The sequence below is a fragment of the Haliotis cracherodii genome, unplaced genomic scaffold (genome assembly GCF_022045235.1).
Source record: "Haliotis cracherodii isolate W230 unplaced genomic scaffold, xgHalCrac1.p SCAF_4, whole genome shotgun sequence".
NCBI classification, from domain to species: domain Eukaryota; kingdom Metazoa; phylum Mollusca; class Gastropoda; order Lepetellida; family Haliotidae; genus Haliotis; species Haliotis cracherodii.
In genome coordinates, this window is record NW_027266297.1 from 59491196 (window position 1) to 59552143 (window position 60948).

Sequence of the window (60948 nt, forward strand, 5' to 3'; positions counted from 1 at the left end):
GTCTTGACTTACTGAAAGTCGTATCAAAGACCAAATGAGGAGGGGATCAGAAAACCCTTCTCCATTTGTACAGATCACTAATTTGCTCAAAACTGGATTATGGTTCCATCATTAAGTGTGGAGCCTTTAAAAGTAATTTACAGAAATTAGATTCAATACATCATCAGGGATTGAGGCTCAGTGTTGGAGTATTCCAGAAATCTCCTGTTGTTTATTCGTGGAGGCCAATGAACCTTCCTTCAAACAACGCCGTCTTAAACTCGCATTACAATATATTACTAAATCAGTTCAAATCCGTCTAATCCATCATATTTACACATGCACAAAAGTTAAGCGCCACCCACCTTATTTGTGAGCTGTTACTTTTGGCACTTAATGATGACTATTATAACGAGATGTACGAGCCGTATATGTAAACCTCATGTGATGCAAAAGTTGTCCCAAAGCAAGTTTATCTTGTGTTCCAAAAGAATATGAGCAGAAAGGAATTTTACCGAAGACCAGAAATTGAAGGATTAGAAAACATTGAAAAACTTTTTTTTGTCATATAACTGTCATGATATCAGCAGACCATATCAGATGTCACTTAGACACCCTAGGGAGTGCAAAGTCTATTGCAAGACAGAAACGTCAGTAACATGTATATGATCCACGGACATTGACCACAGCTTCAACCCTATGCCTCATACTCATTACGAGTCGTTGAATGCTTCTCTGGGGCAAACGGATCCATTCTTCATGAAGTGCGGCTTCAAGTCCAGCGAGATTTTGAACTGAAGGGTCACGATGTCTGATTTTCTGGCCAAGAATGTCCCAGAGATGATCAATCCGATTAAGATCTGGACTACAGGCCGGCCAAGGAAGAGTGGCAATAGCTTCTTGATGCAAATAAGCCAAAACTGCCCGAGATCTGTGTGGTCTAGCATTGTCGTCCATGTAAACAGGTCTTGTCTGAAGTGGATGGTTGTCAAAATGAGGGACTACCACTGGATGAAGAACGGCACCTTGGTATTGTTGGCCATTCAGGTTTCCACGAATTGTCACCAGCGGAAGTTTGCAGCCGAAGGAAACACAACCCCATATCATGACAGACCCCCGCCACATGCTAAGGTCTTCTGGATGTTCCTTGGTGCAAAACGAGTGTTACATTGCCTCAAAACACGTATTCGACCATCAGCAGTTCGTAGCAGCATTCGACACTCGTCAGACCAATGGATCCTTCTCCAGTTGGCCATGTTCCATCGACTACGGGCACGACACCATATCAGACGATTCTGCATGTGCCTCTCAGTCAGTTGAGGACGTTTTACTGGTCTTCTGGCGTTATAACCAGCCGCTCTGAGGCGACGCCTTACGGTCATCGTCGTGAGTCTCTGATGGGTAATCCACTGCAGTCTTAAATCTGTTGAAGTGGCAAATGGATTTCGTCTGACTATCCTGAAAAGACGTCTATCCTCACTGTTAGAGGACTTTCTTGGCCTACTAGACCTCTGCCTGTCATTGACATCATTGGTTTGACCATGTTTGACAATCAAACGAGTGATAACACTGTGATGACGATCCATTTGTCTTGCAATGGCCCTGCATGACATGCCAGCATTTTTCATGCCTATCACTTGCCATCTTTCAGCGTTCGTTAACTTTCTCCTCACCATGGCTTATTTTCAACCTCTATTGGAAGGGGAATCTCACACAGGAGCAAAATGCAACCACGTGTCTGAAACTTGAATTTCAATATTTATAGAGTAGGGGGACTGCAGCAACACGTAAAGGACTCTTTCCTTGTGGTATCTGGACAAATTTGGGTTCCTGAAACTATGGAAGCCTAATTCAGTCATATATTATCATATTTCGTAATTCTGATTCCCACACGTGAAATCAAGAGACTATGAATATGGTGGCGCTTAACTTTTGTGCATGTGTATAGTTGTGTTTTCTCTCCCATTTACGAAGAATTGTTTCACACAAAACCCAAACTTGTTCCACCTCTTGGGATCAGACTCAAGCCACATATCATAGCAGCTAACATAGATCTAAATAATATTGCGCCATATCAGCTGCTGTCTACACCTCCCTGGCAACTAGTTAAACCAGAGGTAGACCTAACACTTGCTGATTAAAAAAAATCAGAAACCAATCCATTAGTCTTCCAGCAGGAATATAACCAATTACGATCCAAATATGATTCTTACCGCTCCATATTTACTGATGGATCGAAGGATTGTGGCAACACTGCTAGTGCCACAGTCGTTTGATCAAACATTATATCTACCAGAATATCAGATAATAGTTCCATATTCACTGCTGAAGCCAAGGCTATACCGTCAACACTAGAATATATAGAGCACCAAAGTAAAAGTAAGCAGTTTATCATATTCTCCGATTCATTGTCATGCCCAGAGGCACTAAAAAATGTTAACTCGGCTCATCCACTGATTCTTGCTACTTTAGAATTATTTAATACCCTTGCAACTGGCCAATTATCTTTTGTTGGTTGCCCAGCCATGTTGGAATCGTAGGCAACACAATGGCTGATGCTGCAATCTCAAGCAGCACTCACCAAATCTGTGACACCACTTCTCATCCCCTACACTGATTACAAACCTGCAATTAGATCTTACATTCGTGATCTGATGCAAAAGAAGTGGGACACCCAAGTAGGTATCAATAAATTACTTCAAATTAAACCAACTATCGGTTACACCTACTTGAGCTGTCAGTCCAGATTTGAAGAGGTCATTATACGACGATGTCGTATTGGCCATTCGAGATATACCAATGAGTATCTATTGAAAGGTGAGGATCCTCCCTTTTGCATCCCTTGTGATGAAAGAATCACAGTCAAGCATGTTTTGCTTGACTGTATTGATTTTTCCATCACAAGGGATGAATATTATCATGTAAAATCAGTAAAGGACCTTTTTAATCACGTAAATTCTCATTTAATATCATGCTTTTTAAAGGAAATAGAATTAATTCATAAATTTTGATGTACATTATATGTTTTAAGATATTGGTAGTGCTAATTAATAACTTAGATTGTTAGTGGATGTACCCTCGAGGGCGTTTGAAGTAGCGTAAAATTATTGTCGCCCTAAGAGGGTATGTAAGTCCCAAATCATTCGAAGTATTTTTATGCATGCCAGGCTTTTAAACGTAGTACATTTGTCATTTTAATCTTATGCTTAACTGGTCAATTATCGCCAGTGACTGTAGGGTAATATAAATCCTGCCAGGGTCCATGCAGGAAGCAAAGGTACTATAAATCCCTAGGGTCCCTAGTATGGTAATCACCCTTCAGTGACTGACGATCTCTAGCCCATTTTTATATTGTGTTGTTCTCTAATACTTACTAACTTTTAATATTCTCAACTAGTTTTAAATAAAATCTGTGATATACTAGTTATTGTACTGTCCATCGTTGACAGGTTTTTATTTCGTCTCAATATATGTCTTATTAATGTAGTTCTATTCACGATATGGATGAAATACTGCCGAGGTGACGTTAAATCTTACCTCACTCACTCACCCATACAGTGAGTATAAGCCTGTTATCAGATGTTACATCAGAGATGTTATGCAAAAGATGTGGGACACCCAAGTAGGTATAAATAAACTACATGAAATTAAACCAAATATTGGTTACACCTTCTTGGGTTGTCAGTCCAGATTTGAAGAGGTCATAATACGACGATGTCATATTGGCCATAGCAGGTATACACATGAGTATTTATTGAAAGGTGAGGATCCTCCGATGTGTATCCCTTGTGATGAAAGAATCACAGTCAAGCATGTCCTGCTTGACTGCATTGATTTTTCCATCGCAAGGAATAAATATTCCAAAGCATCAAATATGAAGGACTTTTTTAATAACGTGAGTTCTGATTAAATCATTTGCTTTTTAAAAGAAATATCATTGTTGAAACATTTTTGAAGCATATGTTTTGTATTTAGTTGATAAATTCATTTTAAAATTGGCATGAGTAAATTTGATATCAGCGATTGTAAGTGGTTATACTCTCAAGGGGGTTGACGTAGCGTAAAATAATTGCCCCCTATGAGAGTATGTAAGAGCATATCATTCAAAGTACGTTGATTTCTACCATGGTTTTAATCGTAGTATCCTTGTAATTTTTAATTGTTGGCTTAACTTTCTAAGAATCGCCAGCAGCCAGAGGGATGGTGTAAATCCTGCTGGAGTACCATGTAGGTAGCAGAAGTACCGTAAGTCCCCATGGTACCTAGAGGGGGGACGGGTGGCCGGGTGGCCGGGTGGTCCTTGGGCACGCCAGCAACCTATGATTGTGGGTTCGAGTCCCGGTTCGCCCCGATTATGTTTCTAGGTTTGTCAGCATCATACCCGTGCTCGTGGGTTTCACCGAAGTGGTAAACGTCTGAGACCTGTATCACTTCGGGCCTTCCTCCCACATTAAGCTGACACGCCGCAATATAAATGTAATACTGTTAAAAGCGGCGTTAACCCCAACTCACTCACTCACTCGTGGTACCTAGTGTGGTGACCTATCTTTGGTTGTTGGTGATCTATAGCCCATTTTTATTTTGTATCGTTATGAATAGTTCATATTTTATAGTGACATGCTAGTTTTAAATATACGACTGTGATAATCTAGTTATTGTACTGTTCTTTGTGGAGAGGTTTTATAGTTCAGTTTAGTGTTTTATTAATATATTTTAGTGTTTCATTAATATATAACTTGATTTAGTCACGATATGGCGGAACTATTGCCGATGTGACTACAAACCATAACTCACTCACTCTATTTGATTGTGATGTAATAGATGTATTGTTGCTACTGTTAAATCCACGTTGTTCTTGAGTAAACGTGTTTGAAGTAGCTCTTGTGTTGTGATTTAAATAACGTTGCACGGAGATAGTTTGTATGTTTGTTGTTTAACGCCGCACTTAATAATATTCCAGCTATATGACGGCGGTCTGTAAATAATCGAGTCTGGATCAGACAATCCAGTGATTGACATCATGAGCATCGATCCACGCCATTGGGATCGATGACATATATCAACCAAGTCAGTGAGCCTGACCACTCGTTCCCGTTGGTCGCCTCTTACGACAAGCATAGTTGCCTTTTACGGCAAGCATGGGTTGCTGAAGACCTATTCTAGCCCGGATTTTCACGGGTCATGTAAGAATGAATGTACTATTGTATAAACCTGTTTCAATACACAGCAAACTAATATCCTCATGACTTGAAAAAAATATTATGCCACAGTTCAGCTTCCTTAGACAAGTAAGCTCGAGTAGAAGAGCAAAAAATGTATTGTGAGTATAAAAGCATTTTCAATATGGCTAAATATCGAATTCGAACCTCTTGAAAACATTGGCGTGACATCATTGGTTCAGTTACTAACAATATCAGCAATTTGGAAACGATGACATATCCCAACCAAGTCAGCGAGCATGACCACCTGGTCCCGTTAGTCGCCTAACACCAAGCATGGGTTGCTGAAGATCACTTATAATCTTGATCTTCACGGGGGGTTATAATTCATTACCAAAAGGTACGGTAGTGTTCAACAGGTACTAAGATTATACTAATTGGTTTCACTTTTTGTCTGACATTTAATGAACTCACTCAAATGATAATAAAATGTAATAGTAATATTTGTTGTCGAAAAAATCAACAATGGAGCCGACGCCCTATAGCTGGAATATTGCTGAGTGCAGCGTTAAACAAAAACAAACAAACATCACATTTAAGGTGATAGCCGTGAAGATCCGAGTTAGCTTAGGTCTTCCGCAACCCATGCTTGCCGAAAAAGGCGACTATGCTTGTCGTAAGAGGCGACTAAGGGGGTCGGGTGGTCAGGCTTGATTGATTGGTTCATGCATGTCATCTTATCCCATTTGTGTGGATTGATGATGTTAGTCACTGGACTGTCTGGTCACGATTCGATTATTTTACATATCACCGTCTTAAAGCTGGAATATTGCTAAGTGCGGTGTTAAACAACAAACAAACACATTTTAGGTAGTGGTAGGATGTTTGTCGTGAGAAAGTATTAGTATTCAGACCATCCCTTAAGACATGGCTTGCAATTGTTTTCCTCTGAAAGATGACAAAAACCGTCCCTTGATCTCTTCATGTTGAATTACTTATTCTGTTTATGCTATACGAAGTTACGCTGTGGATGGGCTGTGGATTCGTTAAGACCGTTATGAAAGTGCGATCAGAAGAATTGACATAAAAGCCCCAGGGAAATAACATTTGTATCAGCTACAGACTAGTTCATTGTTGTAAGTTGGTTTTCAATCGTTCTCAACGAACTGCTCTCAATACACCTTTGTAAAGTGTCCTCGAAAACTCTTGAAAAAAATAATTATGTTTTACATTGTTGGTAAAAAAGAACTTGTCTGCCACAAAAATTACATAGTTACAATGTGGTTTAAGAAAAGAAGTATTTGTCTCATAGTTTTATTTTTAAAAAATATCTGGTCTCAATACAAATTGAAATTTGTTTGTTTGTGAAGTAAAATCGCTCTCACCAAAATGAATCCACTGAGAAGGGATTTTTTTTCTCGCTGGTAACAAACTTAAATAAGAGGTATAGATATGTCTCCATGTTGATTTAAATGTACATTAGTCTATAAATATGAACTGAGATTGTTAGTGGCTGTATCCTTAATGGGGGTTGCAGTAGCTTAAAATAATTGTCCCCCAGAGAGGGTGCGTAAACCCACTTCATTCAAAGTAATTTATATATACCAGGTTTTTAATCGTAGAATAATTGTTTGTTTTAATTTTGGCTAAATTTCTCTATAATCACCAATAACTGAAGGGATGGTGTAAATCCTGCCGGGGTCCATGCAGGAAGCAAAGATACTGTAAGTCCCCATGGTCCCCGGTATGGTGGCCTAACTTTAGTTGTTGGTGATCAATAGCCTGTTTTTATAATGTGTCATCTGTCATAATCCAATCATTTTATTGTTCTAAAACTAGTTTTAAAGTTATAATCTGTGATGAATCTAGTAATTTTACTGTTCTTCGTTGACAGGTTTTTATACAAGTTTCAATATATGTATTATGTTTAACTATTGATAGTCACGATATGGCTGAAATAATGCCGATGTGAATTAAAATATAAACTCACTCACTCGCTCCATTTCAGACTACGCTTAAAAAATATGTTGACACAGTTCGCGATTTAAATTTTGAAAACTGAACAAACAAACAATCCGGAATGTCTGATATATGGTTGCGACTTTTTGGCAGTGCTTCCCACGTACGTGCAACGCCTCCTCCGTTCAAATCATTTTCCCATGTTTCCCTATCAAAAGAATGTCCAACAAGGAAACGTTAGTCAAAGGTTGTAAAAGTAAAACATCTCTTTTCAGGATGCTAAGCCCATGGACCCTACCATGGTGGTCTACCTTCAGCTGCTGGCGATCTGTAGCCTGTTTTTATCTTGTATCGTTATGTATAGTGCTATTCTCTTTTATAATTCCGTACTAGTTTTATATCTTTTTCTGTGATGAATCTAGTAATTTTACTGTCCTTCGTAGACAGGTTTTTATACAAGTTTCAATATATGTATTATGTTTAACTATTGATAGTCACGATATGGCTGAAATATTGCCGATGTGACTTAAAATTTAACTCACTCACTCAGGATGCTAAGAAGATTCTTTTAGATGAAGAACAGTGTGTTCGCCATTCTTACTCTGCAGCTGTTTTACGACCAAATTCACAGCTTGTTCCCCAACCTGTTTCCCACATAACTGTCGGATATCAGACAGATACACATGGACCACAACGGAATCTCCTGAAATAATTTCACTTTCACTTTCTGCGAATTGAGCAACTGTTTTAGAAACTGTCAGTTTTCAAACACCTACCCCAAAACCAGCTAAGAAATCAAATCCAAATGTTGACTACTCAAAATACAAAGGCAAATCAGACCGTCTCCCTACGGGTCATAGAGATCCTGTTACTATGTTTAATAGGTTTAGTGGCACTCGTGAAGAGCAACCTCCTCGTGGTGAGTGCTGGGTAGCGCTAATAGCTCTTCCCCCGTGTGGAACCGGGGTAGAATATTTCCACAGCCTCCCATTGCTGGTCGTAAGAGGCGACCAAAGTGGGCAGCCCGTTTGCCGTGGGTTGCGTCCCTGTGTCGGCGGAGGACGGGAGTCTGGTAGTTGAGGGCACTGGTTCCAGGAACAGTGTTCCTTTGCCCAACACACTACTTCGACCCTTACTTCGCCTAGACGGGTGGTAAGATGGGCCCGGTCTTATCAATCGGCTGGTCACGCCAAGCCCTGTGCATAAAATTGTGTATGCACACACGTGATTTTTATAAATGTATTCTTTTGACTTGGTTGTGTATAACATGCGTGAATTCTCAAACTATTAATGTAACAATTTGCCTAGAGTCTTATGCCTGAAGGCGGTGGCTCATGGGCCAATCTGGTGATATTGACCTCCAAATTCGGTATGTGTCCAATTTCTTGTCATGGGCCGAGCCAGCCTGGCATTTAATTTGGTATACAAATATTGCTATTTGCGTCATATTTACTGGAGTATAACATCCCTGTATCCCTGGTGTTTGCATCTTGGATATCCGTTGCACTAAAACACCGTTCTTTGTAACACTCCGTGGTGGGTGGGGAGCAGGGGTGCTAAACTACTTTATTTCATCATGTCTAACCAATACCCTGGTTCAAACCGATCAAAACGCAGACATGTGGATCTAGATGACACTGATCAAAATGATAAATTATCTCGTGGACTGGACTCCTGGGCCCGATTTATTGTGATCGAGGCAGCTGATAAAGAACCCTTGAAGCTTAATCCTTTCGCTATTTCAAAAGCTGTTTCAGGAATATGCGGAGAGGTTAAAAATGTGACACGGCTTCGTAGTGGCGCTCTACTTGTTGAGTGTTCACGTAGACAACAATCTCTGAATCTGCTATCTTTAACTACGTTTGCTAATATTGAGGTTGCTGTCTCCGTGCACAAAACCTTGAATTCTTGCCGAGGCATTGTTCGAGACAGAGCTCGTTGGCTGTCGGACATGTCGGAGCAAGACATTACAGATGAATTGACAAGTCAAGGGGTAACTGCAGTTAAGCGCTTTACAATGAAATCTAGAGACGGTGGCACCATCCCGTCTAACACATATATGCTAACTTTTGCACTGTCCACCCTACCTACATCTATTAAAGCTGGTTATCTTAACATCGGAGTGGAGGTGTATGTCCCCAATCCACTCCGATGTTTCAAGTGCCAAAAGTTTGGACACGGATCAAAATCTTGTGTTCACTCTGTCGTCTGTCAACGCTGTGGTGACGGCCACGACAACACCGACTGTACAGCTGACATAAAATGTGTAAACTGCAAAGGTCAACATCTGGCTTCATCAAGATTATGTCCTGAATGGCAAAAGCAATCAAAAATCCTGAAACTCAAACATGAAAACAATATCTCGTTTTACGAAGCTAAGAAGCTTATTGAAAATCAATCTCCTCCAACTCCACTGACCAGAACCTATTCTGCTGCTACAGTTATCTCTACTCCTTCAACTCCTCCCACAGTATCAATTTCTATCCAGACTGATTTGACATGGATTACGTCAGATCAACCTGTTAGGATATCTTCTGTCATAACCTCCAATAGTTCTTCGACTCAAACAATAAGCTCATCTGAACCATTGACTGATGAATCTGATGTTGAGTCTGGTCCTAAAGAGCCAGAGGCTGCAGAACCAGCTACTATCAAATCTGCCGTTACTACTCTAACAAGGAAAGAAAGAAAAAAAATAAACAGAAAACAGACTACCATAAAATCCTCGTCTTCAGAGGTTCTTCTCCACAACTCCTTTGGTGCTCTGGACATGGATGTAACCCCATCGTCCCAGAGCAATAGTAGGAGTCCTTCTTCCTCACGTGCCCGTGAGAGATCCCCCATAGAACCACCATGACACATTGTCCTAAATTAATTCAGTGGAATTGCAGAGGACTTAGGAATAATTTTAATGAAGTTCAATTATTAGCACAAGACTATAAACCATCAGCTTTTAGTTTACAAGAGACCTATCTTAAGCATACTGATAAATTTGAATTGCGTCAGTACAATTCTTATCATTCTTTTTCACCTCCGGGTGATAAAGCCACTGGCGGTGCTTCCATTTTGGTGAGGCAGGGCATCATCCACAGTCCTGTTCATCTCAAATGTAACCTTCAGGCTGTTGCTGTCCGTCTTACTCTACAAATAACTTTAACACTTTGTTCCCTATATATTTCTCCATCCTCAAATTTGCAGCAGTCTGACCTTCAGGATTTATTTGACCAACTCCCTAAGCCCTGTATCATCATGGGTGATCTTAATGGGCATAACCCTCTATGGGGAAGTTCCTCTTCAAATAATAAAGGGAAAATCCTTGAGGATTTTATTGCTAACAATAATCTATGCATCTTCAACGACGGCTCGAAAACATATTTACATCCTGCAACAGGTACGTACACTGCATTAGATCTGTCAATCACAGATTCTAACTTATATAATGATTTTGAGTGGTCAGTCCATGATGACCTTTGTGGAAGTGATCATTTTCCGACAGTGCTTACAGCTATAAACCCAACTGATGATCCACCTATAACAAGATGGAATTTTTCTAAGGCAAATTGGCCGTTATTTCAGAATATATGTACTGACAAATTGCAACATGAACTTTTTATGGATGTACATGACCCGATTCAGTTGTTTCCCGATCAACTGAAAGGTATAGCTGATGAAACTATTCCTAAGTCCTCTGTGAACCCACATATTCGTAAACCATGGTTTACTTATGAATGCAAACAAGCTAGGAAGCGTAGGAAGAAGGCCGAGAAATACTTTCGACGCCATCCTACTGTCCATAATTTGAATAATGTAAAAATTAATTATGCCAAGGCTCGCCGAATTTTTAAACTCAATAAACGACAGACCTGGAAGGATTATGTTTCCAAAATAAATTCTCGCACGCCTATGTCAAAGGTGTGGAACATGATCCAAAAAATTAAAGGCAAAGGTTCCAAATCAAGTATTCATCATCTCAAAGATGACAATAATTTATTGACAGACAAGTCAGATATTGCAAACAAACTGGGCGAAACTTTAGCCAAACATTCTTCTTCGTCAAATTATAATCCAAAGTTTCAGAAGTTTCAACAACAGCAAGAAAAGAAAAAAATCAATTTTATTTCTGACAATGGCGAAGATTATAACGAAGTATTTTCACTACATGAGCTACATACTGCTTTAGCACAAGCTCATGATACTGCAACTGGTGCTGATGATATCCATTATCAGCTTCTAAAACACTTGCCTGAATCTTGTCTTACAACACTCCTGAATATTTTTGATGATATTTGGACAACGGGACATTTTCCTCCTTCGTGGAGAAATGCCATCGTTGTACCCATACCAAAGCCTGGCAGGGATCATACAGATCCATCCAATTACCGACCTATTTCATTAACTAGCTGTGTTTGTAAAACCATGGAGCGCATGGTGAATAATCGCTTAGTTTGGTTTTTAGAAACCAACAATTTAATCAGTGATATCCAATGCGGTTTTCGTAAAAACCGAAGTACAATTGATCATTTGGTTCGTTTAGAATCATTCATTAAAAATGCTTTTATAAACAAACAACATGCTGTATCTATCTTTTTCGATCTTGAAAAAGCTTACGATACCACTTGGAAGCATGGTATTTTAAAAGATTTACATGACTTTGGTTTAAGAGGCCGCTTGCCTCAATTTGTATCACAATTTTTAACGGACAGACAATTTCAAGTTCGTGTTGGATCAACCCTGTCTGATCATTACAATCAGGATCAGGGGGTTCCACAAGGCAGTATTTTGTCTGTTACCTTGTTTAGCATCAAAATAAATAGTTTATCTAAAGTATTAAATGACTCAATCGATGGGTCATTGTTTGTGGATGATTTTAATATTTCATGTCGTGGTAAAAATATGCGTACAATTGAAAGACAGTTACAGTTGTGTCTTAATAAAATTCAAAAATGGTGTCTTGAGAATGGATTTAAGTTCTCACAGACAAAGACAAATTGTATACATTTCTGTCGGAAATATAAAACTCATAAAGACCCAGAGCTCTCTTTAGATGGTACTCCAATTAAGGTTGTAAAAGAGGCCAAATTTCTGGGATTGATTTTCGACCACCATTTGACGTTTTTGCCACATATTAAATATTTAAAGACTAAATGCCTGAAGGCCCTCGATTTGTTGAAAGTCGTATCGAATTCTAAGTGGGGAGGGGATCAGACAACCCTCCTTCACCTTTATAGATCATTAATCCGCTCTAAATTAGACTATGGCTCCATTGTGTATGCTGGAGCTTGCAAGAGTAATTTAAAAAAGTTAGATTCAATCCACCATCAGGGACTTAGACTGTGCCTCGGTGCTTTTAGAACTTCTCCTGTTGACAGTCTCTATGTCGAGGCTGATGAACCCTCTTTGAAACTACGCCGTATTAAATTATCCCTTCAATATATCACAAAATTACACTCTAACCCTTCTAATCCTGCATATGCCTCCGTTTTTCATCCTCAATATGAAGAACTGTTTCTGAGGAAACCAAAGCTGGTTCCCCCACTTGGAATTCGGATTAAATCAAATGTTATTGCTGCCCATATAGATTTAGATCTAATCTCTCCTTACCTCCTTTTGTCTTCTCCTCCCTGGCAGTTGGTGAGGCCAGAAGTAGACATTTCCCTCACACGTTTTATAAAATCTGAGACCAATCCACTCATATATCAACAAGCATATTTACAGTTAAGAAATAAATACGACACTCACCGTTCAATCTTTACTGATGGATCCAAGGATGGTGGCCAAGTAGCATCTGCCACCGTCATTGGATCAAAACATTTATCGTCCAGAATACCAGATAATAGCTCTATATTCACTGCTGAGGCCAATGCTATCCTTACAGCCTTGGGATACATTCAAAAACAATCTGTATATAAACGATTTATAATCTTTTCTGATTCTTTATCTTGTCTTCAGGCACTAAAAAAAGTCTCTTCAAGTCATCCAATCATTTTAAACATTTTAGAACTTTATAATGATCTTTCAACTGGCCAATACGACATCGTCTTTTGTTGGTTGCCCAGTCATGTGGGCATAAAAGGCAACACAATGGCTGATGCTGCAGCTAAAGCAGCCCTCAACAAATCTGTGACACCACTTCTAATTCCATACAGTGATTATAAACCTGTGATCAGATGTTACATCAGAGATCTTATGCAAATGAAGTGGGACACCCAAGTAGGTATCAATAAATTACATCAAATTAAGCCAACTCTCGGTTACACCTACTTGGGGTGTCAGTCCAGATTTGAAGAGGTCATTTTACGACGATGTCGTATTGGCCATTCAAGATATACACACGAATATCTATTAAAAGGTGAGGATCCTCCGTTTTGTATCCCTTGTGATGAGAGAATCACAGTCAAGCATGTCCTGCTTGACTGTATTGATTTTTCCATTACAAGGGATAAGTATTTCAAAGTTTCGTCCATCAAGGATCTTTTTAGTATCAGTGCTCATTTACTCATCGGTTTTTTAAAAGAAATAGAATTAATAGATAAATTTTGATTATAATATGCATAGTTTATAGAAAGTGATTTTAATTTGGTGAATTGAATTCATGACTTGAATTGTTAGTGGCTGTATCTTCACAGGGGGTTGAAGTATCGTAAAACAATTGTCCCCCTGGGAAGGTACGTAAGTCCGGTATCATTCACAGTATCTTTTCATTTTGCTGTGATTTTAATCGTAGCATTTTTGTTGATTTTAATTGTTTGGCTAATCTTTCTGATCATCGCCAGTAGCCCGAAGGATGGTGTAAATCCTGCTGGGGACCATGTAGGTAGCAGAAGTACCGTAAGTCCCCATGGTCCCTAGTATGGTGGCCTAGCTTTGGTTGCTGGCGATCTACAGCCCGTTTTTATAATGTGTCGTCTGATTTAATTTGATCGTTTTATTGCTCTAAAATTAGTTTTTAAAATTATAATCTGTGATATATTGCTAATTGTTATACTGTCCTTCGGCGACAGGTTTATATATATAATAGAAATGTTTACCTTGTTCAAGTCACGATATGGCTGAAATAGTGCCGATGTGACTTTAAATATTAACTCACTCACTCACTCACTCACTAATAGGTTTAGTGTGTTCGGGGACATGGATGTGTCTTCTCCACAACACACACGATCCAGGAGCTATTCCCCGTGGGACAAACGGCCGTTACCGGTCTCCTGCCATTGCACCATAATGCACCACAATGTACCATAACACAGTTATACAATGGAACTGTCGAGTTGTGTCGATCTTCTTTTGTCTTGGGAAAGCTTACGATACCACATGGAAGTATATTAAAAGATCTCCACGACATGGGTATACGTGGCCGTATGCCTGACTTTATCACTCGCTTTTTAGAAGATAAAAATTTTAAAGTTCGAGTAGGCTCCACATTGTCCGAAATATATGATCAAGAAATGGGGGTCCCTCAGGGCATTATTTTATCAGTGACACTTTTTAGCATAAAAATCAACAGTCTTGCTAAAGTTTCAAATGAACATATTGATGGTTCGTTGTTTGTTGTCGAGTTTAATGTTTCATGCCGTGGTGCACAAATGACTACCATTGAGAGACAGTTACAACTTTGTCTCAAAAAAATACAAAAATGGTCCTTAGAAACGGTTATAAAATTTCCCAAAACTAAAAACCTGCTGTGTTCATTTTTGCAACAAATGAAAACTGCATAAAGATCCAGAATTGACTTTAAATAATATTACAATTAAAGTGGTTAAAGAAACCAAGTTTTTGGGTATTGCCTTTGATCAAAAGTTATCATTAAAACCTCACATTAAAAATCTTAAAGCTAGATGTTTGAAAGTGTTTGACATTTCAAAGGTAGTATCAAATGCTAAGTGGGTTGGTGATAGAGAAACACTTTAAAATCTCACTTGATTTTAGCATATTTAAAAGAAATCAAACTGTATGATAAAATATAGATTTGTATCTGAACAATCAGTTTTTACCCTTGAATGTGATATTGACTAAGGTTTTAGTGATTTTCAGCATCACTCTAATTATGTTTGTTTCCATATGGTCAGATACATTTTCTCGCCGCGAATAGCTGCAAGATTGCTGAAGCGGCGTTAAGCGAAAATTACTCACTCATTCTTTATCTCATGAGTGTTATTCTAAAGGGGGCGGTCGGGTAGCCTCGTGGTTAAAGCGTTCGCTCGTCACGTCAAAGACCCGTGTTCGATTCCCGACATGGGTACAATGTGTGTAGCCCATTTCTGGTGTCCCCCGCTATGATGTTGCTGGAATATTGCTAACAGCGGCGTAAAGCCATACTCACTCACTCACTCACTAATAAGGGTGTTATGTTAAACTTCAAAAACGAAAGAAGTATAATATGTGGCCCCTTTTGTATGAAGAGTGTATATTCTTATAACTTAAATAAGCTTTGTACATCTAAACAAAACGAAGTATTATTTTTTTTTTCTAATTATCTGCATAGTATATTTATAAACAGAGTTGATATGTAATATCATCTTTAACATGTTTAACATCGTACCTACTGAATGGAGGCACTCGTGAAGAGCAACCTCCTCGTGGTAAGTGCTGGGTAACGCTAATAGCTCTTCCCCCGTGTGGAACCGGGGCAGAATATTTCCACAGCCTCCCATTGCTGGTCGTATGAGGCGACTAAAATGGGCAACCTGTTTGCCGTGGGTTGCGTCCCTGTGTCGGCGGAGGACGGGAGTCTGGTAGTTGAGGGCACTGGTTCCTGGAACTGTGTTCCTGTGCCCAACACACTACTTCGACCCTTACTTCGCCTAGACGGGTGGTAAGATGGGCCCGGTCTTATCAATCGGCTGGTCATGCCAGGCCCTGTGCGTAAAATTGTATTTGCACACCTGTGTTGTATTATAATGTATATTTTGGTCTTGGCCCTGCTTTACATGTATGAATTAACAATTTTGGTTGGAATAAATTGCCTAGAGTCTTACGCCAGAAGGCGGTGGCTCATGGGCCAATCTGGTGATGTTGACCTCCGAATAATGTATGTCTCCAATTTCTGGTCAAGGGACGAACCAGTCTGGCTTTAAATTGGTAGATAAATATAGCTATTCGTGTCGTCTTTGCTGGAGTATCACAACCCTGTATCCCTGGTGTTTGCATCCTGGAGACCCGATGCAATTTAACACTGTCCTTGTTGACACTCCATGGTGGGTGGGGAACAGAGTTGTTGAATAATTTTTCTTTCACCATGGCGCTTACTCAATCTGGTTCAAAGCGTAGACACTTAGAATCAAGCTCATCTGATGAGACTGTTACAAACTTTGATTCCTGGGCTCGATTCCTTGTGATTGAAGCTGCAGATCATTTACCCATCAAACTGAATCCATTTGCCATTTCGAAAGCTATTCATGGATATTGTGGAGAGGTGAAAAATGTGACTCGCCTTCGTTCTGGCTCCCTTCTCGTAGAATGTGTGAGGAAACAACAATCCCTAAATCTGCTATCAATCAGTACATTTGCCAATGTTGAGGTTGTTGTTTCCGAACACAGAACACTCAACTCCTGCCGGGTTATTGTTCGTGACAGGACCCGTTCCCTGTCTGACATGTCAGAACAAGAAATTGTTTCAGAGTTGAAAGCTCAAGGAGTGTCATCTGTGAAACGTTTCACCAGAAAGAAGGATTCCACTATTGAACCAACGAACACGTACTTGTTTACTTTTACGCGTACCTCAATACCACAGTCAATTAAAGCTGGATATGTTAACATCGGAGTGGAGGTGTATGTCCCCAATCCACTCCGATGCTTTAGATGTCAACATTTTGGCCATGGCTCAAAGTCTTGTACTCGTTCCGTTGTTTGTCAACGCTGTGGCGACTGCCATGAAAATACGGATTGCCAACAAGCAATCAAATGTGCTAACTGTGATGGCCAACATATGGCCTCCTCCAAATTATGCCCTGTTTGGCAAAATGAATCTAAAATACTGAAAATAAAGTGCGAGAATAACATCACATTTCGCGAGGCTAGAACTCTCAGACGACTTCGACATTGAATTACTCTGCTGCTGTCTCCAAGCCAGCTCAAACTTCATCTGTATCTTGCCAGACTGAGTTGACATGGGTCAACTCTGATCGACCCGTGGCAACTGCACCTGTCATAAAGCCTCACCAATCTGATGTTCACTCATCAACACCTTCAACTGTTCAGGCAGGAAGTCAAACTCCTCCTGAAACAGTATTTGTGCAACCTGCTACTGAAGCTGTCAATCTGTCAAAAAAGGAAATATCACAAAAACAGAGGAAAAAGTTACATAGAAATCAGACACCCAGTACCCCGTCTCCTTCAGAAGTATCTCTCCACAACTCCTTCAGTGCTTTAGACATGGAGGTGACTCCATCGTCAGATAGTAGTTGTAGGAGTTCTTCTTCCTCACGTTCACGTGAGAGATCACCTGTTGAGCCACCTTGACTCAATCATCACATTTAATACAGTGGAACTGTAGAGGACTTAAGAATAATTATAATGATTTACAACTTTTAATTCAGGATTTCAAACCATCGGCGATATGTCTTCAAGAAACATATTACAAAGACACTGATCAATTCGATATAAGAGGTTATACCTCCTATAATGTCTTTTCACCTCCAGGGGCAAAAGCCACTGGCGGTTCTTCAATATTCATGAAAAACGGCGTTATCCATAGCCCTGTTCAACTTGCTACTCCTCTTCAAGCTGTTGCCGTCCGTGTAACCTTACACATAGTTTTTACTTTGTGTTCGCTCTATATTCCACCATCTTCTTCCCTTCGACAGTCTGAACTTCAGGCTCTTTATGATCAACTCCCCAAGCCCTGTATTATTATGGGTGATTTAAATGGGCACAATCCACTCTGGGGTAGTGTTCAGACAAATAACAAGGGTAATGTTTTGGAAGATTTCATTTCAAACAACGACTTGTGTATACATAATGATGGTTCAAACACATATCTACATCCCGGTACAGGTACCTACTCTGCTCTTGATTTATCACTCACTCACTCTGATTTATTAAACGAATTTGAATGGTCCGTCCACGAAGACCTCTGTGGCAGTGATCATTTCCCTACCATCTTGAAACCTGTCTTACCGTCAGATGTTCCACCTGCAACAAGATGGAACTTCACTAAGGCCAACTGGCCTTTATTTGAAATGCTCGCATCCAAAAAATTGAAGCCTGATCTATTTATTGACGTGACTGATCCTGTGCAATTATTTACTGATGAATTAAACAAAATCGCTGATGAATGTATTCCTAAGTCCTCTACAAATCCACACATCCGTAAACCATGGTTCAACAATGACTGCAAACAGGCTAGGAAGGCACGGAAAAAGGCTGAACACTATTTCCGTCGCCATCCAATGGTCCATAATTTGAATAAATATAAAATCTTAAATGCTAAAGCCAGGCGTACGTTCAAACAAAATAAACGGCAATCTTGGCAACATTATGTTTCCAAAATAAACTCACGAACGCCCATGTCCAAGGTATGGAACATGATACAGAAAATTAAAGGTAAGGGTTCTAAAAGTAGTGTCCACCATCTTAAGTGTGGGGATGACCTTATAACAAATAAATCGGATATTGCAAATAAACTCGCTGAAACGTTAGCAAAACATTCTTCTTCCTCAAATTATGTCCCTCAATTCCAAAAATTTCAAAAACAGCAGGAAAAGAAAACTATAAATTTTAAATCCGATAATGGGGAAGATTATAATGAAATATTTTCGATCCATGAACTTCATACTGCTCTTGGACAAGCTCATGATACTGCTACAGGAGCTGATAATGTACACTATCAACTCCTGAAGCACTTACCAGAACCGTGTTTAGAAACCCTTTTGTTGATTTTTGATGATATATGGACATCAGGTACGTTTCCTTCTTCCTGGCGTGATGCCATAGTTATACCCATACCGAAACCTGGACGGGATCACAGTGATCCCTCAAATTATAGACCAATTTCATTGACCAGTTGCGTTTGCAAAACCATGGAACGCATGGTCAACAATAGATTAACATGGTACTTGGAATCAAATAATTTAATTACAAATATTCAGTGTGGCTTTCGAAAGAATCGCAGTACCGTTGACCATTTAGTACGGTTAGAATCATTTGTGAAAAATGCAATAATAAAAAACCAGCATACAGTGTCTATCTTTTTCGATTTAGAAAAAGCGTATGACACAATGTGGAAACACGGGATTTTAAAGGATTTACATGATTTTGGATTAAGAGGCCGTTTGCCTGAATTTATTTCCAAGTTTTTAACTGACAGACAATTTCAGGTCCGCGTGGGTTCTACCCTGTCTGATCATTATCATCAGGATCAGGGTGTCCCACAAGGCAGTATTTTGTCTGTCACTTTATTCAGTATAAAAATTAACAGTTTGTCAAAAGTTTTAAATGATTCAGTTGATGGATCACTTTTTGTGGATGATTTTAACATGTCTTGTCGTGGTAAAAATATGCACACAATAGAAAGGCAATTACAATTATGTCTCAATAAAATTCACAAGTGGTGTCTAGAGAACGGGTTTAAATTCTCCAAATCAAAAACTAACTGCATACATTTTTGCAGGAAATATAAACCGCATAAAGACCCTGAGCTATTTCTAAATGGCACCCCTATCAAAGTTTTGAAGGAGGCCAAGTTCTTGGGGCTTATTTTCGATAGCCATTTAACTTTTTTACCACACATTAAATACCTTAAAGCTAAATGCCTGAAGGCACTTGATTTGTTGAAAGTCGTTTCTAATTCAAAGTGGGGAGGGGATCAGACAACACTCTTGCACTTGTACCGGTCCCTGATCCGTTCAAAACTTGATTACGGCTCCATCGTCTATGGTGGAGCCTGTAAAAGTAATTTAAAAAAACTTGATATTATCCATCACCAAGGACTGAGGCTTTGCCTTGGAGCCTTTCGCACTTCTCCTATTCCAAGTCTGTCTGTTGAAGCAGATGAGCCTTCTCTAAAACAACGCCGTTTGAAGCTTTCTTTACAATACATCACTAAATTATATTCCAATCAGTCAAATCCAGCTTTTAATTGCGTATTTAATCCACTTTATGAAGATATTTACAACAAGAAAACATCTCTTGTTCCACCACTAGGAATAAGAATTAAATCAGTCGTTTCTGCTGCGAACATTAACTTTCAGCATATAGCTCCGACACAACTTTTTTCATCGCCTCCTTGGCAAATGATAAGGCCAGAGGTAGACCTTACATTAACTAGTCTGAAGAAATCTGAAACGAATCCACTTATTTATAAACAAGAATACAATCAATTACGAAACACTTATGACAATTATAAATCTATATTTACAGATGGATCCAAGGATGGTGGCGCCGTTGCTAGTGCCACTGTCATTGGATCCAGAACAATATCATCAAGATTACCAGATCATAGTTCAATCTTCACTGCTGAAGCAAACGCAATTTTAACAGCACTAAAATATATTACAAATCAATCAAAATGTAAAGAATTCATTATTTTTTCCGATTCACTTTCGTGCCTTCAGGCTATTAAAAATATGTCTTGCAAACATCCATTTTTAATTGAAATTCTTGAGTTATTTAATGATCTTGCCACTGGCCAATATGGCCTGGTAACACGAAGGCCGATGCTGCTGCTAAAGCAGCACTCAACAAATCTGTGACACCACTTCTAGTCCCATACAGTGATTATAAACCTGTTATTAGAGCTTACATTCGTGATCTAATGCAGAAGAAGTGGGACACCCAAGTAGGTTTAAATAAGTTACATGAAATTAAACCAATTATCGGATATACCTTCTTGGGCTGTCAGTCCAGATTTGAAGAGGTCATTATGCGACGATGTCGTATTGGCCACAGCAGATATACTCATGAATATTTACTAAAAGGTGAGGATCCTCCGTTTTGCATCCCTTGTGATGAAAGAATCACAGTCAAGCATGTCCTGCTTGACTGCATTGATTTTTCCATCGCAAGGGATAAATATTTCAAAGTTCCATCACTCAAGGATCTTTTTTATCAGATAAGTTCTCATTTAATTCTTGCTTTTTTAAAAGAAATTGAGTTAATTCATAAATTTTGAATGTTTTGTTGTGTAAATAAATATACCTTTTATGATCGGTTGATTAAATCAATAACTGAGATTGTTAGTGGCTATATCCTCAAAGGGGGTTAACGTAGTGTAAAATTATTGTCCCCTGGAGAGGGTATGTAAGACCACGTCTTTCAAAGTATATTTATATCTTCCACTTTTTAATCGTAGCATATATGTTCTTTTAATGTTTGGCTACATTTTGTCAGTCGTCGCTAACAACTGGAGGGATGATGTAAATCCGACTGGGGTCCATGCAGGTAGCAAAAGTACTGTAAGTCCCCATGGTCCCCAGCGCGGTGATCAACCTTCAGTTGGTGGCGATCTATAGCCCGTTTTTATAATGTATTGTCAAATGATTCTGTTAGTTATCTCTTTTAACATATTAAAACTAGTTTTAAGACAGTCTGTGATATGCTAGTTTTTATACTGCCCTTCGTCGGCAGAATTTTGTACTACTTAATATATATTGTTAATGTCAATTTTTTTTCGTCACGATATGGCTGAAATATTGCCGATGTGACGTTAAGCTTTAACTCACTCACTCACTCACTCACTCACTCGCTGCCGCTAAACAAAGATCTGAGGACATCCCATTGCGGGTCACGTCAGAACGACCTTTTGCGAACTTTGACCGACCACTGAAACGAATAACAAGAAGTCGACATCAGCCAATTAGAAAGCAGCTTTCTCGAGCTTCACGGCACTCGTTTCAACCTCGCGACTTCCATTTCAGACCTGCTTGACTGTATTTATTTTGCCATCACAAGGGATCAATATTTCAAAGTTTCATCACTCAAGGATCTTTTTAAAATAAACTCTCATTTAATTATTGTTTTTTTTAAAGAAATTGAATTGATTAATAAATTTTGATGTAGAAAGTTATAAATTGGTAGTCTATAAACATGAACTGAGATTGTTGTACCCTTAATGGGGGTTGAAGTAGCGTAAAATTATTGTCCCACAGAGAGGGTGCGTAAGCCCACTTCATTCAAAGTATTTTATATATACCAGGTTTTTAATCGTAGAATAATTGTTTGTTTTAATTTTGGCTAAATTTCTCCATAATCACCAGTAACTGAAGGGATGGTGTAAATCCTGCCGGGGTCCATGCAGGTAGCAAAGGTACTGTAAGTCCCCATGGTCCCCTGTATGGTGATCAATAGCCTGTTTCTATAATGTGGCATCTGTCATAATCCAATCATTTTATTGTTCTAAAACTAGTTTTAAAGTTATAATCTGTGATATATTGCTAGTTGTTGTACTGTCCTTTGACGGCAGTTTTTTTTATATATGTAATAACTTGTTCCAAGTCACGATATGGCTGAAATATTGCCGATGTGAATTAAAATATAAACTCACTCACTCGCTCCATTTCAGACTACGCTTAAAAAATATGTTGACACAGTTCTCGATTTAAATTTTGAAAACTGAACAAACAAACAATCCGGAATGTCTGATATATGGTTGCGACTTTTTGGCAGTGCTTCCCACGTACGTGCAACGCCTCCTCCGTTCAAATCATTTTCCCATGTTTCCCTATCAAAAGAATGTCCAACAAGGAAACGTTAGTCAAAGGTTGTAAAAGTAAAACATCTCTTTTCAGGATGCTAAGCCCATGGACCCTACCATGGTGGTCTACCTTCAGCTGCTGGCGATCTGTAGCCTGTTTTTATCTTGTATCGTTATGTATAGTGCTATTCTCTTTTATAATTCCGTACTAGTTTTATATCTTTTTCTGTGATGAATCTAGTAATTTTACTGTCCTTCGTAGACAGGTTTTTATACAAGTTTCAATATATGTATTATGTTTAACTATTGATAGTCACGATATGGCTGAAATATTGCCGATGTGACTTAAAATTTAACTCACTCACTCAGGATGCTAAGAAGATTCTTTTAGATGAAGAACAGTGTGTTCGCTATTCTTACTCTGCAGCTGTTTTACGACCAAATTCACAGCTTGTTCCCCAACCTGTTTCCCACATAACTGTCGGATATCAGACAGATACACATGGACCACAGCGGAATCCCCTGAAATAATTTCACTTTCACTTTCTGCTAATTGAGCAACTGTTTTAGAAACTGCCAGTTTTCAAACACCTACCCTAAAACCAGCTAAGAAATCAAATCCAAATGTTGACTACTCAAAAAAAAAAGGCAAATCAGACCGTCTCCCAAAGGGTCATAGAGATCCTGTTATTATGTTGAATAGGTTTGGTGTGTTCGAGAACATGGATGTGTCTTCTCGACAAAACACACGATCCAGGAGCCATTCCCCGTTGGACAAAAGGCAGTTACCGGTCTCGTCATTGCACCATAATGCACCATCACACAATTATACAATGGAACTGTCGAGGGCTTAGGGTGAATTTTGATGAGGTTAAACTTCTATCAAAAGAATTTCATCCCGTGGTTTTTAGTCGTCAAGAAACATATTTAAGTGAATGCGATAATCTTAACTTCCGTCAATATAACATGTTTCATTCATATGCAAAAGTTACTAATGGTAAAAGAACGGGTGGTGCCAGTGAACTCGTTCGGCAAGGAACATTACACAGAGCTGTACCACTATTAACCAACCTACTGGCGGTTGCAGTACGATTAACTTTGCATATTGCTATTACTTTATGTTCGCTGTATTTACCACCATCCACTGCACTTCAGATAAAAGATTTAAATAATTTTATCACCCAACTTCCAAAGCCATTTTTGCTTATGAGCGATCTTAGTGGTCACAACCCATTATGGGGTTCAGGTGATCAAAATCATGAAGGGAAAATACTTGAAGAGTTGCTCCAGAAGAATGATCTTTGTCTATTTAATGATGGTAGCAACACGTATTTACATCCAGCAACTGGTACTTACTCAGCTCTTGATTTATCCTTTGCTGATCCGTCTCTTTTGGATGAGTTATCATGGTCAGTACATGATGACCTGTGTGGGAGAAATCATTTCCCAAAACTGTCGTTCCTTGTAAGGACCCACCCATTACTAAATGTAAACTTAAAAAGGCAGATTGGCAAACCTTTAGTACCATGTGCAATGATGAACTGACCTTTGAAAATTTTATTGGTGATCCTGACCAGATCAGATCATTTTATGATAAATTAATTAACATTGCCACAGAAACCATCGCCAAGACCTCGACAAATCCACATGTAAAAACAACATGGTATAATGATGATTGTAGAAAAGCTAGGCAAAATAGGAAAAAGTATGAAAGAGTGTTCAATAAACATCCCACGGCCAATAATTTAAACTGCTTACGAATGTCAGTTTCTGGGCCAACCTCTCGGCAAGATGAGTACACTATCAATTTTTGAAACATCTTCCTGAGCATTCTCTTTTAACCCTTTTATGTATATTTAATAGTATATGGGAAAATGGTAACTTTCCTCCTTCTTGGCTTGAGGCGACTATAATACCTGTGCCTAAACCAGGTAAGGATCAGACAGATTCTTCTAATTACAGACCGATTGCTCTGACAAGTTGTCTCTGTAAAACCATGAAACGGATGATCAACCGGCGTCTTGTTTGGTTTCTTCAATCAAATAATCTGATCACAGACATTCAGTGTGGTTTTAGACACCAGAGGAGCACCATCGATCATCTTGTCCGATTGGAATCATTTGTACGGAATGGCTTTGTAAACAAGCAGCATGTTATGTCGATCTTCTTTTATCTTGAGAAGGCTTACGATACCACATGGAAGTATGGTATATTAAAAGATCTCCACGACATGGGTATACGTGGCCGTATGCTTGACTTTATCACTCGCTTTTTAGAAGATAGAAATTTTGAAGTTCGAGTAGACTCCACATTGTCCGAGATATATGATCAAGAAACGGGGGTCCCTCGGGGCATTATTTTACCAGTGACAATTTTAAGCATAAAAATCAACAGTCTTGCTATAGTTTTAATGGTTCGTTGTTTGTTGACGATTTTAATGTTTCATGCCGTGGTGCAAATATGAATAGCATTGAGAGACAGTTACAACTTTGTCTCAATAAAATACAAAAATGGTCCTTAGAAAACGGTTTTAAATTTTCCAAAACTAAAAATCTGCTGTGTTCATTTTTGCAACAAATGAAAACTGCATAAAGATCCAGAATTGACTTTAAATAATATTCCAATTAAAGTGGTTAAAGAAACCAAGTTTTGGGGTATTGCCTTTGATCAAAAGTTATCATTAAAACCTCACATTACAAATCTTAAAGCTAGATGTTTGAAAGTGTTTTCCATTGACATTTCAAAGGTAGTGTCAATTGTTAAGTGGGGTGGTGATAGAGAAACACTTTAAAATCTCCATAGAACTTTGATAAGCCCTAAACTTGATGTCGCTTCATTGACGGTTCAGCTCGTACATCATATATTCGAGAACTTTTTAACACAGTTTCTAATCACTTGATTTTAGCATATTTAATAGAAATCAAACTGTATGATAAAATATAGATTTGTATCTGAACAATCAGTTTTTACCCTTGAATGTGATATTGACTACGGTTTTATTGATTTTCAGCATCACTCTACTTATGTTTGTTTCCATATGGTCAGATACATTTTCTCGCCGCGAATAGCTGCAAGATTGCTGAAGCGGCGTTAAGCAAAAATTACTCACTCACTCACTCTTTATCTAATGAGTGTTATTCTAAAAGGTGGTGGTGGTGGTGGTGAGCGGTAGCCTCGTGGTTAAGGCGTTCGCTCGTCACGCCAAAGACCCGGGTTCGATTCCCGACATAGGTACAGAGTGTGAAGGCCATTTCTGGTGACCCCCGCCGTGATATTGCTGGAATATTGCTAAAAGCGGCGTAAAACCATACTCACTCACTCACTAAAAAGAGTGTTATGTTAAACCTCAAAAACGAAAGAAGTATAATATGTGGCCCCTTTTGTATGAAGAGTTGTATATTCTTATAACTTAAATAAGCTTTGTACATCTAAACAAAACGAAGTATTATTATATTTTTCTTATTATCTGCATAGTATATTTATAAACAGTTGATATATAACATCATCTTTAACATGTTTAACATCGTACCTACTGAATGGAAATTGTTAGAAGCGCACATAAAATATGAATTTCTCATTTTGCGATGATTCAAATGGCCTCACATGCTAAAATAAATTGTCTATTAGTATAACCAACTATAGCAAAGGAATAATATACTGTAGCTTATAAATGTGCATATATTTCATTTCAATTCACACGTCTCAGGCAATTATTGTTCTGATCTGTGTTTTAAAATTTCAGCTTGAGATCATGATGTCCAGTGGTACCTGCTTCCATTGAGCAGTTGTTCATTTTAATATCCCCCGCCTTGAAGTGGAAGTGGGATATAGGAATGGGTGCTGTCCGTCCGTCCGTCACGTTTCGTTTCCGAACTATAAAAACATGAGAGATATCTTAACCAAACTTGGCAAACAGATAGGTCTAATGGTGAACTGGTGCCTTTTGATAGCTTTGGATTTAATCCCCCTCGCCCCCCCCCCCCCCCCCCCCCCACCCTCCCCCCCCCCCCCCCCCCCCCCCTCCCCCCTAAGCGATTCGCCCAACCTGCAGTGAAACTGACAAAATGTTAATTTAGAGGACGCTACGCCATTTCCATGATCACAAGAGCATCGTGTTTCTGAACCACTGTCAAATAGTGATGATACCAGGTGTTCGCGAGAGGGTGAGCGTATCCCTTGTCAGATATATGCATTAGTTATTCAATGCGTGACATATATGTATTTATCTGTTTCATCTGTACTCTTACCTAGAATTTACAGGCAATAAATCTGATGAAATAGTATTCCACTGCTGTAAATTTACCCATATCACTGTCTCCGCGGTGTAGTGTATAGAGCGATCTTCGCAACTGGGATACGATGACATGCATCAGCCAAGTCAGCGAGCCTGACCACCCGATCCCGTTAGTCGCCTTTTACTGGGTTGCTGAAGACCAAGACTTCACGGGTGAGTGGCATCATGAGATGGGTTGGTAAGAATACCATCACTCTTACTAGTGCATGGGTTATATGTTACAAAGAAAACATTAATTATGCATGTAAACACTACAGGCTGCAGACATATGTCTCCTGCAATGGTTAACAGAAAAAGACACAATATGGAAAATAACATGAGAATTCAGTACGTTTATCCGATACATCCGTTCCAGATATCAACAAGCATGAAATACTCATATCCCCCCCCCCCCCCCCCCCCGCAGTCTATGGGGATGGAAAACCCAGATTGACGCTTAAAGAAGTGACCATAATAGACTCGGTTGACGATATTTATCCATTTGTTATTATTGACTTGACCGAAACATTATTAACAGTAAGTGAGTTAAAACTTAACGTCGCATCGGCATTATTTCAGCCATATAGCCCATTATTTACAGTTTATGGGCCATCATCTTCATACTTCCTACATTGGTTTTGGTTTGGTTTGTTGATTAACGCCGCACTCAGCAATATTTCAGCTATATGACGGCGGTCTGTAAATAATTGAGACTGGACCAGTGATTGATATCATGAGCATCGATCCACGCAATTGGGATCGATGACATGCATCAACCAAGTCAGCGAGCCAGACAACCCGATCCCGTTTGTCACCTTTTACGGCAAGCAAGGGGTTGCTGAAGACCTATTCTACCCCGGAATCTTCACGGGTCACTTCCTACATTAAAGCAATTCGCGGGGGCACGGGTGGCCCAGTCGTCTAAGGCTCTGCGATTCGCTGTGCAGAGTTGCACGCCAGAAACCTTTGATTGTGGGTTCGAATCCCGGTTCGCCCCGATTATGTTTCTGGGGTTTGTCAGCACCATACACGTACTCGTGGGTTTCACCGAAGTGATAAACGTCTGAGACCTGCATCTCTTCGGGATTTCCTCCCACATTAAGCTGACACGCCGTGATATGACTGGAATACTATTAAAAGCGGCGTAAAAACCCAACTCACTCACTCACCAAAAGGGTGAACGTCTGGGACCTATTTCACTTCGGACTTTCCTCACACATTAAGCTGACACGCCGTGACGTCCTACAACGCTCCTGGTATCGCATTATATGTTTCAGATCGAACGGAGTAATAGCAAAGACGTCTCTCATGATTTGAAGAGCAGCTGCCCGAGAGAGATTCTCTTGCATGACTGACCGCCTCCGTGGTCTAGTGGTAGAGCGTCCGCCCGGAGAGCGGAAGGTCCGGGGTTCGTATCTCTGGCTGCGTCATACCAAAAGACGTTAAAAGTTGGTACTTGTTGTTACCCTGTCTGGCGCTCGGCATTAAGGGGCTAAAACAAGGACTGGTCGGCTTTGTTTCAGCATACTGTGTCTGAGTGGTGTATTCATGTTAAACTGCTGCATGGTATCTCAGTGAGCTTGCACTATAAATCGGCATCAGTCCGGACTAGTACAAGCAGCAACACACACACACACACACACACACACGTGCATGCACGTCGTTATACAAGTGCAATAATCTTGGACGCGACGTTAAAACCATATTCACCTCACCTCTTGCATGACTATCAAGTTTGTCATTCATTTCATGGAATCTTTTCCCGTGACTATAATGTGTCTTTAGAGTCCTGTACATGTTAATCTTCTTCAGTACATGATTCTGGTTAGAATAAACCTGCAGCAACCCATACTTGCAGTAAAAGGCGACTATGCTTGTCAGAGTTTTTCTCAGTTATTTCTTGTAGCCCAGGGGTTGTTTAACAAGAATCAGACCCGTGAAGATTCCGGGGTAGAATAGGTCTTCCGCAACCCATACTTGCAGTAAAAGGCGACTATGCTTGTCGTAAAGGCGACTAACGGGATCGGGTTGTCAGGCTCGCTGACTTGGTTCATGCATGTCATCGTATCCAAATTGTGTAGATCGAAGTTCATGATGTCAATGACTGGATTGTCTCACCCAGACTCGATTATTTACAGACCGCCGTCATATAGCTGGAATATTGCTGAGTGCGGCGTTAAACAACAAATATTCATACATATACATATCGTTATATGTTCACGGTCAAGCATGTCCTGCTTGATTGTATTGAATTTGCCATCGCAAGGGATAAATATTTCCAATCATCATCTCTCAAGGATCTTTTTTATGATATTAATTCTCATTTAGTTATTGGGTTTTTAAAAGAGATAGAATTGTTCGCAAAAAAATTTGATAATATGTCTTGTATAAAATGAATGACCTTTTTAAAAATTGTTAGAATGAAATTATATCTGAGTTTGTTACTGGCCGTATCCTCAAAGGGGGTTGTCGTAGTGTAAAATTATTGTCCCCATGAGAGGATATCGTAAGTCCACGTCATTCAAAGTAATGTCTTTTCACCACAATTTTAATCATAGTATATATGTTCATTTAACCTGGCTAAATTTGTCATAATCGCCAACAGCGGAAGGGATGATGTAAATCCGGCTGGGGTCCATGCAGGTAGCAAAAGTACTGTAAGTCCTCATGCACCCTAGCATGGTGATCTACCTTCAGCTGCTGGCGAACTAAAGCCCTTTTTTATATTGTACCGTAATTTATAGTGATATCTTTTTTATAGTTGTATGCTAGTTTTACATATAAATCTGTGATATTCTAGTAATTTTACTGTCCTTCGCCGACAGGTTCTTATTTGGTTTAAATATATGGATAAATACTGTGTAACTTCTTGTCACGATATGGCTGAAATATTGCCGATGTGACGTAAAGCATAAACTCACTCACTCACTCACCCATGTCATTCAAAGAATATTTCTGCCAACTATTCTTTTAAACTAAACGTAGAATGTTACTATTTTTACTTGTGGCTAACTTTACATACATCGCCAGTTGCTGAAGGGGTGATGTAAATCCTGCTGGGGTACATGCAGGTAGCAAAGGTACTGTAAGTCCCCATGGTCCCTAGCATGGTGGTCTACCTTCAGTTGCTGGCGATCTATAGCCTGTTTTTATCTTGTATCGTTATGTATAGCGCTATTCTCTTTTATCATTCCGTACTAGTTTTATATCTTTTTCTGTGATAAATATAGTAATCTTACTGTCCTTCGTTGACAGGTTGTTATACAAGTTTCAATATATGTATTCTGTTTAACTATTGATAGTCACGATATGGCTGAAATATTGCCGATGTGACTTCAAATTTAACTCACTCACTCACTCACTACTGTCCTTCGTTGACAGGTTGTTATACAAGTTTCAATATGTGTATTATGTTTAACTATTGATAGTCACGATATGGCTGAAATATTGCCGATGTGACTTAACATTTAACTCACTCACTCACTCGTTATATGTTCAACTTGGTTATTAATTTTTGTACAGAAAACCTTCTCCTTCCTGCATTCAGCTAACCAGATGGTTCGGCCGTTATTTAACCATTCGTTACCAATGTTTGATAGCATTGTTTCACCTCAGAACAACGCCAGCTGTTATGAGATAACAAAGAGTTGTGCAAATCTCAACTCTCATCATGTACATGCATATTTTAATAAATTCATCCGATATCTTGAAGTGGCTTTAAGAAGCTGTGGTACCAATGAAGACATGACTAGCTAATGGGTTTCGAAACCTTCCTATTCTACCAATATGGTGGATCAGTTGAGGTGCTAGTACAATTATAAAGCAAGTGATCAACATCTGGTTATGACATGGTTAAGTGTGGTTAATTCTGTCTTGGCGATTAGTATGTAAGCGGGTCCCTGGACATTCATTTTTGGATGACACGCTGAAGGATATGTGCGATTTCGAAAGATGTACATTCACGTCCGGTATTAATATATACAAATTATCATTGATAGTGACTATATAAAAATGGGGGACAAACACAATTTGAACCAAATGTACATAAGAATACCCTGTAACCGTAGATTAATGTCAATTAGACTTAAGTTTGAGATTAGGAGGATTGACTGCTATCGGATCCCCATCCACGACACGGGTCTTTTTAGTCTTTGTCCTGCTCCACAACAGGACTACCAGGTTACCCATTGGTGCCACACAAAGCAGATGTACTAGGAAGGATGTTGACAGCGCATAGACAGTAACCCAGGTGTAGGAAGTGATCTGCAACATATTTGAACTTGCATGCACAACGTAATCTTTCAAGAGCACCGAAGCAGCAGGGCTTTTTTCAAATTTCCATCCATATCAATACACACAGTCCTGCTCATCCAATACTTACTGCGTGTTATTTTGAAGATGGATCCGAAATGAATATGCTATAATACCCAAGTTATACATAAATATGCTTTTGTACCTCAACACTTCTATATGTAGATGTTATTGCACCTATATAAGTGCAATAATCTTGGACGCGACGTTAAACCCAATTTCACCTCACCTCACCTCAGAGCCATCAGTAGATGGCATATCCCCCACGTTCCGATCATATTTCCGAGTTCATAATAGCAAAACTTGAAGACAGAGCTATTGTAAAGAACATGTTCGACAGTATTTGCTAACTCTAAAACATCATTTATGGGACATTAAGTACAATCAATAAGTACACCCATGCCACAGTGACTGTAGGTCTGACCGAAACAAACCGCATCCAAAGTCCAACTTGTTTTCATCAAATGGCAACAAAATATAAAATATAAATATATCAAATGGTATTATTTATCTACCTAATTGATATACGTGCAAAGTTAATGAATGGTGTAAGCGTTTTTAGTTCTGCTTCGGAAAGAAAAAGATCAAGACATGCTGACGGCTACATCTCCCGCATATCAGCATATAGTTTTAATCAATCGCTCACTTTATGTGGACATTACAAACCGTATCAAACCCGTGAAGATCCGGGGTAGAATAGGTCTTCCGCAACCCATGCTTGCCGTAAAAGGCGACTATGCTTGTCGTAAAAGGCGACTAACGGGATCGGGTGGTCAGTCTCGCTGACTTGGTTGATGCATGTCATCGATCCCAATGGCGTGGATCGATGCTCATGATATTAAACACTGGATTGTCTAGTCCAGACTCGATTATTTACAGACCGCCGTCATATAGCTGGAATATTGCTGAGTGCGGCGTTAAACAACAAACCAACCAACCAAGCAACAAACAAACAAACCAACAAACCGTATCAAGCCAGGTGTAGTGCCAGTTGTCCTGTAATCTGGAGCTGTAGATATGACCAACGGCAATGCGGGTGAGAAAGGAGCTGTAGCCAAGCTTACTGAGGGGAGCCATCACCTTCCACGACAGAAACTTGTTGATGATGCCTGTTGATAAACGTATTCATACAATCAGAAATTCATGTAATCATTTTATTTGTTTAACGCCGCACCCGGTAATATTGCAGCTACATGTACATGTATACGACAGCGACATGTAGATGGTGCATCAGTTAGGTCATCTCGTATCGTAAGCATTGGTTCATGAGGATTGTAACACTGAATCTACATGGGGAGATATATTATTCAGGTGTGTCTGTTTTATGTTTTGTGAAACCTTTCTCCTTTTCCACACACACACACACACACACACACACACACACACACACACACACACACACACATTGACACACTCACATGCAAACACACATACAAATAAACACAAACACATACAGACATACATACAAACACACACACACACACACACACACACACACACGCACACACACGCACACACACGCACACACACACACCGAACTGCCCTAATTCAAAAAAACGTTGTATTGAGTTCCTCAGTTCAAAGAGCCGTGCCCCGGATCAGACTCCATATCAGTACGTACCTCCATTCCCGGTAGAACAGGCGATAACGATCCACCCGAAACTTACTGTCCACAAAACCTTGAATACCGGTTCATGATAAAAGCCCAGGATGTCTCTGATGACTGCTTTACAAGTTAAACTCTCGCCAAAGACATGGAAGAAAATGACGCCAAGAGCACAACTCCAACCGATTATCTGTGCTGTCTAAGGCAACAAAACACAAGCAAAAAGTCCCTTAAGTTAATGGTTCGTACAAATGGAACGTCAATAAGATCTCAAACAGGAGAATATATTGGAATATATACTACTCAACTATTCATAGGTATGGTCAATTAACTCCATAAAACCATATCCATAAATCATTATACGATTCCGACTACTACTACTAGTATGTTATAAGCATGTATTTATTAATCGCTATCATATAGTGATTCTACCAGGTGTTTGTGAAAAGGTGAGAGTATCCTGCCCCAACGGTGTCACCCGTAAGAAATACAAGCAACGGAAAGTCAGTTTTTCCCATATGGTATAAGTCAATTGCATCGAACATAACTTTTGTTACTGATGTGTCAAATGTGCGTAGAAAAGCATGCTCGTTTGTACCTCAACAAGTGTGAAATGTAGACACCAAAGACTGGGTCTGCTGAAAGAACGTTCGACATAAAGGGAAAGTTGGCTGTTGATAAGATGAACTCATCTACCTTGTAATACAGTCTTGCGGATATATTTTTGTCACTGAATATTTAGGCACAGGTGTAAATATAAAACTCGCACGCATAAAGAACAGATCACCCAGGAGTGGAGCACAATTGGTACCCATTTCACATATTGTTTTCTCAGTAAATTCCAGATAAAATTTGCTTTCATATTTGGCAATTTGTCATGAATCTTTGAAGATTGAGATATATCTATATAACTATATCTATGGTCACCACGTTTGTCCCATACATTTTCCTTTACATTTGTCGTTTGGGATGAAACATAATTGAACTTCGTTCTTTTCTGAGATTGCAAAAATTCAAGCAATTCCAATTGTCTCAAATACTTTCTGCGAATATAAAGAGAGTCATTACTTGATTGCATTAAGGATTATGGTCAGTATTATATGTGCTCCAAATTACTATAATCATGTTTTTGTACATGATATGAAATATCTCAATATCCCTATCAATGGTTGAGTAGCATATATGCCAATCACATGCGTAGTTACATCATGAAGCTTTATTGCTTTCAGAATTGGCATACCTCTTACGACTGACACACTTTTTATGTCTTCGTTTTAGTTGGTTCTAGACGCCAAGCCGAATAAATGCGGACGCCTTCATACGTTTCATCTGTAAGAGTGTTCCAAATATTTTTTCAATCAGCTGAGACATATTCGATCTCCACAATCTTAAACAGTTGATGTCACATTACAGACATAGAGTAGAAGCACATTTTGAGGACAAAAGAAGATAAAGAGATCATGAGCTTGAAACCTACCTTGCTTAGTGCAATTTTGTCTTTGTTCTTGAACAGTATATACCCCACAAGGACACCGACTATGTAGGATCCAAACCGTCTGAAATATTGACAAATGTACCAACCTACAATCGTAAAGACTTTGATAGACATTCACCTGATGAAGGAGCAAGAGGTAGCTCAGAAGCGTCGTACAAAGAATAAAAGAAGTTGCTATCCATAAAAAAGTGTCATGTATTCATCCAATCATAAAGGATTACGTAACTATATTCACTTTTGCATAACTATTTATTCAACAATAGAAATATAACACGTTGACGCCGGAGAATGTCTAGTCCCTATTATCCTCCGAAACAGATTCCCTTCGGCGAAAAAGGCAAAATAGCGTGCTCTGCCATGCGACAGCGGCCTGTGAAAACAAAAAGTCCATATCCCCGCCCTTTTCAATATGTACATAAAATCATAAGAACATATGTCATATACCTCATGATATCAAAATCCTAAAGGTTGTAAGCACAACTGACATTATGATCAATGACTGAACCAAATGATCATGATTCCCTATTTTTTACATACTTTCTGCACCTTCCAACGACATGAAATAGTAATGGAACCTTTCAATCGTTGGTGGGTTGGTTGGTTTGGTGTTTAACGCCGCACTCAGCAATATTCCAGTCTGATCCAGACAATCCAGTGATTATTATCATGAGCATCGATCCAGGCAATAGGGATCGATGACATGCACCAACCAAGTCAGCGAGCCAGACCGCCCGATCCCGTTAGTCGCCTTTTACGACAAGCATAGTCACCTTTTACGGCAAGCAAGTTTCTGAAGACCTATTCTACCCCGGAATCTTCACGGGTCCTTTCAAGCGACAGAACTTTTCATTTGAGAGCAATGCTATATGTAATACTTTTCAATTGTAATTCCACAACAAAATAGAGTGAGTGAGTGAGTTAATATTTAACGTCACATCGTCAGTATTTCACCCATATCGTGACGAGAAGTTATACATTAATGATACATATATTTAGACTTAATAAAAAACAGTACAATAACTAGAATATCACAGATTTGATTTAACTAGTTGAGAATATTAAAAAGCAGTAATTATAATAAAGAACACAAAATAGAAAATAGCTATGGGTCTTTGTTTGCTTGATTTATAATACACACTTCATTATGTCTCACTCTATCAGGGTAGGATGTCACACAATCGACCACTCGATCCATTTAGTCACTTCTTAAAACAAGCATAGGTTGCTTTGAAATTTCGTACCTGAACATTTGGTGTGCGTACACTGTTTCCATAATCCTATCATCAAATGACATTATCAGGCATGTGATTCCATTTTCGCACAATAATCTGAATGTGAATAGTCTGCACATTGATGCACATAACAATAGTTGTCGATAACCAATTAGACCTGTCTGTATACGTTCAATATCGGAACATTATCAGATGTTCTTGTCACTCGCTGATAAACTGCTAAGGAAATCCATTCCAGAACACGCACTATTAAGTAAAACATACTATAACCACTGTCGCAAAAGTGAGTAGTCTCTCATGTTGTATTCACACACATGTGGTTATTTATGAACTATATATCTATGGAGAATTATGATAACTTAGTAATATAAACATTAGCGACAAACCCATTTGTATGATTCCTGTAACAGTAAGTAGTCTTGAATTTCAGTAATCATATTTGTGACGTTGTCACTACCTGTCACCAATATTTTTCACTATTCAACAACTGACCTATTTACCCATGTGAAATTACGCATTCCAAAAAGGTTTTAAAGGCGCCCGTGTCATCTTAGTATGCGGAATTTAAGGTAGTCAAAACAGAGATAGTCTATCACCTAAATATTCAACGGTTTATGAGATATGTCCAAAAAATGAAACCATACAAATTTGAACCAAAATCAAAACTTGTTATTTATTGTCTTAGACGCATAATATTTTATAACGCTCCTGAATAGCCAAACGCAACAGTTTATCACTTGTCTGGTGGGTTTCCATAGTTTCACAAAGAAACGGTCTACAATTTATTAGTCGTTACGGACGGACGGACGGACGGACGGACGGACGGACGGACGGACATAAAGACAGACAGGTCAAGGACACGTTCCCCACAGTAATCGTGCGGAAAGGCGAGGTATCCGGACTAAAATAACCAGTCTTGATTATCTGCCAGAAACAGATTCCACTCGGCGCGAAGGCGAACATTATAGGAATGGATCACTGAAAATCAGTGATGACACCAGGTGTTCGCGAAAGGGGTACTCATGTCATGATCTACCGGTAACTTTAGCTTAGAATTAATGCGTGAGTATGGTTTTACGACAATTTTAGCAACATTCCAGCACTGCGGGGTTACCAGAAACGGGCTTCACACATTGTACCCATTTTGAATAAGTATTAGATGTAGCATTGGCTTTCATAATGTTCTCTTCTAATGGGCACTTTTTCTATTGTTATACTTACAACGTACAGGTTAACAACTTCAAATAAGACTTAGGCACAAGCAAACATTCACTCCCAACTCTACTTGTACTGAGGAGCCATACTACGTGTTACATACCTTTTACCAAGCAGGCGATGCAGTAGCGAGTTTGGAAGAAAGCGTACTTCACTCACAAGGTAGAATGACACACTCGCAACGATTGACAAGATGAACCCAGGGATTGGTGATCTGGAATAAAAAAAGTATGATTCCCAAACGATGTGTTCGGATGGCGGCGTCTATCTGGTATACAGCAAACAGTGATTCTCATTTGTAGTGTACACCGTCTGTCCCTGCCTACAATGTGTGTGTTCGGATGACGGCGTCTATCTGGTGTACATCAATCAGTGGTTCTCATTTGTAGTATACACCCTCTGTCCCTGCCTACAATGTGTGTGTTCGGATGATGGCGTCTATCTGGTGTACATCAATCAGTGGTTCTCATTTGTAGTATACACCCTCTGTTCCTGCCTACAATGTGTGTGTTCGGACGATGGCGTCTATCTGGTATGCATCAATCAGTGGTTCCCATTTGTAGTGTACACCCTCTGTCCCTGCCTACAATGTGTGTGTTCGGATGATGGCGTCTATCTGGTGTACATCAATCAGTGGTTCTCATTTGTAATGTATTAATGTTAAATCAACACACCTACGGATACGGATTGAACATCATAAGTGTGTGTGTCTGGTTTCTTAATGATTAACTCTTTTCTGGATAATTTGGTTCTGTGCGTTGCGTTTGAACATAAATCGTTTGACTAGGTAAAAGATTTCAATACCTTTTTACACGGAAACATTTAGATTAATTCCAACGATAGAATAGAAAGCATAACTACAAAGTGTGTTTCGTATAATCGATGGTACAGATTAGTATTTAGAAAAATAATTGTCGATTTCTGTTTATATTCAAGACCTCTATTTCAGTCCAGCTGCTTCATCTCTTAGTCTATACATACCGACATAAATAATTCTTATAACGCCACTCTATTGTTCCAACCGTCTATTATTTCCGACGAACAATTTTAGCCAAACACATGTGCCTAAAACCCGATATCAACTTGACGTAAATGCCGGTACGATCCCGCGCAAAGACTTAATTATTTCATTATGTTGCTGCCTATTTGTTACTCCATGAAATGAACTAACGATTTTTTTTAATTCATTGCCTTTGTCATTCATAATGCATCATGAAGTCGGACATCTCTCCACACAGACATTTCACCACAATTCCCTATTAATTAAAAGACAATTAGCCACAACCATCGATACTTTAAAACATGAACATTATTTTATTTCATGGATTACATACAGATCTCACTAAGTATATATTTTACATTTTGCCAGCAGGGAGGATGGGATAAAAGGAGAATGCAAACTGTTTACTTTTGTTTTCATTACGTTATAATCATGTTTACGTTGATCCAAACAGTTTGAAATGGAAATGAATTAAATTGGAAAATGAGAGAAGAAATTAGTAGCCAATGTTTTCATAAAAACAACGGTTGTTATTTTAGTACTTGTCTAGAGGAATATAATTTCCAAAACCTTCTATTTCTCTGTTACAGTATGTAATGTAAGATGTAAAAAAAACAATGAACGTGCAACAAAGCAGGATTCATGGACGTATCAATTATCTTATTGTTGTGTCGAAATTAATTAAAACATTGTGTATAAATTATATGTCACGTGGGCATTTCTTCTTTTGTTATTTACACTACGCCTCCGCAGTAACCATACAACCAGTGTGCAACCCGTTGAGCACCCGTGTTACCCGTGTTCTCAAAGCGTGTAAGGGGAATGAACTTCTGGGTAGTAGCGTAAATGTATACTACTCACACGAAGTTAAGGATCACCCTATTCTTTCATAAAGGTAAAGTTAATCCGTCATGACATGAGAGATTAACTATAGTAATATGAAAGAAGCAGGTGACCCTTAACTTCTTTTGAGTAGTATATGTTACTATTGCTAATTATCACACGTTAGTTTTCATTACAAGCCTAATTATTAAACCCATACTCACAACATAAGTGGTAGAAAGATGAGAGGACATGCCAAAGAATATAACAAATCCGTCCTTCTTGATAACACTTGAGGCAAACAGTCTGAAGGCTGGTAGAGAAAAAAAACCAACATAAATATCTTACACACATTAAACTACGTATATAACGAACACGATTATAACGAACAGACGGATATAACGAACTTATTTTTTGGTCCCGACCGTTTGCTGTTTATACAGGTATACATGCTTATAACGAACTACATTTATATCGAACTAAAATCAGTGGTCCCTTTGGGTTCGTTTTAACCGTAGTTTACAGTATAACCCTCTACAAGGTGACAATGCTGTTGTTGCCATATCATGGTATGATGCCAAGTTTGAGCTTATATTCCCTTAGATGGCAAAAGGTGTGAGATAATTATTCTTAACATTGTTTCCTATGCTTTGTGCCTTCAAACATGTGAAGATCATTTACCATTTGCATCGGATTTTGTTCTGTTTTAGAGAAGAAGAACTTCCTGATGGTTTGGTTTGAGCCTCCGGTGTAGGATTTGTTTGTTTGTTTGTTTGTTGTTTAATGCCGAACTCAGCAATATTCCAGCTGAGGTCTGTAAATATAAATATTCGAGTCTGGGACGGACAATCCAGCAATTGGGATACGATGACATGCATCAACTAAGACCGCCCGATCCCTTTAGTCGCCTCTTACGACAAGCATAGTCGCTTTTTACGGCAAGCATGGGTTGCTGAAGACCTTTTCTAACCCGGATCTTCACGGGTCCGGTGTAAGCCGTAACTAACATGGTAACGATTCACAGACAGGATATTTTATTGAAGTCTCTCCTCGTATATACAGATACGAAAAGCATTGTACGGCGATAAATAAATTGAAGCCACTCCAATGTGGCGTGAAACAACAGCAAAATAAAAGCATAAAAGAAAGAAAGACAGGAAAATCATTATTCTGATTGGAAAAATAAATATATACAAACATAAATAATAATATGAATGAGACTCATTGATGAATTATACACGTCCTAGTTTCTAAATTATCATTGCAGTGCTTGGCACTTGCTTTAATACAATCGCGTTAATTACAGGGCCGGTAGTGAATGACTAACACTTGACGGGTGAGTTATAAAATTAATTGACAGTGTTTAACAATAATCTAATGATAATAATCTAGTTATAATGTGGTAGCTTCTAACTAATCGAGTCAAGACCAACCTGTCCGCACTATCGGGTACAATGACACACAATAAGCCGAGTTATATGTTGTATTCACATAGTCTCATTGCTGTCAGTGTTTCTAAGGAATGGATTCTTGAAAGTTGTTCTGCGTTCGAATCCAGGACGATTCGTCATGACAGAGTCTTACCGGAGGATGATGTAATTTAATTGGTGTGACGAAACTCCACCATGGTAAACAGCGTTGCATGTTCACGCCTTGAGATCCACTAAGAAAATAAGGTAGGAACGTGGTCAGTAACACCAGGACAAGGATGGCCGGTGGTGTCGCTCTGAAAACAAGAAACAAAGGGCACATGTGTAGTGTTTAGCGCCGCTTTTAGCTTTGGGACTATCGTTTGTTTGTTGTTTAACGCCGCACTCAGCAATATTCCAGCTATATGACGGCGGTTTGTACAATCCAGAACCAGACAATCCAGTGATTGATATCATGAACATCGATCCACGCAAATGGGATACGATGACATGCATCAACCAAGTCAGGGAGACTGACCACCCGATCCCGTTAGTCGCCTCTTACGACAAGCATAGTCGCCTTTTACGGCAAGCATGGGTTGCTTAAGATCTATTCTACCCCGGATCTTCACGGGACTTGGGACTATCGACCAACTGCGAACGCTTTGATGTAGCTGAAATACAGTTCAAAGCGCCCTTAAACAAAAATGTAATGACTCCTCCTCCCAAACAATTTACTTTTGTAATGATATGTGTAATATTTTGTATTGATGCCTGCAACAACAGTGCTAATTGCTTACCGTAAATATCTTTGTAGATACAGCTTCTTCCAGTCTATTTTCCCTTTCTGCTTTTGTTCCAGACTGGTCAGAGTTGTCTGTAAACCACTTAAAATATAAAAAATATCAACTAGTATACAGCTCATGTCTACATACACTGTTATACTCTGGATATATTTTTTTAGTAAGTTCTGTCAATATTCAATATTTTCATTTTCCTGTATTTGTGAAGCTTGAACTTATGTCAGCTACAGGAAAGTCTCAAAGGGTAGTCGTTTAAGTTACTTCTACAACCATAGTATTTTCATGAAATGTTTCAAATAACTATCCAAAGATTACCTCATAACATATGCCGATTCCGTCAGATAACCCCTTACATATGGCCTCAATATTCTCCATGTCAACGGTAGAGCTACATCGAACCCTTTCGTCACGACTTTATCTGCAACAAGATACATGCATTCAACAGTGATACACATATCCAACGTCTGCAACAATGATACACGTATCCAACATCTGCAACAGTGATTAACATATCCAACATCTGCAACAGTGATTCACATATCCAACATCTGCAACAGTGATACACGTATCCAACATCGGCAACAATGATACACATATCCAACATCTGCAATAATGATACACTTATCCAACAACTGAAACAGTGATTCACATATCCAACATCTGCAACAGTGATACACATATCAAACATCTGCAACAGTGATACACATATCCAACATCTGCAACAGTGATACACATATCCAACATCTGCAATAATGATACACGTATCCAACATCTGCAACAGTGATACACATATCCAACATCTGCAATAATGATACACGTATCCAACGTCTGCAACAGTGATACACATGTCCAACATCTGCAATAATGATACACGTATCCAACGTCTGCAACAGTGATACACTTATCCAACATCTGCAACAGTGATACACATATCCAACATCTGCTACAGCGATACACATATCCAACATTTGCAACAATGATACACATATCCAACGTCTGCAACAGTGATACACATATCCAACATCTGCAACAATGATATACATATCCAACATCTGCATGTGATACACTTATCTAACATCTGCTACAGTGATACACGTATCCAACGTCTGCAACAGTGACACACATATCCAACATCTGCAACAGTGATACACGTATCCAACATCTGCTACAGCGATACACATATCCAACATCTGCAACAATGATAGACATATCTAACATCTGCAACAGTGACACACATATCCAGCATCTGCAACAGTGACACACATATCCAACATCTGCAACAGTGACACATATGTCCAACATCTGCAACAGTGACACACATATCCAACATCTGCAATAGTGATACACATATCCAACATCTGCAATAGTGATACACATATCCAACATCGGCAACAGTGATACACGTATCTAACATCTGCAACAGTGATACACGTATCCAACATCTGCAACAGTGACACACATATCCAACATCTGCAACAGTGATACACATATCCAACATCTGCAACAGTGACACACATATCCAACATCTGCAACAGTGATACACATATCCAACATCTGCAACAGTGACACACGTATCCAACATCTGCAACAGTGATACACATATCCAACATCTGCAATAGTGATACACATATCCAACATCTGCAACAGTGATACACATATCCAACATCTGCAATAGTGATACACATATTCAGCATCGGCAACAGTGATACACATATCCAACATCTGCAACAGTGACACACATATCTAACATCTGCAACAGTGATACACGTTTCCAACATCTGCAACAGTGATACACATATCCAACATCTGCAACAGTGATACACATATCCAACATCTGCTACAGCGATACACATATCCAACATTTGCAACAATGATACACATATCCAACGTCTGCAACAGTGATACACATATCCAACATCTGCAACAATGATACACATATCCAACATCTGCAACAGTGATACACTTATCTAACATCTGCAACAGTGATACACGTATCCAACGTCTGCAACAGTGACACACATATCCAGCATCTACAACAGTGACACACATATCCAACATCTGCAACAGTGACACATATATATGTCCAACATCTGCAACAGTGACACACATATCCAACGTCTGCAACAGTGACACACGTATCCAACATTTGCAACAGTGATATACATATCCAACAACTGAAACAGTGATACACATATCAGACATTTGCAACAGTGATACACATATCCAACATCTGCAACAGTGATACACATATCCAACATTTGCAACAGTGATACACATATCCAACATCTGCAACGGTGATACACATATCCAACATTTGCAACAGCGATACACATATCAGACATTTGCAAAAGTGATACACATATCCAACATTTGCAACAGCGATACACATATCCAACATTTGCAACAGTGATACACGTATCTAACATCTGCAACAGTGATACACGTATCCAACATTTGCAACAGTGATACACATGTCCAACATCTACAACAGTGATACACATATCTAACATCTGCAACAGTGATACACGCATCCAACATTTGCAACAGTGATACACATATCCAACATCTGCAACAGTGATACACATATCCAACATTTGCAACAGCGATACACATATCCAACATTTGCAACAGTATCAGATTTTGATGGAAGTTAATAACGCGTCAACATAAAACTCGGACCATAAATGCATATAATTTTCCTGTTAGGGTATGTGAAGGGAGGGACGTTTCTCTTAAAAAATGTCACATTGGATATTGCGTGTAAACCTTTGTTATTATGGTATAAGTAGTTAGATTTAAAGGACTTTGTTGGTTTAATTGTACAGTAAACTACGTTAATAACGAACACGCTTATAACGAATTTCCGAATATAACGAACTGTTTCTTGGTCCCGTCCATTTTGTGTGTATTTGTTGTATAAATGCTTATAACGAACTACGTTTATAACAAATTAAAATTAGTGGTCCCTTTGAGTTCGTTATAACCGTAGTTGACTGCACTGTATTGGGCATGTGTTTTCCCAACCAGAACTGATGTCATAAACCTGGAAGGGATGTCATCAAAGTGGAGTCTACTCTAATCTGCTTTGAAATTGTAACAGAAAGGTGTATTGCAGGGGATTTCTGAGGCATTCTAGCTAGAGAAGGGACTGTTTCTGTGATTTTTTCAACTACCTTTCATAATAAGTTTATTAAAAGTATGCCTACTACTATTTCTATTGGAGCTACTTAAACAGTCATTGTATGATCTTTAAGCGAAGACACCTCACGGCACCCATTGTTTGAAGACCTACATACACATTTCACACTGGCATTACATGCAATTCCCAATGGCTGTCGTAAGGGTCGACTAACGGTACCTGGTTGAAGCATGTCATCGATCCCAATTGCGTTGATCGATGCTCATGATATCAATCACTGGATTGTCTGGTCCAGACTCGATTATTTACAGACCGCCGTCATATAGCTGGAATTTGCGGCGTAAAACAACAAACCAACCGAAGGATTCGAAGGATGTGACATTCTTTCAAGCTTTCCATGGCTTTATTGTCATACATGAATGGCAATGGCAATGTCGACAGTTGACAATATCCAGGCTAGACTGTTGAAAGTTTAGATGGACATAATATACATAGAGGAGAAAATCCCCCCAATGTTGACAGTGCTGTGCAATTTTAATTTTATCAAAACCACATCAAAGTACACATTCAAGTCTTTGAATGCATTTAGACAGAAAAGAAAATACAGTGTCAAGTTTTCAAGCATTGCAGCAGGGACCATATAGGCCTGTCCCTCGGTATATGGTCGCTGATTCTAGGCATAGCAAACTCACAATATCAATGCAGAAGTTTAAAATGCCACATCAGCCATGCTAGACTAACACTAAGCCAATGAAAACATGTCTTGAAATTAATAAAAATATATTTCTTCGAAAGAACCCTTCCTCTTCTGCTGTTTTCTTAACAAGCAAACTAGACTTGGTTCGTTTGATTTAGACTTGCCTAGGCTTTTAGTAAAAAAAACACAACCTAAAAAATATAAATTCCACAGTCATGGTGCAGAACTACAGTCATGCCTACTAAATCGATACGCAACCGTTGAAGAAGCGTATACGTTTTGGATAAATTAGGACATCCTGGAATGATTAGGGACAATCCATAAATCGCTTAATGTCAACAAATTAATCGTTCATCCCTGGGTCTGCAACAGTTTAAAGCGCTTGCGCACTCTTCCAGTATGGCGGCGAAAATTCCGCTTGGTTGCTTTGCCCTAATGAAGAACGTAATAGAAGAGGCTCGATGGCGAACTGATGATACTTATGACTATTTTGAACATGTGGAGCAGACTGAGGATGATGGTGTCAGCTGCTTTGCTCGTTTCCTAATTGATCCAGTCAAGAATTTTCTTGTTCCGCTGTCGAACTGAGCCGCCATTTTGGTTTGAGATGGAAGTGTGCTCAGTCAGCGATTGGTACGATTGCAAGCGGCTTAAAGTTAGCGCCCCGTTGTAACGCTAATCGCTGCACATCGCTTCCAAGCGATTGGCACTTTGCAACGGACCCCTGGTTTTGCTTAATGCCGCCTCATATCGGTAAATGTCAACTTGAGGTGAGAAATACTGAGTTGAATCAGAGTCGTTTACCACTTTGGTGAAACCCACAGGCACAAGAGAGAATAAGGGGGATCGAGACACTGCATCTGTTTCACGTACACATTTAGTAATTTATTATCAGCACTAAGTCAGTTGATGAAGCTGGGACCCCCATGTTTCGATCACCATGTATGGCAGGGAATACTGGGCCATATTTTAGAAAACTATTAGAACTAAACCATCCGGAGAGGATGTGCATCACGCCCTACATACCACAACTTTTGACCTTCTAAAGTGTGGAGGGCTCACCTGCATCTCTTTTAAAAAAATACTTATATATTCGCGAGTTCTTTATTTCATTGTCAAAAACCGTTTTAATTTGCTGCAAGTTACGGATGTCAAAATGAAAATACACTATTCAAACATTTAATTAAGACTTCTGTTTATCTTAGGATTAGAGTGAGCGAGTGAGTATGGTTTTACGCCAATATTCTAGCAATATCACGGCGGGGGACACCAGAAACGGGCTTCACACATTTTGAACCCGGGCGGAATCGAACCCGGGTCTTCAGCGTGACGAGCGAACGCTTTATCCACTAGGCTACCCGACCGCCCCCTTAGAATTAGATGGCGAATTAATTCTTTGACCAACGACAAGGTGCCTTACGACAAATTTCGCAAGTTTCGAAATAATGCGGTTTAACCGAAATATTAGGAAATAGTTATACAATAGCTAGCAGATAACAATAATTGAACTAACTGAAATCTTTGAAATTGGAAATAATTGATATACAGTCTCAACATTGCTGTTGCATCGACAAACAACAAACAGACTTTAATCCAAACCAATTCTATCGTAGAAATATCTTTTGGAACGTACCTAGAGTTGACGCATGTAGGCGGCTGAAGAGAATCCAGAAGAAGGAGAGTGTCTTGATACCATTTAGGCATCCGAGTCTTTCAGAGGACACCGTCACATCGAACAGCTTCAGGGTGTTAGTGTACACGGAGAAACATCGCAGGACTCTACACCAAGTCACTAGAAATGGACAAGGAGTAACTTTAAACAATACATTACGATGAGTTGAACGCTTATCTGAATGGTAAAATGGAACTGGAAACTGTAATTTTGTTTCGGTTCATGGCATACGAGTAATGACTCGGGGGTCCATGTGTGAAGCAGATTCTTACAAATGTTTGCAATTACTTTGTTTCAGGAATCATGACTCGACGAACCGAAACTTTATGATAATCAACTCCCTTATTGTTGAGATAGGGCGATGTTTTTGGGAGTGAGTGAGTTGGGTTTAACGCAGCTTTTAACAGTATTCCAGCTATATCACGGCGTGTCAGCTTAATGCGGGAGGAAAGCCCGAAGTGGTGCATGTCTCAGACGTTTACCACTTCGATGAAACCCACGAGCACGGGTATGGTGCTGACAAACCTAGAAACATAATCGGGGCGAACCGGGATTCGATCCCACAACCATGGGGTTTCTGGTGTGCCCAAGGGACGCAACTCTGCACAGCGAATCGCGACACCTAAGACGACTGGGCCACCCGTACCCCCTTGTTTTTGAGGATTGCATGACATAAACAGATACATTGAGAAACACACGTTTTGTTCCGTACGAAATCCAGTACGATTTGAAGCATTTGAAAACCCCTTAGCACATTATATGGTTTCCGCGCTCAAATTGAACAATGGCTGTTTGTGGGTTGTCAGTTCTCTCTTGGTACATATTATCAGTAAATTTAAGACGGGTACAAGATAAATCGCAAAGAACAATTTTGAACGAAGCGTGGTTTATTTTACGTTAAAACAGGGTTCTATCATGACGTCATTGCGGGAGATTCCAAAATATGCTCGCAGCTTGTAGACGTAAATTGGACGACGTTGTTTTTGAGAGGTTCTGAGAAGTTGTTCCCCTAAGATGTAGCTGGGCAAACTCAATGGCCGAATGGTCGCATTCAAATGTGGGTGAGATACGACAATTAGTATTGGGAGAAAAGGTAAAGATAATCAACGTCAAAGGTGTGAGAATATCCAACACCAATATCAACCCTCCTGTTCATAAAATGGACTTGTCCGACATTGCCGAGTCCGGATTGTATCCAGGGAGTCATCATTATTCAAATACGGGTAAATTGTTTTATTAAAGCTTGTACATTTTATTAACATCCTTAAACATTATGTTGATATCTCATTTGAGACATAAACGAGGAGAGGGAGTTGTTTATCGTACAATAAAACATTTTCTTAAATAATAGCGACAAAACCCTCAAAGCAGAGTCCGTTAGATGTCCAGACTATCACCAAATGTTTTCAGAAACGGCTTGCAAGTTGCTAAAACTCAGTTTTGTTGGTTGTTAACCTTTTAACGTATATTTAGTATATTTTAGTATATTAATATTAGTTGTCCTCAATGGAACATAGTCACTCATATGTCTTTGCATTGTTTAGTAGTGGTGAACTAACGCTTTATCCACTTTGAGAATACAAGCTTATTGGACCATTTGCTATGAATATAGCATGTAGTAAGAACCAAAGATGAGTCCTCATTAAGATAATACAGACAACTCACCTCTTTTTAAATAGGTTCTGAGATTAATTGACTGTGGCAGTTTGGTACAGATCAGTAAGTCAATAGTCGTTCCCGTGACCAACATCGTGACAAGGACCAACAGGAGGGTTCTGAAAAGCAGCAAAGACATAAAGTGCTTGCAATCAGGTGAGGTGAGGTGAGGTGGGGTGAAATGGGGTTTAACGTCGCGTCCAAGATTATTGCACTTTATAGCGACGTGCATGCACGTGTGTGTTTGTGTGGCTGCTTGTACTAGTCCGGACTGATGCCGATTGATAGTGCTAGCTCACTGAGATATCATGCGGCAGTTTAACATGAATACCCCACTCGGACACAGTATACTGACTCCGAGCCGACCAGTCCTTGTTTTAGCCCCTTAATGCCGAGCGACAGACAGGGTAACAACAAGTACCATCTTTTAACGTCTTTTGGTATGACGCGGTCGGGGATCGAACCCCGGACCTTCCGCTCTCCGGGCGGACGCTCTACCACTAGACCACGGAGGCGGTCTCAGCCGTAAGGACAACGTTATGATAGGAGCAAGAAAATAGTCACACTGGGTATCAGACTGATCGCAATGCCGGGGCTTTGTCGTGGTACATATTATGGCGGCGGTGGTCGTGGTCTTTAACCACAACTGAGTAACAGCACCAATATACATGTATATATCAGAGGACACGATCATAATATGTATTCAGAGGGCATCACCGGATATGTAATGAGTCAAATTAAAAACTTCACATTTTTAAAAGTAATCCCATATATGATTAACAACGGACAAATGTAGTCTGTCTTACAGACCATGATACAAATATATCAAATACAGCCCATGCAAGTCTATAATGTTTGTCAAGTCTAGATCACTGCAGTATCAGGAAAATGAAGAGAGTCACTGGGCTCCTTTTACTTTATTTTTATTTAGATAACTGAACAACTGTTTTTTTCTGTACGATATGTTCATTTCAGAGACAAGATGTTAGTCTAGGACAAATGTATCAGAGAAGGTATTTTTTAATCTTTAATGTCCAAAGAAGGATATTAATTAACGGTGGTAACCATTATTTGTTCCAAGCACCTACGGTAATCGGTAGTAACATCAAATTAATCGGTAATCGGTAGTTTAAATCATAAGTCCCAAGCACGAGAATCTGATGGCATACAAGTTCAGTAGCCTGTATGGTCACCATGACAACTACCACACAACGCCTCCGCATGGACCTTGTGATGCTTGTGAACACATGATAGGGAAGACGACGCTATTGTTGCTGCAAAATGGTGCCAAGATCTTGCAAATTCTGTGGTTGGTTCTGGAGAGTGCGCAGACTTCCGCCAAGAGCATCCCAGACGTGTTCGATGGGATTGAGGTCGGGAGGCCTTGACGGCCAGTCCATGACGTTGACTCCCGCATTCTGAAGGAAATTCCTTGTCAAAATTGCTGTGTGGGGTCTGGCATTGTCGTGTTGGAAGATCAAACCGGGTCCATGTACTGCCATAAAAGGCGGAAGTTCTGGTGCCAGTACCTGGTCGCGGTAAGCAGCAGCGTTAAGGTTGCCACGGATGACAAGCCTTGAACGTGCATTGCCACAGAAAGCACCCCACACCATGACACTTCCGCCTCGAAATCTGTCAACTTCCTGTACACAACACTGGGCGTAACGTTCATGACGGCGCCTCCACACCCTCGCCCTACCATCAGCAAATCGAAGATTAAATCGTGATTCATCACTGAAGACGACTTGATTCCAATTCCTCTGAGTCCATCGTAAGTGTCGCTGTGCCCACAATTGACGTTGACGTCTGTGTAATTGAGTCAGAATCGGCCCGCAGTATGGCCGTCGTGCTTGAAGGTGAGCAGTTTTCAGACGGTTTGAAACAGTTTGCGCACTCTGTCTACCCCTAAACAGTTCATTTCGGGTTGATGAAGCCGTCAAAAATCGGTTACGGAGGTGACGTAAGACAATCTGACGATCCTCTGCATGTGTGAGGGCGATCAGCGGTGGTACCCGTTTGCTGTAAATCATAAACAGTCCGTCGACTACAACCAATCGTCCTTGCGACTTCAGCTACGGACGTTCCCGTCTGCAACATGCCGATGGCACGTTCACGTTGCACATTTGAAAGGCGTGGCATGACAAATGGCCGTAAAGACTTTTGTTTTCTTTTTCTTTTGTTAATAACTGCTAACAAGTATGGCTGAAAACACGTGCGGTATTATGGCCACGTGACCAGTTGCACGTGAAAAACCACTTTTGCCACTACAGTGCTGTGCACATGATCTTGATCGATTCACCTGCACAAAAACGGGTGTTATCTGAAGACAATACGTGGCCATTACTGTTTAAATACACAATAAGGGCCCACAATGATAACTGGTCAAAATGTTAAAATTTTAGGATTGTGAAGTTTTTAATTTGATTCAGTATATATTGTCTGATCAACGCAGACGTCGATATGTGTACGTCTTGTCAGAGAGGAGGTTGCTCTCTCGCCCACCTCTCTCCAGCAAACATGATTTGTTTTGTTCGTACTCTTCATGGTACACACCTAAATGTTTTCAATCAGTCACCAGAATGATCATATTGTCTGCTTCTGATAATAACAGCATAGTTTGGGGGGCAAATCATCAAATAAATCCAACTCACATGACAAGATGTGTTTGTAGGTGTATCCGAGAGTTTCTGTGACGAAGTCTTTCCATGGCCGCATCGTCATGTCGAACAGCTGAAATCAAATACACACGGAAATAACATTTTAATTTATTTAGGAGATGAACATGCTGTCTTTTTAATGGAACTGAACGCATAATTAAAACTGTTTCATGTGGACTGGTTAAATTTTCAAGTAGCCTAGTTATCCACTCTACCGTTACAAAATCAAACGTGAACACCTTGGGGAGCGAAGCGCCATTGGTTGAGTCCCATGTTTTGGATGGGTTTTCGATCTGAATTAAGGAAACATTGATACTACCCTTCAAACATAATGTGGCGTCGTATATGTTCTAAGATTGTTTTTCACATCATTGTACGGGCGTTCGGGTAGCCTAGTGGTTAAAGCGTTCGCTCGGCACGTCGAAGACCCGGGTTCGATTCCCGACATGGGTACAATCTGTGAAGCCCATTTCTGGTGTCACCCGCCGTGATATTGCTTGAATATTGCTAAAAGCGGCGTAAAACCATACTCACTCTCTCAGATCATTGTACTTATTTCGCATAATTGACAGGTACTGAAAGTAAAAGTTCAAAAGTTAAAGTCGGATAAAAATCTCAATTCAGCTTGGGCCAGGGAGGAGTGTGGGGTGAAATGATTTCTCTGTTTTATGTGGTTACAACAGTAGGCAACAATCCTACTTTTACCATGAGGTAGTCATCACTGTCAGAGCAAGTTGGGACAAAAAGCAGCTAATCATGTCCACAAGCTCTGAACACCACTGATAATAGGATTCGCCAGGCATACGCTGTTCGGAGTTATCTTTATAATACTTTCAGGAGTCAAGTCTATTTACCCTACATTGACCTGGTCTCTGAGTTGGGATCAATTTGGGATCCATAAAGAAAAATAAGCAAGCCTTGCAAGTTTCGTTCTACACAGCACGTGATTACTAAGACGTCACATTACGTTGCATTCGTCACCACTCGCCCCTTTCCGTAACCTGCAAGAAGACTCGTCCCCCTATCGATGAATGTTATATGCGAAAATACGACAAACCAATCAGAATGCGCGTATGATTTCAAGTTCTTCGTCAAAGAATCCCTCAGAAACAATTTTAATTTAACATACGTCTTACATCTAAAAATATACCCAAGACACAGTTAAATGTGGTCAATCATACTGTAAAATTCCGCATGTCCCGATGTGCTTCAAATTGCATCTTAAATATATATAATATGTGGGGAAATATATGTGAACCATTACGCAACGAGTTGACAATTGTTTTAGGTATGCCCGTTTGCGCTAAGACGGAACCTGGTCGCAAAAATGGCCATGAGAGGGGCACGAGTCGCTATTCGGCTTGTCCCGGAATAACACGAGTTGGTCACGAATGATTACGTTGACGTAAGACACATGACATCACAGTCGGCGACAAAATAGCACCAAAGCGCTTTTGTTGCTAGAACTTGAAATGCACACGCTTCAAGCTCTTAGCCGATGTCTAACGTGTGTTATGCCAAATATTTATTTTGTGCCAAACATACATTGAATAGTTTGAACAGGCACCTCTGCATTTTGTAACATACAATTGTACATATCATCATCTTTCTTTCACTGTTTGTTTCGTAATGATGCGGCCGTCAGCCTGTTACGATATGAGGCAGTTGTATTTTGATTTGAAACCCCAGATTTACCACTCGACAAATGTCACTCGTAATTCATCGTAGAATTATCAATGTTTACATTTGTATCTCTACATTTAAGAAATGTGAAGTTGTCAGATGTTACTGTTTATACAAGTCTGTCATACAAATATCCACTGTCGTTACATGCGTATTATCCAGTAAACTACGGTTATAACGAAGTCAAAGGGGCCACTAATTTTAGTTATAACCGCAGTTCGTTGTAAGCATATATACAGCAACGTATACAGGAAATGGCCGGGACCAAAAACTAAGTTCGTTATATCCGCCAGTTCGTTATAAGCGTGTTCGTTATAAACGTAGTTAACTGTACATACATGAAGTTTTTCCTGAAACGATACCCATCCTCAAATAACCTGAGGAGATATCACAATAGTTACCTTTGTTGCGAAGTGATCTGTATCGGAAATACCAACCCAGATCTGAGTTCAACCGGTGTATCTAAAATTAAAAAACAACAATCATGAACCAACAGTATGTTCTTTGTTTAACGCGCCACTCAGCATCATTCCTTGAATATGATGTCAGCCTGCAAAACAAATCCAGTCAGGGCCAGAAAATCGATTGCTGCGGAACTATTCACCCAGAATTCCCACTGGGCTCAGAACCATCAGGTTTTGTTTGTTTGTTTATTTGTTTGTTGTTTAACGCCGCACTCAGCACAGCAATATTCAAGCTATATGACGGTCTGTAAATAATCGAGTCTGGTCTAGACAATCCAGTGTTTGACATCATGAGCATCGACCCACGCAATTGGGATACAATGACATGCATCAACCAAGTCAGCGAGTCCGACCACCTGATCCCGTTAGTCGCCTCTTACGACAAGCATAGTCGCCTTTTGCAGCAAACATGGGTTGCTGAAGACCTATTCTACCCCGGAATCTTCACGGGTCTCAGAACCATCAGGTAACAATGGAATCTGAACCAGGAAATTCAAAGGTCGTAATCATTTGAATATCATACAATATTCGTTAAACCCAACTCACTCACTTGTTAACCCAATACCATATATCTTTTAAGCTAAAAATATATTTTTAAAATGCCCCTCGTTCATGACGTAGGCCCTGTTATTTTCTGCTAGACAAGAGGCCTGGTATTAAAGAGCCGAGTTCAATGTATCCAATTGCGTTTGATGGTAATCTTCGCGGGGACGAAAAACAACTGAAAAGCGCCCAAATAGTACGAATGTCTAATTTGATTCTTCTCTGGGATGTAGACACACGTTTACTGTGTTTATTAACAAAGTGGGGGCACGGGTGGCCCAGTCGTCTAAGGCGCCGCGATTCGCGAAACCTATGATTGGGGGTTCGAATCCCGGTTCGCCCAGATTATGTTTCTAGGTTTGTCAGCACCATACCCGTGCTCGCGGGTTTCACCGAAGTGGTAAACGTCAGAGACCTGCATCACTTCGGGCTTTCCTCCCACATTAGCTGACCCGCCGTGATATAACTGGAATAATTTTAAAAGCAGCGTTAAATCCAACTCACTCACTCACTCACTATGAACAAAGTTGTAACATCACGTCCCGGTCAACCTTCAACGAGCTCCGTCAAATGAGGCGTTGAAGCCTCGCTGGTGTTACTTGTCTACTGCATATATGCTCACTATCATAATATCTCCTCATTTTCATTTTATGGCTTTTATATGTTTAGCATAGCAAGTTCTTCTCGGGGGTATATGTACTGATACTAAGGTGTAGCGAATGACCTTGTCAGCGCAGTTTTTATGAACGACAATCGGGCGACCACATAACCGCAACGTGAAAACGCGAAACCACGTTTCTGGTCATGACCATTTTTCTGGCCAAGGCCGCGAAGTCGGCCCGCTGCTGACCAAGCGGGTTCCGTTACCATAGACGCATTTGACGTCACCAGTTGTATTATGCCAACAGTCAACAGAGTATGGCAACAGTCAACAAAGTATGGCAACAGTCAACAGAGTATGGCAACGGTCAACAGAGTATGGAAACAGTCAACAGAGTATGGCAACAGTCAACAGAGCATGGCAACAGTCAACAGAGAATGCCAACAGTCAACAGAGTATGGCAACAGTCAACAGGGTATGGCAACGGTCAACAGAGCATGGCAACAGTCAACAGAGTATGGCAACAGTCAACAAAGCATGGCAAGTCAACAGAGTATGGAAACAGTCAACATAGCATGGCAACAGTCAACAGAGTATGGAAACAGTCAACATAGCATGGCAACAGTCAACAGAGTATGGAAACAGTCAACATAGCATGGCAAGTCAACAGAGTATGGAAACAGTCATTATAGCATGGCAAGTCAACAGAGTATGGAAACAGTCAACATAGCATGGCAAGTCAACAGAGTATGGCAACAGTCAACAGAATAGGGCAACAGTCAACAGAGCATGGCAACAGTCATCAACAGAGCATGGCAACAGTCAACATAGCATGACAACTGTCATCAGAGCATGGTCACCTGGTTCATTGTTTGGTTTCGAAGAATCATTTTATAGTAGTACATTCAACATAATCTTTCATCTTGTTTCCTAAGCAATAAATGAAAAAAACAATAATGAAATTTCACGATTCGACATATATATTCTTAAGGCACGAAACGGCCAATTATTCCATGTGTGAAACATTTCATGAAGAGTTTTGTAAAATTACATGAAAATAAAAGGTATAGTTCTATTTTCATTTTACTTGAACAAGAGATAAAGCGACTGAAGTGATGTCAAACGCATTTACCACACAGGAAACGCCTTATCAAGACAAGTGTCGAGTTTCTACCCATTCAACCATGTGTACACCGTTAAAGTGTATATATACTCACCGCCAAAAGAAACGCGAACCATAGAAACAGAGAAGTATATACGTTCAGAAGAGTTGTTTCCAATGTGTACCAGTTAATGACAAAACTAACAATCACTCAAGCGTTACCACAGAGTGTCTATATTCTTATCCCGATATGCTGCACGTGATTTACAAACTTTACACGCTAATCCTGCACAAGACAAATGGTGCATCTCGAGTCATGGATCTATGACGTCACATGTGATGCGTTCATGAGCGTCGGTTCAAACAACGTACTAGTATGCCTGTTTGTGCATAAACCAATCTAACATCTCTTTAATATGAGTAATTTTTCATAAATTAACCAACATATATGGTATTCGAGTTTCTCTTGTCGGTGAGTATATGATTACTGCACTGTTCTATAAAGACCTGTTTGAATAAGTTGTTGGCTGGAGAGGAGACCAGTAGTTTCCCGTAAGGATGTCGATTCCGCTGGTACCTATCAGGTTGTCTTCCGATATCTGACTTCAGACATTCTTGATGCGGTCCAAACCCGATTACTGTTTCACTCGTATGTTCCAGACGTGGTGCGCGGGCGCCAGAGTGCTGAACGGCTGAAAGTAAGTGAGTGAGTGAGTGAGTTGGGTTTAACGCCGCTTTTAACAATATTCCAGTTATATCGCGGCGTGTCAGCTTAATGTGGGAGGAAAGCCCGAAGTGATGCCGGTCTCAGACGTTTACCACTTCGGTGAAACCCACGAGCACGGGTATGGTGCTGACAAACCTAGAAACATAATCGGGGCGAATCGGGAGTCGAACCCGCATTCATAGGTTTCTGGCGTGCCCAAGGGACGCAACTCTGCACAGCGAATCGCGGCGCCTTAGACGACTGGGCCACCCGTGCCCCCCGGCTGAAATAATAAGCAAAATCCTGACAATGCCCATGTGGGAGATAATAGGGATATTCTGCATTAAACATCGTCTTAAAGATAGTTTATGAGTTATATAACCTGAACGATTATTCTGATCTATTAACAGTTAACGCAAGCTCCAACTTTGATACAGTTTCGCCCTCGCACTGTGAAGGTTCATACGCCATTGAACTCACACAAACTGAAAGTCATTTCTTGATTAAACGATTATAATGACGCCACGCTATTGTTGCTGTTTGTTCTGAGCCAGGAATTCACTGGCCATTCTGAACAGAATTTAAACGAGTGAAACTGACGCAACTATAGGTCATTATGCAGGAGAAATTATATGTCAACCCTAAAATGAGAAATCGACCCGTGAAGATCCATGGTAGAATAGGTCTTCAGCAACCCACGCTTGCCATTAAAGGCGACTATGTCGTTAGAGGCGACTAACGGTATCGGACGGTCAGGCTCGCTGACTTGGGTGATGTATGTCATCGTATCCCAATTGCGTTGATCGATGCTCATGATTTCAATCACTGGATTGTCTTGTCCAGAACCGATTATTTTTCAGACCGCCGTCATATAGCTGGAATATTGCTGAGTGCGGCGTTAAACAACAAGCAAAAAGAACAAACGAAAAAGACAGAGAAGTCACTCGAATCTGTTGATTCTCAAGATTATCCACCATATAAATGTTCCACATCCGGGCAGGTCTGCCGGAGGGGTTTCTTCAAAATATCGATAAAGCTGAAATCCCAGGTTGTAACTTTTAAGGTTGAGAATGTTACGCTGAACACCAGGGTTCGATTCCCGACATGGGTACAATGTGTGAAGCCCTTTTGTTGTGTCACCCGCCGTGATATTACCGGAATATTGCTAAAAGCGGCGTAAAACTAAACTCACTCACTCACTGTTAAGTGAACAATTGACTTGCCTTTGCATGTGTTTGTGACGGGTGTCTACGGTGGGACACTCACTTTTTCGCGAAGACCTGGTATCATCACTATTTGGTAGTGATTCATAAACACATGTTCATGCTGTAGTCGGAATCGTACAATCGAATCTAGTTTCTATCGAATATGGAAAGGGTTTTGTCACTTTTTTATTCACCATAGATTTAAGATAGACGTAGCACCAGTAATGAGCCTCTAACGTCCAAAAAACCATAAAAACGTTTATTGTTTAAGGCCATTTCATATTCTTTGTCCTCAGGTTATTCTCCCCCATCCCCATCAGCGCCGTTCATCAGATATGCAGAATGCAAAGAGAAGTTTGTTTGAATCATTTGGAACCGATATGTGTCTTGGTGCGTCAATACCACGCTACAATTAGATATATCAACACGTTTTATATTAGCATTAATTGTTTGGCAGAACATTGTTGCCTAGCATAGCATAACATAGCGGTTAACGTGTTGTCATTATTGAATTATAGGTGAGGTGAAATGGGGTCGCATCGCGTCCAAGATTATTGCACTTATATAGCGACGTGCATGCACGTGTATGTGTGTGTGTGTGTGTGTGTGTGTGTGTGTGCGGCTGCTTGTACTAGTCCGGACTGATGCCGATTTATAGTGCTAGCACACTGAAATACCATGCCGCAGTTAAACATGAATATCCCACTCAGACACAGTATACTGACTCCGAGCCGACCAGTTCTTGTTTTAGCCCCTTAATGCCGAGCGCCAGACAGGGTAACAACAAGTACCATCTTTTAACGTCTTTTGGTATGACGCGGCTGGGGATCGAACCCCGGACCTTTCACTCTCCGGGCGGACGCTCTACCATTACACCATGGAGGCGGTCTTTGAATTATATGAAATGAACCGGACAACCTATTGAATTTTAAACCTATTGACATTTTTAACATGGTACAAAAATAATTATATACTGTATTTCTTTCATTTTATTTTATGAAATATGACGCACATTGGTAAAATTCCACTCACACAATGTAATTCGAAAAATGCTAGGCCTACATTACATAGGCCATCAATTCAGTATCATGGTATTGTCTTCGAATATAGTTTTAAAATATTTCTGATGATTTGTGATACAATTTGGAAAAAAGTGAATGTTTCAATGTCAATTTTAGTGTTTTTCGTTCACAGTTGATCAAAATTGGCTCCAAGACAACTATCCTCCCACAGTTCATAAATGAACTAGCGTTTGGGTGGAATGGCGGTAGATATGTCTCTTTTAAACATAACTGAACTGGAAAAACTTACTTGGATATAACTTTTACTAAAACAACGAGAAGACATGAACAATAATGTGTTTTGGGTCCAAACACATTTGTTTTAGAGAAAAGGTCGTATGCTTAAAAACACTCTCAAACAACAACCTTGTGAGATGGTGGTTGCTCACTGAAGATGTGGTCGATCAGGATCAGAATAGGTCTTCAGCAGCAGGACAGACGATGACATGTATCAACCAAGTCAGCGAATATGACCACCCGATCCCGTTTGTCGCCTTTTACGGCAAGCAAAAGTTGTTGAAGACCTATTCACACCCCGAATTCTTACGGGTCCATAAACATACGAAATTTCTACTAAAAGCATTGTAAGCTTCCGACTATATCATAATCCCGTGTTAAAGAATGACTATCAAATGATGATACCAGGTGTTCGCGAAAAGATGAACGTATCCTGCACCACCAAACACATGCAAAGGCAAGTCAATTGTTCACCTAAAAAACACGGATATTATTGCATCGGAAATGTCCTCCTTATGTCTACCGGGGCGGTCGGGTAGCCTAGTGGTTAAAGCGTTCGCTCGTCACGCCGAAGACCCGGGTTCGATTCCCGACATAGGCACAATGTGTGTCCCCCGCCTTGATGTTGCTGGAATATTGCTAAAAGCGGCGTAAAACCATACTCACTCACTCATGTCTACCATAAAATCTTTTGAAAGCAATACTGAGGCCTTAAATGTTAACGACCAATAGAAAGATTCCGATGTACCAGTTTCACAGAAGAAAACAAGATGCATGGCGAAAAAATACTTGCACTTTCGAAATAAACATACGGAGCAATGTAATATTGTTTAAACTAATCTACTCACGATGGGTACATTTCTGATCATCCTTGACGATGTTCAAACCACGTGTGGCATAACTGGATAGGTGTTTGACCACCGGCGTCCCTGGAATCCCAAAATAATAATGGGACCCTTGAAGCCGCTCACATGAGAGTATCTGAGTGATCAGGGTTAGGACAACTACACAGGCCAAGGACACGTCCATTGCCATACTATCTTTCTGAGTAAGACCACTCCTCGACGTGTTGCAAATGCAACTGAACACTTAGATTGACACCGTGACGACAAAACGTAAGGTAACAGATGGTTAATATTATTTATACGCAGTTATAAGTGCAACAGATGTTCGAACACGATCTCGACGCTGAGTGGAACGCCATTGCATGATTCAGTGGAGGTTAATTATAAATTAATGTTTTGTTAAGACCGTTTCATCATAAACGTCCGCACCATCATATTTTAACAATACTTCAATAATAAACCTGTGGTATCCCTCAGATATAACTTCTACCGAAACCTGTTTAGTTAGCCACTATTAATTTAAAAGTAACTGCAACATATGTTATACTAATTGGCAGTAATGTATATCTTGTATATGCTCACTTCGAAACCGATGTCATGTGGAAATACCGAATAAAACATGAAAAATATTCCTTCTCAGATTACGAATTGTTGTATAACGAATATAAATGTGTACCACAATATGATTAGAAAAAAGATTGTGAAATTGGATTTGGAGTCCCGGAATTGTTCTTGTGTTTTCACTGGGTGTTGATGTCTATTGGTTTTGGAAAAGGCAATTCGTCAGGCACGTGATTACCATATTCATGATATAATCAATTTGATTCATATTTATATATGATTTAGCATTTACAAAAATGGGACAGCTAGGAGGTGAGAGTGTATATAGTTACAATATCGATAAATTATATGTATTGTTAGGTCTGCATTTCTCATTGAGCATTTACGCCGTCATGTGCCTTGCGCCGTCAGTTCCAGGTAATTTCGTTGACACTTCGTTTGTTGCTTAACGCCGCACTCAGCAATATTCCAGCTATATGACGGCGGTCTGTAAATAATCGAGTCTGGACCAGACAATCCAGTGATTAATATCATGAGCATTCATCCACGCAATTGGGATCGATGACATGCATCAACCAAGTCAACGAGCATGACCACCCGATCCCGTTAGTCGCCTTTTACGACAAGCATAGTCACCTTTTACAGCAAGCATGTGTTGCTGAAGATCTATTCTACCCCGGATCTTCACGGGTCCAGTTCCAGGTAAACATCCTGGCATCAGAAACTCTGATAGTGTTAGGCAACTAACGGGATCGGGTGGTCAGGCTCGCTGACTTGGTTGATGCATGTCATCGTATCCCAAAGGCGTAGATCGATGCTCATGATGTCAATCACTGGATTTGGATGGTCGTGACTCGATTATATGCAGACCGCCGTCATATAGCTGGAATATTGCTGAGTGCGGCGTAAAACAACAAACAAACAAACAAATCCACTGGTTATACCCACCTGAACTAGAACTAAAGGAGACCAGTGAGACCAACTCATCTGTTTCATATTTAGATCTATGCATCAATAATAAGTGTGACAAAACACTGTCAGCACCATACCCGTGCTCGTGGGTTTCACCCAAGTGGTAAACGTCTCAGACCTGCATCACTTCGGGCTTTCCTCCCACATTAAGCTGACACGCCGCGATATAACATGAATACTGTTAAAAGCGGCGTTAACCCAAACTCACTCACTCACTAACCACTGTGCTTTGAACAGTGACAGTCGTTTCTTGGTGGGT

At 39.9% G+C, this 60948-nt stretch overlaps 1 protein-coding gene across 1 annotated transcript; it reads right to left on the reverse strand.

Annotated features, from left to right (window-relative positions):
• Window positions 1–30699: 30699 nt before the first annotated feature.
• LOC139479889 (nose resistant to fluoxetine protein 6-like) lies at window positions 30700–59372 on the reverse strand. The gene is made up of 15 exons (XM_071262809.1): window positions 59160–59372; window positions 55610–55794; window positions 52794–52854; window positions 50704–50782; window positions 48062–48171; window positions 46358–46516; window positions 41204–41306; window positions 40886–40972; window positions 40261–40402; window positions 38901–38989; window positions 36958–37068; window positions 34390–34468; window positions 32928–33111; window positions 32273–32415; window positions 30700–31258 (listed from the first exon to the last, which is right to left on the reverse strand). The coding sequence occupies exons 1-15, from the start codon at window positions 59344–59346 to the stop codon at window positions 31070–31072; spliced, it is 1908 nt and encodes a 635-aa protein (XP_071118910.1). The 5' UTR covers window positions 59347–59372; the 3' UTR covers window positions 30700–31069.
• Window positions 59373–60948: the final 1576 nt, after the last annotated feature.

What these genes read in the sequence shown, in the direction of transcription:
- LOC139479889 (XM_071262809.1), bottom strand. Translation starts at nt 59,346, where the DNA reads ATGGCAATGGACGTGTCCTTGGCCTGTGTAGTTGTCCTAACCCTGATC. An exon ending in CAGAACCTATTTAAAAAGAG is followed by an intron (nt 46,517 to 48,061) that starts GTGAGTTGTCTG and finishes GTCCATTTCTAG; the next exon opens with TGACTTGGTGTAGAGTCCTG. An exon ending in ATCTTTCTACCACTTATGTT is followed by an intron (nt 37,069 to 38,900) that starts GTGAGTATGGGT and finishes TTTTTATTCCAG; the next exon opens with ATCACCAATCCCTGGGTTCA.